The sequence below is a fragment of the Cryptomeria japonica genome, chromosome 8 (genome assembly GCF_030272615.1).
Source record: "Cryptomeria japonica chromosome 8, Sugi_1.0, whole genome shotgun sequence".
NCBI classification, from domain to species: domain Eukaryota; kingdom Viridiplantae; phylum Streptophyta; class Pinopsida; order Cupressales; family Cupressaceae; genus Cryptomeria; species Cryptomeria japonica.
Window position 1 is genome coordinate 564861379 of NC_081412.1, and position 72089 is coordinate 564933467.

General features: G+C 34.1%; 3 protein-coding genes across 3 annotated transcripts; all 3 read right to left on the bottom strand.

Annotated features, from left to right (window-relative positions):
- Positions 1-2797: 2797 nt before the first annotated feature.
- LOC131056013 (pathogenesis-related thaumatin-like protein 3.8) lies at positions 2798-3347 on the bottom strand. The gene is made up of 2 exons (XM_057990329.1): positions 3281-3347; positions 2798-3180 (listed from the first exon to the last, which is right to left on the bottom strand). The coding sequence occupies exons 1-2, from the start codon at positions 3345-3347 to the stop codon at positions 2798-2800; spliced, it is 450 nt and encodes a 149-aa protein (XP_057846312.1).
- A 20862-nt stretch (positions 3348-24209) lies between these two features.
- Positions 24210-26196, bottom strand: LOC131056012 (uncharacterized). The gene is made up of 2 exons (XM_057990328.1): positions 26029-26196; positions 24210-24476 (listed from the first exon to the last, which is right to left on the bottom strand). Exons 1-2 carry the CDS (start codon positions 26194-26196, stop codon positions 24210-24212), a joined length of 435 nt encoding a protein of 144 aa, XP_057846311.1.
- A 27066-nt stretch (positions 26197-53262) lies between these two features.
- LOC131056007 (pathogenesis-related thaumatin-like protein 3.7) lies at positions 53263-54021 on the bottom strand. The gene is made up of 2 exons (XM_057990325.1): positions 53955-54021; positions 53263-53861 (listed from the first exon to the last, which is right to left on the bottom strand). Exons 1-2 carry the CDS (start codon positions 54019-54021, stop codon positions 53263-53265), a joined length of 666 nt encoding a protein of 221 aa, XP_057846308.1.
- Positions 54022-72089: the final 18068 nt, after the last annotated feature.

A 72089-nucleotide genomic window follows, 5' to 3' on the forward strand; every position in this document is an offset into this window, starting at 1 on the left:
GCTTCCTTGATTATTTTGTAAACTGACTCTAACCATACAAATTCTCTATGAACTTTGCTCAACACAAGATGAACTACTTCCTTCATAAATTTAGGAATGTTTAGAATTTCAAAAAAAACCTAAGTGTTCAATAATCTTATGTTCATGTTTAATCAGACCTTGCTCATTATTAATAACATAATTAAACATTTTCTTGAAATCCTCTGTCCCTAGGTCTTCTATGTTGCGGTGGATATAGATTCTCGGGTCTTCAACAAAAGCGACACCCTTTGGAATTTTTGAAAAAGCTCCAATAGAATCATCATGTTTAGCAATTTTAGGGATAATCTTGAATATAGGTCTAGGGCGCTTGATGTTCTCTACCATAGTAGGGTTCGAAATAAACTCAGGAATAGAAGATGAAGATGCCATTTCAAAAGATAAATACCTCTTATTCAAAATTTGAATGCCTAAAAATCACTCCGCTGCTTCGCCTTAGAATGCCCTTGGTCAATTTCATGCTCTCTGAATGTTTGAATTCTTTGTGAACTGAAATGATGGTTTTCCAATGCTTTATAACCAAAAAGCTCTCCAACAACCACATTAAATGCTTGTCAGTTAAGTGAAAAATTAACACATCTACCGGTAAAGAAGAGATGTATCTTCTTACCATCAATCGAGGGTAGAATGCATGATTTTCAACTTGCTGCAATACCCCCTAAAGATTATTCCTTAGTTAGATGAAGAATCTCTTGCCGGTGGAGGATTACTCTGTTCTACTGGTGTAGAGATAGATTCATGAACTCTCTCATCTCTCTTCTTAATCCATTGTTTTGAAAATTCTTTCTTTATTTCTCTTACCTTTTCTTTTCCCTTTTCATTAGATCCTTTATTGTTTGTCGGTGAAGTCTTGTTTCTACAAAATTTTATAATATGCCCAATCTTGTTACATGCATAACAAGTTACATAATTCCTCTAAATAGCTTTTCCATATCCTTGATCAGTTTGTGTTCTGCATTGATTAGATAAATGTCAAAATCTTCCACAAACCTGTAAAGAGATAATCCAAAAGGGGGCATATAGAAAGATAAAAGGAAAGATTAATAGCATCAAACATAAAATAAACACAAAGAATTTGTAAGTAAATGTGTGGTAGAAAATAAAGTGTCTTTTGTTATATATTAAATACAAGAACAAAGCATCAAAAAGAAATAGAGGACAATAAGGGAAAAGAAAAATTTAGTTGAAGAAAGAAGGAAGATTTTAGATTAGTGCATGTAGGTTTTGAAGAAAATAGAGCAACCAATCTTTATTTTAAAGAGATGTAGATTTGATTTCACTATTCATAGGCAAGTACAAGTATTGATGTACCTATTGTTATGATGAAGGGGCCTTTCAATATAAGACGATTAGGCTTGTGAAATTAATGATTGAAATCCTTTTGTCTATGGATTTAGTTTTGTTTTGGTTATAAGAACCAATAGTTTGATAACACTATGAGTCTTGGATACATCAATTTTATATATTTTTACCATAAAAATATGGAAATGAATAACATTCGCAATAATATTTCTTATGATCTCAACAAAAATATTTATAAAATTAACACTTACAATTTCATTCTTTTTGAAAGTAAAATTCAATGTCATATTTGTATACAAGTTCCCACTTCTTCTTCTTACATATGCATGTTATATTTGTATACAAGTTCAAAGAAATTCCAACAATTCTTTTTCTTACACAGAAAACATACCATTATTCATGTATAAAATGGATAGTCTACTCCTTTCGTTTATAGCAAACAAAACACATGCACATTAAATTATTATGCAACTTCAATATGCAAATAGAAAAATGTTTATTTTGTACCTACAAAATCCATACTATCTTTTGTCGCAAAAAAATATTAAAAAGAAACTTGTTCCGTAGATGTGTTAGAATATCAAGCCACCTTCACATTTTTGAATAATTTATAATTGAAGAAAATCCTTTGTAAACATATGGTGTAAGGTGTAGATTGATTCCAGAATGCATGTACACTATTTTGTACATTAATTATTTTAACTTGTTTTTGGAGATTATATTCTATAAGATTGAATAATTTTTCATTTTTCCATTCAAATGAAGGGTAAACAAATAACTAAATTTTTGTTTTTAATAAATAGCCTCGTGTAAGAAATTTCAAAGCACAAGCTTGGTGAAAAGAAAATATAGTTATTACTATTAAATTTTATTAGATATTAAATCTAAGACAATAATGATTAGGATTATGTATTTTCCTTAAATAAATAAGTTTACTTGCTTTTGAAAAGATAGTTCCACCAATTTTTTTAATTATATTTAAAATATTTGAACTTTTAAAATCCTAAGAAGATATTGCATATGAATTACCTTTCTCACACTACCCACTAAAATACTGATGAACGTTTTATTTATAATAAACTATGAGACTTAAAACGGGCATGTAATGCCTTACACTAAATGATACTTTATGCCACCATATATCAGATATCTAAAGACGGGGTGATATGCTCGTAGCTGATTATTTCTAGGTTCTAATGAGTATGATCCTATATATATCTAGGGACATAATACAATACTGTAGTCGGTGGTACCAGAAGGGCAAGTGAAAGTGCTGGAATTATCATCCTTGGATAGCTGTAAGCCTGAGGGCACTGGTTCTTGAATATCATCGAGAAGTTTGTGGCAGGGCAGTTGTTGGCATAGGCGCCAGTGCAGCGGTACTGGTCGGTTTGAAAGACATTGCAGGCACTCTTGCATCCCCCATCCACCTTAAATTGATCAGGGCACATAGCGTTCACGTCGGCTTTGCATGCACAGGAGCTGTGCAGTTTGACTTGGTAGGGTTGATGGAAAGAGGAACATTGAAGCCGTCCACCAGGGAGACATCGTAGTAGTCCTGGTCGCTCTGGGTATATTCGGCCAGCGTGGCGAGAACAGCTCCGGATACTGTGCAGTTCAGTTGGCCACCGCAGTCACCGGTTTTACAGGTTCCTCCGCCGCTCGCATCGAAAGAGCAGCCCGTTCGGGCCCAGAATCTTCCCGCCTGTGTCCCAGCCGGCACATCTACCGTCCACGTCACATTCTGGTCCAGCTGCTGCCCTCCTAGTCCGGGTAGTCCTGCTGGCCAAACTGTGTACCCGCACTGGTTCTTTAAATCAAACTTAACTGCCCCCAACTCTGCAACAAAACATACACACACAAACTATCGTAAGGCTTAATGAGATGTATAAACTATTCAAATGCCTACAACACGTAATATGTTAGGAATACAGCTTACGATGCATAAGCAAAGGTATGGCCAGTCCTGCCACGAGAAGAAGCACAAGATCTGATACTCTTGCCATTGTACCGTCTCGATTGAACGATTGAAATGAGATGGATAGATTGGGGATATGAGGAGGGATTGATCATATATATAGCAAAGATCGGTCCGCCTGTCACGAGGGAAGCAAGGGAAAAGTTGTGTATCATATGAGAGCCCCCGTTATCAGATCACATGACTTGACATGAGGTAATATTTGGCCAGTTTCCAACTGTAACCACTTCAACGACTTCAAAAAGCAATGTATCTATGAAATTTTAAGGGTCATTGGCATTCAGAGGATAGCTATAATATTAAACGAAGGTCTAAATGTAAATATATTTAGTTATTTATCAAATAGCAAGAAATATTCTCTTTTCCAAAAATGGTAAAATTTTCTTATTGCTCCGACTTTCATATGAAAAAGCCCTCTCTATATCATTTTATGTATATGGAAAAAGGTTGATAGAGATTGAGGAATACATATATAAATATTTATATATTCGTATCTCTTTTTCTATATGATCCTTTACAATATAATTTTTTATAAATATCTAAATTTGGATAATAGATAGATAAGTTATAGAAAATATATAGATAAGATTAAAGTGTATTTTTATATATTATAAGTGTATTTTACAATTATCATAAGTATTCAAAAATAATTTCTTATTATTATAATATTTAACTAACTTTTTATTTTTTGGAGCAAGAAGTTTGAAATTATATTCATAAAAGAAAATATAGATCTATTTATAACATAGAGATTTTTAAATAGTCATAGCTACCAATAGAGCTAGACAAAGGAAAAGACAACCAAGTTTCACAAAAACATCGTCGATCCAACTAAGCATAACAATCATTGAAATAACTAGGACTAACCTAATTGAAATAACAAGGACTAACCTAAGTCACACCCCACAATAGGTTACAAAAGGAATAAATCAAGCCTAATGATGTTGACTCAATTACAAGATATGAAATCTACTCAGCTGGAGAAACCAACTATTGAGAAACATTTTTAGATTTTCTTTTAAGTAGAAGAGCCAAAAAAATTGTGGAATCCATCTCATAAATAATTTGTTTCCATATAATCAACAAGCTTTGATCAATGCCAAAAGAAAACTATGAGCCTCCATTAGATAATCAAAACATCATATATATAAGTAGTGAAGAAGAAATTAGCCAAATCTTGACTATCACAACCAACTCCACCAATAAGAACAACCCTTGGGTTACCTCTTGATGATCCATACGTACTATTTTTCAAGAAACATAGAGGTGGAAGACTTTTAAAAAAAGAACTATTTGATTTCAAAAATCAATGAGATGACTCTCATACTCTTTAAAAAATCCATTAATTTATCTACAAGAACATCTAGTAAAGAACAAAAATGGGGCCAAGATCCAAAGCAACAACTAGAAAAAATAAATATAACCGTACATCTTGTGCCATCCAAAATTCAAATGAAGAAGAGGTACGAGTAATAGGCTTATTTCATACACTCCAACATAATCTACATATTCTACATTATAAGGGTATTAAAAAAATATGAGCAACATTTTCTTTAGTAGTGCCACACAACATATTTAGGAAAAAATGCTTTTTTGTGTTATTATTCTAGGTGATATTTATTCTAGTTAATAAACAAATTAAAATATTGCATTTGGTCCAACCAAATTTGTGTTATCTCAACTTGTGAAATTCTTTGTTCATATATATTTTTTTTATCAAGATACTAATAATCAAGAGTACCTAAATGAGTTATTTTAGAATCAATTCAACATGTACAAAAAAATTGAATCCTTGAGAGGACTACAAGGCCTATCAACTAGAATGGAAGCAATAGACACCTAAGTAGTAAAATAGGCTCCACTAGGCATATTATTAGGATATTCCTAGTGATATTTTCAAGGTCTTCCCAATTCAGTTGAATTTTTAAAATATTCAACTTTAGACCACCTTGTAGCTAAAATTTACCTAAACGGCTAGAGGATAAAAGTCTTAGGGATTTATTAAATTTTTAATAATCCAAAATAAACCTTCTTTTATAAAGGGAAGCTTCATAATTTATAGTATTTAGACCATAGAATCAATTCGGAGTTGAAATCATTTATTTGTAATGTCAAACAATTTAAATTAAGAATTCTTGTCAATAATTGGTCTAGATACCTAGACTACCTCCACACTAATTTAGTACCTAAAGCATGATAATTCATTTTAGACTATTGTAAAATAATGGCATTATTATATTTTGGACTACAAACTTGATCCTAACTAACTGAAATCCATTTTTGTTTTTCCAGTTTCTCACATAGGAAAATTTATAAGAGAAGAAATAAAAATGTTTAATGAATCTTTTTGTAATAGGTTAAATTAAAATTATAAATAAGAAGAGATTAATTTAAGAGATTCAATCTTCTAGCAAAGGGTAGTTGTCTAGATGTCCAAAGACTGATCTTGATGCAAAGCCTATCATAAACTTTTTTGATTGCTCTTCTTAGGATACCTAAAGTTAAAGAGAATCCCCAAATAATCAAAACTGAGATTCCTATTTTAAAATTAATTATATGGGAAATTATTTTCTAAATAGCCATATGATATTTAAAAATGATGTTGGATTTAGTTTCGTTGATATTTATTCCTAAAGAAGCTAAATAGATATCTAAGTATTTCATGAATTTTATTGTTTCATTGATTTTTGTAGCAGCCATCAATATTGTATAGTACACAAATTGATTATGAGATGGATGCAAGAAAACTCCCTCTGGTCTGCAATTCAACACAAAAACACAAACAAAACTACAAAGACTCTTTGCTCCAACGCACACTCAGATTGCAACAGAGAAACAAAACTTATTTCTCACTAAATCTGCAAATATAAAATTTGCATTATTGGCCTTTTATTGGCCTTTCATTGGCCACTCTCTTCCTACACAATATCTCACTATACTATTATTCAACTTCGCATATTTTATTTTACATCCTCTGATCTTCTCCTACCCTCCTATGCAGCCCAACTCACCCTAGTGCTCAATGCCTCTCAGGTGTTTCTTCTATGATTCCTTTGTAATAGATTCTCCCCAATTTCTCTAACTATCGCATGATTGGTCTTCCATTCCTCATGCATAATTGTTCCACTTTCTACATGGCTTCTCCTCCTTGAAACTTTGCCTCCCCCTCTACGCAACCACCCACATTTCCCATCCATGTGTTAGTTATAAACGAGCAAAGAAATTAATACAAAACAGCATAAGGCCAATAACATAAATGCAAACACAAGTTTAATGTGGTTCACCACTAAGTAGCTACATCCACCAGAAATGCAGGCAGTTCTTCTATTAGTCAATAATGTAAATACAACACTCTACAATACATGGCTGTACACGTCTATATATACATTCACATCCAGGTTTGGAATGAAGAGTCTGGAGAAGATGAAAGGTCATGACCATTAGGCTTCATATCCCAACAATCTCCCACTTGAAGCTCAATCAGCACAGCCATGCCTCAACATTCACTGCATTTCCAATTCTTCACCTCGCAATCAGGCTCGTCAAAGACTTCAATTTCACCAAATTTTGCTCACAGACACTGCGGATCAGTCTTTTCCAACTCAAATTTGAGTTAATAATTCTTTTGTCAAAAACATCTACCTTTTCGAACACAAACTTGTAGATTAATCCACAATTAGGGATACCATGTTCTACAGGGTCAAAATAAACTCCTCCAACACAGTCACCTGCACCTATTCTCTCCTCTGCAACCCAACCTTTTGCAATATAATCAGCAATGACGTTTGCCAGAGCAACTTCTCCTTTCAAAGCCATCACAGCTACAACATATGCGGGAGCCAAAGCTTGGCAATATCTACCCCAAAGTGAATAAAATTCAACCATGACGGAAGTCTTTTGCATATCATTTGTAACCTGTTTCAATATGTTAACAGGGATCAGAAAATTTGTCACGTCCCCATTGACTGCAAGACCACTTGCCTCTGTCGATTCTCCAAAAAGGTCAGCCCGTCCATATATTGCATGTGTCAGGAAGTGTTTCGAATTAACAAAATACAAGGTGTCTTCAGTAGCACAATCTACTATTGTAACGGAGTCCTTCCCTTTATACAACATTTGCAAAACAACAGTCGCATCGGCTGGATTTCTGGTCTCGGATTCATCTACAACCAAACCGGCCAATTTGATATCTCAGATTCTTCTTACTCTGTTACTGCTATCGATGTGCAAAACATTGGAAATTACTTCTTTTGCACTAAGAACCCGATGCTTGGATTGTGCTTGGGCTTGATTTCGGAGTTTCCTTTTTATGCCCAGGTGGTCGGACAAAGTGGGCGAGTCACTATTTAGATCAGAGGTCAGCCACAACCCTGTCGATCGCTGCACACGTGGACCTGCTTGTCGTTCGACTGATGGTGAGCGCCCAACACTTTCTAAACTAATGCTCTGGCCATCACTTTGACCATGTATGGGAATTCCAAACTCTGTTACAATTTCATCTGAACTATCCTCATCCTCCCGCGTCACCTTCATGGGCTCCAACCAGCACTGTCGCGACACCAGTGGATTGTCCTGAGTTGTTTGCTCCACATGAGAAGCTTATATTGAAAACACGGTGCCTTGATCTTGGCCTATTCAAACAAATAATTGGCATTAACATTATTATTTCCCACCTACGAGAACCGAAATGATCTACTATGATCAGACCCCTCCAGGTCCTCTGTTTCCACAATTCCAAACCTCTCTGATTGCGAAGGCGTGTAACGCGCCGATTCGCATACGGGCCTCAAGTAGCAAAACGAATGCCTTAGCCCCTCATTTCGAGTCCCGCACTCCTTATTTTCTTCCTCGCAGTCTATGCCCAACTCCATAAACCTCAAACATTTCTTTCTTTAGCTCTTTATTTTTTTTTCTACAAAAAACTCCCACTGTTTCGTAAATTTCCCTTTCAGTTCTGCCATTTCATCTTCCATACGGCATATTCGCTCTACGAGAATAAAATTTTCCTCTCATAGTTTCTCAATTCGTTCGTATAGGTAATATTTCGAGCTGTAGGCCTCACCTTCTTCAGGGTCATCTTCATTTGCCAGTTTCAAGACTGCATCCTCCTCACCCCGGGAGCCATCTTCCTCATCTTCGAAGGAAAACAATCCAGTCTCTTCTTCTTCAAACAGCGAATACAACAAACCCTCTTATTCTTTAGACAAAGTCTCAACCTTTTCCCAGACATCCCATCAATGTCGTTTGGTTTCAACCTCCACTTGGACATCACTCTCTACTGAGTCTAGATTGCCAAGAAATTTTTTGATGACTGATTCAACTTCATCATCTGAATCTTCAGCCTGTTTGTCGATAACATAAAAGCACCCATATCCAAGATCAACTACCCAATCGGATCCCATCTCTGCTCAACATTTCACCGTAGCTCTGATACCAATTGTTAGTAGAAATTAATACAAAACAGCAAAAGGCCAATAACATTAATGCAAACACAAGTTTAACATGGTTCACCACTAAGTGGCTACGTCCATCAGAAACGCAAGGAGTTCTTCTATTAATCAATAATGTAAATACAACACTCTACCATACATGACTATACACGTCTATATATACATTCACATTCAGGTTTGGAATGAAGAGTCTGGAGAATACGAAAGGTCATGACCATTGGGCTTCACATCCCAACACCACACTCGATATCCTCTATGAAGTAGCCCCTTGCTTTCTTCTTAGCCAATAATTCCTATTTTTATGATTTGTCAATTCATATTTCTACAAATGCACTTCCAATTTCTTGCCATTTGATTAGATTGCATTCATACTAACAAAGTATTTTTTTATAAAATGGACTGGACTTCATCAAATTTTTAACTTCCGATCAGGGAATCGATGACGCATTTTCCTCTTCACCATTCTATATAGAATGATAATGAAATTGTCCTTACACATACCAACATCATTTTCTTATAAACATTTATAACGGTTTGGCTATCCACTTTTCTATGGAAGCATCTGAACCAACTAAAGGTTTTCACTCAAGTTCATCGTGTGAATTTATAATGTTAAATGAAAACCCCTTTCCCATGTCACAGGAGTAAGTCAAAGAAGTTTCTTTAGCATACCAAGCAGTAGGAAATGGAACAAATTTAACTAGAAACTGATTGAGTTTCAATTCATCCACTCTCTATGGACTAGACCTACGATCAGATGCATCATCATCTTCACTCAAGATTATAGTTCCACCACTTTCATTATCACTATCAACATTGTATACATGTTTGTTTAGTTTCATAAACTAGAGATGCCATTATATATTTTAATGTCTTCCAATTATTGTCTTTGTATCTATATCATCTTGTATATTGACCATATTAATTACAAAATCAGTACCAGCATCCATGTCTCTCTTTCTTGGTGCAAGTAGTCTTTTTTATTGAATTTTATCATCATCAATGTAATGTTCCACCAAGGAACCCTAGAGAATAAGAGCAAAATACATAAGGAATGCATGGAAATAATTTTTTTGAAGGAAATAAGTGTCATCATGCATAACATGTATAAGTGTAATGTTCAAACTCAAAATAAGGTCAACTAATCATTATCCAACTACACACATGCAAAAGGCTGAACTCTAGAAGTTGAACTATCAACTCAAGTCACCTCTAAGGGTAACCTAATGTCAATACCTAAGAAATGCATCTAAAATGAACCAAGATACTCAAGGCCAAAGTAGGAGATCACTAAATCAACCTCTGACACTATAGGATGCACTTCTATGTTCATTTTAAAGCACCAATGGAAATATTCCTATGATAGTCAACAAGATACAACCAATATTCAAAAGCATAAAAAATCATGCTTGAGACCAATTCCAATGCCAGTCCACATAAAGATACAAAAATCTATTACAATATATTACAAATTATATTCAACTCCTCTTGAAGTGTTCCACATATAAATCATCCATAATTACAATGCTTACATTAAATTACATAGATTACAACTTGCAAAAAATAAAGGGAGGAGAAGTTCAATAGTTGAGGAAAGAGGAAGAACTCTTCAAGTCACTCATGATCCAAGTCCTCCAGTCCTCAATGGTGGTTGGCAATACCATCGGATCATGTCAAGCTCATAGGTCCACCTCACCATGTTCACGGAGATAGTCACATGGCCGGAATAGTCACACACAGATACAAGGAGAGTAATAAGATCAGAAAAGAGAAAACCTAGAGAAACACTCAACATGAAGCACATAAACAATGTAAGCATTGTAATGCCACAACAAGATCAAAATATCAACAATGCATCACTTGCCACATAGAGCAACAAAAAAATATGAATAGGTACCTGGGCAATGATAAGAAACATCAAAGTAGTGGAAGCATGTTCTCAATTGATAACAATGAAGTTAAGAAAGAACCATCAAGAGAAACATGAAACTTTTCATCTAGCATATAACACAATGAGATAACCAAATTTGCCTTAATAATAACTCCATAAGGCACTACTCATATCTAAAGGGCTAGGTACATAGAGAACAAGAGTGAGGAGTGTCATCACATAGCTCAAAAGGATGGCTCATGCAAAACCAAGAAGTCTCTTATATGGACAAGAATGACAATTATGCAAGTGCAATCACTATATATGCAGGTATACATCTTAAGATAGGTCCCAATCATTCCATGTGAGAACATGACTTCCCAAAACACCTTTGGCCTTGAGGTAGCTCTCAAGGTATTCTTGGGGCATCCAATATCTTATTAATATTTAATTCCCAACCCAAATTTTTAATTAATGTTTCTAGTTGGTTATAAAAATGCCCAATGAGTTACCCTAGCAACCTCTTTGTGCCCCGTACCCAATTGAACACTACTCCTATTATTGACCCTATTAACTACCCTAGGCCCAAATAAGTCCAAAACATAAAACCAAATAATGAAATATCAATTTACAAAGCCAATTACCATCATAAATTGAGCCCCAAAATCTTCAATACACATTAAATACTCATATTTACATTTCCATTTTCACATACAACAATAGCATACTCAACTAGCCATAATGCCAAGAAAGAAAATTCAAATTGATCCAATAATAAAATTTACTTATATAATATCATAATTACACAAAATAAAGTCATGTTTAATACATCAAATTCTCACTTCTATAAATAATCCAATTTGGCTTAAAACCAATCACAGAGGCCATCCACCATTGATTGACCTCCAAAAAAATTATAATTTCAAACTGCATAATTTTTAAATCCAAGAAATCCCATTGGACATCTACTACAAAATGACACAAAAATGAAATAAATTGTCATTTCACCCATCCAATAAAAATTGCATAGATTTTCTTCATACAAACCCATATTTTCAAATTTGAAAGTATACAAATTCAAAATTCAAACAATACAATCAAATATCTTATTTAAATATCAAATTGAAACAATTGGAATGTTCTAAATTATCCCAAGAATAATTCCAAATAAGATTTAAATATTTAAATTAAGAAACAAGGGGGAAATTCAAGATTCATACCTTCAAATGGAAGAAATATTCAAACCCTAAGTTAAGGTTAAACACACTGAAAGAAGCCAAGAAAATTAAAAAGCTTGGAGTGCTCAACCACTCAAATATTTTGTGCCTCTCCGCATAAAACTCCATCAAGAAAATCTCACCCAATAATGAATTCAAAATATCAAGTGTAGGGTTTCTTTGTTGAGAACAAAAATGAGAGAAAAGTAACTAAGTGTAAAAAATCAGCACTTTCTCATATAAAACCCAATTGTCTTTGTGAAATTAAAATGGTAAAATAAATAAATAATTAAATAAAAATTTAATTACCACATTCATAAACTCACCCGAATAAATTACATAATAAAATAAGCATAATTAAGCAGGTTGTAAAAATATTCCAAAAACATCAAATAATCATTAAACAATTAAAAGTCATCATCATCATAAAATAAATTAAAAGTCAAGGTCATACACTTCAACCAATGAAGCATCTAGAATAAGATCAAAGCACCACATAATAGTTTACATCCAAAATGTAAATGGCACAAACAAAGTCACATAGTCAAATCCACTTCAAGAAGAAAGAATGCAGAACATTATATCAGAGGGGCATTACATCCCCCCTTCTAGGACTAGGATTACTCTTTGAAGCCTATAACTCAAGAACGATGCACCTTTAGTGCATAATCTAATAATTATATCAAGAATACAAAAAATATTATTTGACACACCCACAAGTCTAGGCCATGCCACACAATTCTCTCATTATCAACAAAGTAGATGAGATCTAGACCTATCATGTGCTCCAACAATCACCAACAACTCACTAGCATTAACAATGAGCCATAACAAAGTTCTAGGAAGTACTTCTAGCCACCTCATCTATCAAAAATATCATAAAACTCTAACAAATTTAACTCATCTTGAGGAAATGAAATAGGAAATTTTTCCCTTAATGATCTCTCCTTAGACCAAGCTACAAAATTATATGCTTTACAACCCCAAAAAGAGAAAAAGTTCATTCAAAAAGATCAAAAACCATCATCTTGTTCATGTAGAGCTTAGTTAAATCTAGAATATGTCTCACTTAATCCACCATGATCCCACAAAAGTAAGGATTCCCTACAATATCCACTTCTTCTTTGAAATATAAGACTACCACAAGGGTACTCAGAGGCACAAACATGAGGAAATTTACCTCTCACAACTAGGAGCACCCTTATAACAAAGGGTCAACAAATCCTAAACCTTTACAAGGATGCCCACACGACTGATAATAGCATGGCATAGTTTAAAGACAAGGTTCCTATGCTACCAAATGTTCAAATATATCTAAACAAGGGTTACTTGACCGAATCTTGATCATGATTTCATAATAAATGAGGTAACATTGAACGTCTTACTAGGGCCATTGATCTGCACTCATGACTCAAATTAAGCTTAGGATGGCCAATTCCACTTAATAGAACCACATCCTCTTCTATGCTTACGCTAGGAACAACACAAACGACAAAGAATAACTCCTCCAATTCATGCCAACCTTCATTTTAGAGTCTAGCAAAAAGTATACATATTAATATATAGTAGATATACATATAATTGGCAATCACACCTTGGTGTGAAATGGGTACACTTAATAGGTGTGGAACATTAATTAGTAAAAGATTGTCTATTTTTTGCATATATTTATGTATAATTGATAGCTTCAAATAAACTATGCATGCAATTATATAGTTCCAAACATAAATTAAATCAGAACTTTGAATTAGGAAGATAATCAAGTTCTATAACCAAAAAACTCCTAACATATTCACAATACGGAGATATGGAAAGAGAGGCCAAGGGAGAGATAAATATGGAGAGAGATAGGGAGATAGATAGAATATGGAAATGGAGAAGGAGAGGGATATTGAGAGAAGGAGATAGAGAGATAAAGAAAGAGAGGAGAGAGAAATAGATAGTGATACAAGAGATAAATATGTAGAGACAGAGAGGGATTGAGAGAATGAGAGAGGAAGATATAGAAAGGTAGAGATAGACATGTAGGAATAGATATATAGAGAGGTAGATATATTGAGAGATATAGGGGTAGAGAGAGATAGAGAGATAAACATAGAGAAGAAACACACACACACACACACACACACACACATATATATCTTTCACAAAGAGAGAGGGGTAAAATGAGAAGTAATGATAGAAAGATATAGAGAGATGGTGAGAGATATAGATATAAAGAGATATAGAGAGAGGAGGGGGAAGACAAAAAATATATAGAGATATACATAAATAAATAGAAGTAGAGAGAGAGAGAGAGATGATGAGATAGAATGATATAAAGAGATAAAGGAGATATAAAGAGAGGGGAAGAGGTAGAGATAGATAGATAGAGAGACATAGAAAAAAATAGAATTACAGATAGAAAAATATAGATTGGGATAAGGAGGGATAGAGAGAGGGAGAAAGAAAGAGGAAGAGACAAATATATATAGGAAGAGAAAGAGATAAATATACAGGGATAGGGAGGAAGGGAGAGATCAAGAGGGATAGAGAAAGAGGAGATAGAGAAATAGAGAAAGGTATGTAGAGGAGGGAAAATGAAAGAGAGATAGGAAGTTATATAGAGGTGGGGAGTGGGATATATATCTATAGAGATAGAAAGTTATATTGTGGTTGAAAGAGGGATATATATATATATATATAGGAAGAGAAAGAGACAATGCTCTTTATATCTCTCTATCTCTTCTCTCTCCATTTCTTTGTTCCCTTATATCTCTCAATAGAGCTATTAAATTCTTAAATGCCAATTTATTTTATACAATATAAAAAATATTATATATCGTATTTCTATTGTAGAATATAACATATAATAATATATCAATAATATTTTTTTAAAATGAATTTAATAATTTGCATTATATAAAATACAATATAATAATGATATAATTTATATTCTATTAAATATTATATGTAATATAAATATAATATATTATTTATGTATTATTTAATATTTATATATAATAATTTCTATTGTAAAATATAATATAATTATAATATTATTAATGTAAGAAAACATTAAAAATGACTTCTACTTATTTTTGTGATGATACAAATTAAACAATATAAAATCGAAGGAACAAAACAATGTAATTGCAATGCAATGATAAGGAGATAATTATGTGGTATAGTGACAAACTACTTACCAACCACTAAATCAAGTGTCTCTCTAAATTTAATGGTCTCAACATATATTATTTTCACATAGATTTAATATAACGGATCATGCACTATTGGCTTAAAAAGCATATTTATATACTTTTTATAATATTTCATTTTATTTAAACATTTGTACAATTATACTAGCACTTAAATTTAAATACCAAACATCCCAAGGTAGGAGGAGAGTGGGGAAGGCCCATATCTCATATATTTCACCTAGATTCTTCAATCCAAATAGATGGTGTTTTTATATAATATGTGATAGGAGTCTAAGTAGAAAAATATATTCCATGTATGGTAGATATTCTAAACTCAAGTGATAATTTCGCACTAGGGTTAGTAGTACCAACGCACAACATAATATTTTCATAGAAGATCATTTAAAGTAGGTATGACTACCATTCATTGACTGGTAGAAAAAAGTTTGAGAGTATCATTATAGGGAAATCTCTTTTGTTTTGAATTATGTGTGAGATGGCTCTTTTCCCAAATAACATTAGGAGAAGGTAACAAAAGAATAGGAAGGGCATACCATCTACAATATTTATGAATTAGGAAAATGTAAAACTAAAATCATTTAAGATCTTTCCATACACATGGGTAAAGGAACCACATAAAAGTACTCAGATTTCAAAAAGCCATCATGTGTAGTATTAAAGTAAGGTCATTAACAATGCATGTCAGATTTTCCTGTGAATCAAAATCAAATGGAGACCAATAACAAGTAGAAAACAAAAGACCAATAGATATTGAAATAGATAAGAGGACAAGAAACAATGAAAGTTGAGAAAAAAAAGATGATAGTTAAAAAATGATGAGAAAGTGATGAACAGTGGAGATATCTCCAATCATCTTGCATTAGTTTTTCTTCATTTTTAACTATAGATTTCAAAAGGTAGGTTGTTCACTCATATAATATATTCCTTTGACATAATCAAGAGCTTTTGAAGCACTGACCAAGGGTACGTCCTATCCTTACACTATGTCAATTGTACATGTAGTTAGGGTATTCATATCTAAAGTGACACAATGAATACCCATAAGAAACAAAATAACAAAACCAATAGTTCATTAAACACGTAAATAATCACATTAAGAGCATCACGAATTGGGCAAAACATGGTCTAAAGACCAAACAAGAATGATTATCCATCACACCAAGTCATGCATTGTCAATTAGGATCAACATAATAAATAGACATGATTCGACCATCATTAGCACAAAATTATCCAACAATAGAGTGAGCACATTGAAATAACCCAACTACACTTCATTCACAATTGATCACATGAAAACACATGTTTAACCAAATGTTGTCATATAAAGTGTGCATTATCATTCACTAAGGATAAAGAATTTACAATTTCATAATGATTTTTACTAAAGAAATATTATGGAATTTATATTTGTTCAATCACGCATCTCTAAACCCTTTTATATATATTAGGGACCTTCAATCACATTTAATTATTGGAATCATCTTTTAGCTCATCTACACAGCTACAATTCTAACTAATTGAGAATCACATTTGGTACATTCTTTGTGATGTCCTCCCTTATACACACTATCTGAGGTTTGCAATGAACATGATGGAAACAACACTTGTCACAAAAGAGGGCTAGCAGTATCAAACATTCAAAATAGGCACCATCAGATTCAAAAAGAGAAAACCCAAAAGGGGGAAACATCAAATTGAAAATTAAATTATAGAGATGTGCACACTTTCAATAATAATCTGTAAAGCATGACAAGTGCCACAAAATAGATAGTTAGAAGAGTTTGTTGACCGAGTCCAAGCATAAGAAAGTAAAAAAGTTCAATGCTAGCTTGCACCATGCAAAAACAATTAACCAATAACTAAAATAAATGATCAATCACATGACATGTCCACTAAACAAAGTGACTAGTATCAACCACATTGAAGGGAGTAACTACCATACGACATCCAAGGGTACAATACTCCAGATATGTTAGAAAGTGTTCCTAGACACAAAAGACAATATAGCCATTTATAATTCATTACTAAGCAATATTTTTGCAACAATATCTATATGCAATTAAAATTTATGCTTAGTTGTAGTAATTTTTTATTTCAATGCAATACAACTCCTTTCTTAGACAAGTACATTTATGCAATTTATTTCTTTATGCAAAAAATAATATGTAGTAGAATATAATGCCATGTACACATGTAAATACATTAGTGCATCGCTCAATTTCACTTACAACGTCACATTCACGAGGTAATTACAATCACAAGGATCTATTACACAAGACCAAATTACTCAAATAGACTAGGATGATTAGAATAAATACCTGATCATCATCACAAGACCTAATAAAGGTATCCAATGATTACAACACAAAGGTACTTCATACATCTACATATATGATGGTGACTAATAATTGATCACATAAGGATTTCCCTCATTAGGGTATGTTAAACTCACATCACAACACTATCACAACAAGGATATATTGAGGTTCACACATTTACAAGAACCACTCTAATAAGGGCACCTTGCCATAATAATAAAAGGGTATCACAGTACAAATTTACATTACAATATAGGTTTCTCACTAAACAATTAAGGTTCTCATATGGATAGTACCAACATTACCAACTGCCCTTTAGAACACCCTATGGTGCATCCATACAAAGTGAAAACAATAAAAAACCAAGGCCACAATACAAAATGCCTATGGTGTAGGTGAATTAATGGTCTTAACAATGCCACAAGGATATGTGACAACATAAATGTTTATACAAATGTGATAAATAATAAAAATTGCGGATAGAGGTCCTTAAGCCAATTAATCTACCATAAAATTTACACATTTCTTACTTATGGTCACTTCATTTAAATATGAAATGATACATTATTAACAAAATTGATGCACAATGTAATTCAATGCAACACAATGATATCAACACATTAATTTTATGAATCAATTCAACCCCTTTTTACATACACAATAGTGCATTATTATGAAGCATAACGAACAATACACATAATGCAAGTATAATGATTGCTAACACATTCTAACAATCAATTAATTTCACTTCAATCATGTCTTAATGCAATATTTTGCAATGCGATGTGAAGTTCTCAAACAAGAGTCAATCGTTAGAATCCAAGTCAAATCATACAAGAAATCAATCACACCATTCCACTAGCTTAGAAGGGGCAACATGGCCACTCAACCGCCTCTAAAAATCCTTAAAAAGAAAAAACCAATCATTGATGAGACCATCAGCAAAGAGGCATACTCTTCAACACACACAAAGGTCAATTCAACCCTAAATACAAACACTCACTATATATCATGCTAAGTCAAATGAGGCAACGCATTCACTATCTCCAAGAGCATCCAAACACATAGAACACTCAAAGGAAAAATAAGAGTTCACTCTCACATATAAACACATAGAAAACCAATCCTTAGCCTACTCAGGGGCTCTTAGATAGGGGTATCCATCGATTCCTGGTATGTAAAAAAGATCCAAGAGGTACTATTCCTCTACCACATGCTTGTTATCTCCTAGAAATGCACTATATGCAAAGCTTAAAAAAATGTTTTTGGAGAAACATGGGATCAATCCAAAGCTCTGGGTCACCTAAAATTGGATTGAACCTCTAGATAATGCCAACTCCTAGCTAGTCATCACTCTAAAACTACTAATTTGTAAGGAAAAGATAAGGAAGATAACTTAAATATGTAAATCTTATTTCTGTAAACTAAAGGGAAATTACTAAGTGATTCACCAAATATGCTAAACTTAGGATACTCAGAAAGCTGAAACACTCTAAAAAATTATAATGATAGCAATAAGCTAACACAACTTATTCAAGACATGAACATGCATAAATATTCCATGAGAAGGCTTGAATGAGTTCTCTCAAGAATGGAAGGAAGACTTCACACAATTGAGCTCATGTCACTACCTTAGACACAACTTGTAACCTGCACATGACATTTTTATAGAAAAGGCCCGAAATAGAGAGACAAAATCATAACGAAGGAAAGAATTCTTCACTGATAATTTGATCAATCACATAAGATACACAATTATGCAAGAATAAAGAAGGTATAATACTGCCAAAATAGTCTCCAAGGTAACCTCTGCAATATCAAATCATATGAGCTACAAAAGATGGCAAAAACTAGACAAAGGATTGTCAAAAGTCACTAAGGCCCAAATTTGCATAATCAAGAACTCTCTCAAAAATGAGTTACAATTACAAATATATCCTCTTCTATCTCCCTCTAAAACCCACCAAAAAAGGAACTTCCAACAAACTAGGTTGGATGTAACAAAAACACTCAAATCTAGCCAATGAATCCAACTCCAAAAGTGCTCCAAAGGTGTAACAAATTCAAAAATGACTTAGTCAAACATGATGACATCTCAAAACCTCAACAAATTTCCCTAAATTGATTCAAACAACCCCTAGATACCCTCCATGTGCTTGCAAACAACCCTCAACTACACCTAGATCCTTGGCACACATGCCCTATATGCTTGGCATCTCTCATTGATTGAATCTTCATCCTCGTTTGATTGAGACACTTGGCAAAAAAAATTTAAGCCACCTCTATTTGCATTGAATAATAACAAAACGACTACTAAGACTTACAATCACACCTTAAAGTCAAATGTTTCACAATAAGTATATGCAAAATAGGTCTCTATTCAAAACATGAACAGAACATACAAGTGCTGACACATGACTCCCCAAAACATGATGTGGCATTTATAAGTCAAAAACATAAAGCAAAGATATCCTCTAAGGAAAAAAAAACTTCACTAGGCTAAAGGCATATTAGTTTTATTTGCATTTAGGTAAAACAAGCCATCAAATTCCAAAATGCGACATTCTTAGGGCTAAGAGAACCCTAAAAAACAAATGTAAATGATACGAATCATTTTAATTTTTCATGAAGATTATCGAAGAAGCTACATGTTGCTGAGAAAGTTTTGAAACCCTAGCTTGACACTACACACATAGCCACCATGAGGTTTTTGAGAGCTCGAGGGAGATTTTGATAGACTTTTGGGCATAGTATTTCCATGCATCTTGTCCATTATTGTGAGGACTTTGCCATGAGGTTTTGTCTTTGAATACTTTGAGGGTTTCAGAAAACTCTCTTTGGTAGAGGCCTTGATGTATTTAGAATTCACCATCGGGATGCTACAGGTAATATTGATCTATATCAATTTTGAGCTCCAATTTGATGCTTTTTCATGTTTAATACCTTATCTCATCTTGCATATTTGTTGCTCTGTCTATGACTACTTGGATCTGTAAATAGAGACTAATGAAAACCACCCATTCCCTATTCTCTCTACTGTCGGCCAACCTAGGGAGTTTGAAAACGAGGGGTTTTCTCTTGTAATTACATAGCAACCCTGTGACTTTAACAGCGGACTATCCTCAGTGTTTTCGGCCTAAGGTGAGAACTTGATGGATTTTTCATGCATTTGTGTACCCTTTTTAATGTTTTCAAGAGAAAATTGAATTTACCTGCATGGGAGCCACATTACTTGAAGATTTTATGTGATAATGTTTCAAATATTTGGTGAGTCTTACCTTTGCTATAGGAAAAGAGTGATTTCCTTGTTCTCGAAGGTCAAAATCCTTGAAATCTTAGGGTTTTGAATATTCACCCTCACTACTTAGCATATTATATTTGTATTTGATAGAGAATATCTTTTATAGGGATTTTTGCACTGTGGTTTGGTTTTCATGATCTTGTGGACTGCATTGTATTGACACATATGATTGTGTATTTTTACAATGCTTTCACTATTACTACTCAACTGGAGGATGTTGTACCATTCCATTATTTGTTATTTTGTCTTTTGATTAGACTCATAAATCTCATATTTGAGCACCTATCTACTATTTAGAACTTCCTTGTTTTGGATAATACACACTTTGTAAACCCTGCATGTTTTACCTAATGTGAATTTTCTCTTGTCTAATCTGAACTTCAAGGTTGTGGCCATGCTCTCACAGGGTTCTTTAAAATGCCCTTGCCTCATGTATTCTTCTTAGATAGTGAAGAAGTCATTGTTTTTGATCTTTTATTGCAGACGAATAACTCTGATTTGTCTTTTGAGCTCCTGGACTTGGATGGCTCTAGAGTTATATTCTTGAGAATATTATTGCATTTCTTTAATCTTGAAATGTATTTTGAAGCTCATTGTGAGCTCTTCTAAGTGGTTGTGACCCTTCATTTTCAATTAATTGACAACTCAAATCATCTATTATAGACTTGTCATGGCTTATTGGATGACCACACTTAGTGTATGATCTTCATGAATTCCTTCATTATATATGCTATGTTGATACTCACATGGAATGTCCTTTTCTTGCAAAATCTTCAAAAGTTCTGATCTTTGTATGACCGATTCTTAAGAGGGATCTGTCACTGGCCTGCAACTAGATTGTTTTGTTCTTTAATGGCTTGACTACAATAGTCATTTTAGCTTTTGTAGCTATTAAAAAACTTTTATGTTTACTATAGCTACATTGAACCTATATTTTGTCTTGAGACTATGATTATGTATTAGTGTTACAAAAGACCTGCTCTGAGATGCCTAAGTGACTACTATCATTAACCATCATGTTGTACAAAGAATTACTCTTTTTACTACAAATCAATCATTTGCTTTGTTTCAGAGGCTTAGAGACTTCTCAGTCAGAGTCCTTCATCTTTGAGACCACTATAAATGACTAGTAAGGTTGTCCTTGTGATGGTATGACTTTAGATTAACTCTTTGCCTTTGATGATGATTAAAAATATTTTAGTGCTTAGGGTTGTATTCATGATGCTCACTATAAATAGTGGTTTCTCTTTGGTATTTCTTATTATGATGTTGGTATTTCATCACTCTGATCATTGCCTCTTAATTACTATCACCCTACAAACATTGTTGGTTGTAACTTTCATTTATGTCCATGCATTTCTGAAAGTCTATAACTCTATCTTTTAGTTTTGAATGCAATATACATAAACTATAATGGAATTTTCCACTCATGACTGTATATAGTATTTGAAACTGAGAATGGTCTTTGATTCATCATTTGACTAAGAATGCACTTCCTATCTTTCCCTCCATCACTGTTCTGGATTGTCAAGGAATGTACTCTTTTCTTTTCATTTACTTGTACATCCTTTGATTATTCATAATGATGCAAGCCCACTGTATTTGCAATTGTTATTTATATATTTTTACCTTCCTAACTATGCACTATTATCTGAAAGCAGTTCTTTATTGCATATACCCGACATTGTCAAGAGGACATTCATTATATTTATTCACTGTGATATATTGTCTATGTGGGCTAATAGTTGCTTTCCCTATTATAAAGTGTAATGTATGTAAACTAAAAGGTTTCATGATAAATAATATCATGTCCCTTTAATTTATTTTCTCTTTCATTAGCATGAATACTCTGAGAGTATTGAAGTATAGAGTTTCTATCAAATGAATCTTTTGATAACAAATACCAAGATCAACACCAATATTTTCTTTTAAACATGATTATTCCTTTGACAGGACTCTAGAGTTAAATAGCCTTAGGAGAAGATGCAACAATTGTAAATTTCACTTGCATGTTGGGCTCAACCCTTGTGGGAGTCACATTTACCCCACATTCTTATACTGATCATGACCAACTAAATCTACACATGACACAAATATATTAGAAATAAAAATACCCCCCCCTTTAGTTATGATCTTGAATCTGGTTTTGATAATGATGCATCTAGGACCTAGAATATGTATGCATGTGTGAATGTACATGTGTAGGGTGTAATCATTCATTGCTTAGAACAATTGTTATAACTTATTGTTCTCACCCATGCAGGAAATTGAAGGAAACCTAGAAGCAAGAAGTAGATTAAGAAGCAAAGCAAAGCAACCAGGAGCAAAAACACACCAACAGTACTAGTCATTCAGGCAATGACTGGTTACCTCCTATAAATGCTTGCCTTGTTTTAGATTCACTCATTTATGCATATTTTAGCTTTTAATTTGTATGATATGAATAAAGTCAATCTCACGGCTTCTTGTGTGAGACACATGTATGGATCACATTCAATAAAGATAACATTATTCAAAAGATTTGAAAAATTTTTATGTTTCATTTTCTTGTATGATTGCAATGCTTTAAATATTTTCTATAATATGGTAGAATTGTTTCATTTGAATGACCAAAAGCTACCTGGGAGTTTGAATAAATTGTACCATGAAAGCTTTGTAACTTAGATGGCTCTACCTGATTGAGCAAGTAGGTGAAAATCTGGTAACATTTCTGGCAATTTCTATTGAATGTTTGCTTGCTAAACATCAAAACCAGTAGCCTAGACAAGTCTATTGGGCACAGAGTCACTTAGCAATCATGACTGAAACACAACTTAGTGCAAAAAGTAACCCTGGCTTGTTTGTTTAAGTGCAGGTTTAGGATCTGTGATAGTGAAGTATGAGAGTTTACTATCAAGGGTTGTAGATATGCACTTGATAGGCTAATAAGAGTTATCTCTTGCACTAAGTTGTCTCAAGACAACCTCCTTTATGGATTATTGCCATGTTCACTATCTGATTGGATATGAATGTATGATTTGTGATAGTAAAACATAAGTCTTACTATCATAAATGGTATATGTATGCTCAACTAGTTAGTGAGGAATGACAATAGTTAATCCTTGAACAAAACCTTACTTCTTGCCATAGAGAAAAACCTTAGAGACCCAGGAAAAAAAAACAAAGCAACCTAGATACTCAAAATGTGTTGAGACAACACTTAGGGAAGATAAAACATCTAACCTATAGTGCAATGACACTTTATTGAAAGCTGGAAACCTATACTAATGTGTACATAAACTATATCATACCTCAAAGCAACGCTTGAGGTGTATCCCATTCATAGGGATAGGTAGTAATTCTCCTTCCGTGGTCGAGAGTTGAAAAGCATTATGATCCTTGCACTGAGTGATGATGAAAGGCCTAGTCTGGAAATTATCAAACTTGGTGTGCTTCCCTGGCCTACTCTTCAACTTATCCCATTTCAATACAATATCTCCTTCCATGAAGATTTTGGGAGTTGCCCTTTTATCGAAGACCCTTTTCATTTCAAGTTATTGATACTCCATTGTCTTCGTAGCTTTCTCTCTGGATTCCTGCACCTCTAATAACTTAAAATACCTCACCTCCATAGGATAATTTGCTTCAAAACTGACAAGAGCCTTTGCAAGATCAAGTGCAGGAAGCTCGGTAGAAATGGGAAGCCTTGCCTCTTTACCATTCACCAACTTGTAAGGTGAGTTACCAATGGACCTTTTAAGAGTGATTATATTTTCCCACAAGGCAAATTTTAACTTAGTGTGCCAATCCCTCTGATTATCCTGCAAAGTCCTTTGAATAATCCTTATTAGGTTCTTATTAGTTGACTCTGCCAAACCGTTACCTTATGGATAGTAATTAGAGGATGTGTTCAAATAGATGTCATTTTTAACTACCCAGTCACTCACCCTCAAACAAACAAAAGCCAAGGAATTATCATATATGATGGATTCGGGAACCCCAAATCTAGTTATTAAATCATCATGGAAATTTAAAACAGTTGATTCATTGGATTCTTCTAGAGCCAGTGCTTCAGTCCATCTTGTAAAATAGTCAGTAGCAGTAATAACCCACCTATGCCCAACACTTGAAGGTGGGTTTATGGGGCCAATAAAATTAATTCCCCATTTCATAAAAGGTTGATCTACCTAGATAGGCTGTAATGGCAAAGCTGGTAGCCTTTATTTACTTGCAAACATGACACACTTTGTGTACTTTCTTTCCCAAGAATGGGCATCTTTGAATAAGCTTGGCTAGTAATAACCAACCCTCATTATTTTTTAGGCAGTTGTTTTAGGGGAAAAATGACCCCTTGAAGTTCCATCATGGAACTCATGTAGCAATTTATCAATTTGTTCATTATCAATACATCTCAGTACAACACCATTTAGATCCTTTTAGAATAAAATATTATAAATAAGGATATAAGGGATGGAATGCAACCTGAAGTACCTCCTCTTTGCTTTGTCATGGCCTAGTGGACACTCACCGGTTTGTAGAAAAAGAGTCATGTTTCTGATCCAACTTGAATTATCATTTTGAAGTGCATCATTTAGAAGTAATAACTTCTTTTCTTCATGCTCTGAGTCATTCTAAGCTTCTGTAGGAAGCTTCTCACACAATCCCTTTCTACTGACTATATTTTTTATCTTGATATCCACATCATACTCCATGACTTTAGTAACCCACCCTACTCTTTTCTCACTCAAATCTTCGGTTAATAAGAACTCCTTCACACTTGGGTGAGCAACCATCAAGTGAATCTTATTATTAGAAATCATGTATCCAAATCTATTTAAACTTCTAATGACTGAAAGAACATGATTTTCAACAAATCTATACCTCTTTTCATACTCCTCTAAACCCTAGCTAAAGAAGGTAATAGGCTGATCAAAGCCTTCAGCATTTTGTTCCACCAGCATAGTAGAAATAGTGTCCATACCTCTGTAAGCATAAAATATGAAGTCCTTGGAAAAGTTTGGATTTATCAAGGTGGGTGCCATGGACAATGCTTCTTTGATGGCCTGAAAAACCATCTTTTTCCTCTCTAGTCTAGCTAAAAGTTGCATTTTTTCTTTACATTGTAGTTAGAGGTTTCAATAAATTAGCAATTTTGGGTATAAACCTTCTAACAAAATTAATTGTTCCTATAAAAATTTGCAGTCCCTTTTTGTTATTGGGTAGAGGCCGATGTAAAATAGCTTTTACTCTTTTAGGGTGAATTGAAATACCCTATTTAGACACAATGTTCCCCAATAACTCACCCTCTTGCACAATAGAAATACACTTTTTTGGATTGAGGGAAATGCCATACTTCCTACACCTCTCAAATACCTGCTTCAAATGAGACAAATATTCATCAAAGTTCTTTGAAAACATAGTTATGTCATCCAAATAGACCAACACCAACTTATACACCAGACCTTTAAAGACCATATCCATAGGCTTTTGGAAGGTTGATCCAACATTAGAAAGACCAAAAGGCATTCTCTTGTAAGCCATGGTACCACATTTTATTGGAAAAGAAATTTTATGTTGGTCCTCATCCTTGACCTGAACTTGGTTATATCCAGAATAATCGTCAAGGAGAGAAAATATTTCAGATCCAGCAACTACTTGCAACATATGTTCCATAGAAGGTAGTGGGTAATGATCTTTTAGAGATGCTTTGTTTAGATCACTAAAATCAACACACAACCTTATCTCTCCATTTTTCTTCCTCACAAGGACAAGGTTGGAGACCCAAGATGTGTGTTTGATAGGGTAAATAGTGTTTCCTTCAATTAACGTGGTTAACTCTTTAATCATCAAAAGCTCAAGTTTTGGGTTTAAGGGCCTTTGTTTCTATCTAATAGGCTTAGCTCCTGGTTCTAACTCTATAGTATGTTGGGCTATATGAGGATCAAAACCCTTCAAATTTTAATACTCCCAAGAAAACACATAATGAAACTCTTGACACAAAGCAATAAAATCTTACTTCTCATCAAGGGATCAAATCTTACCAAGTTTCAACAACTTACCCTTAAATATCTCTAGCTCTTCATAATGCTCTTGTTTTATCTGCATACCAACTTTATTCTTTTTTAGCTGGACATTAGTGTTGAAAATGGATTCTAAGGTCACAAGACCTTTGGGAAATTTGTTTCTTCTTAACTAAATAACTTGCTCATCAAAATTATGCTTCAACTTTTCTTGGTTAGTGATGGAAAATTTATCCTCTTCAAGCAAAAAACTAAGGATCTGATCATCATTCTAAAAAAGTTGCTAGTCGATATTATGATCAGGAATAGAAAGCCTGACAACTATCTTTACATACTGTGAAACCTTCTCTTTGCAAACCATATCAGGAATGTCAAATCGAGCACCAATTGTAGCTAATATATCAGCATGTTTATTTTCACTTCTAGGAATGGACACTATGTTAAATGCTTCAAATTCTTCTATAGAATCCCAAACTCGGTTCTTATAAGGCTTAAGAGTGTCATTTTTTGTAACATTAACATTCCTTACTTGATTGACAATGAGCTCATTGTCACCATGTACCTTCAAACAACTGACTTTCTTCTTCCTTGCCCATTCCAGTCCCTGAATTAGGCCTTCATATTAACTAGTATTATTAGTACAAGAAAAGGCAAAATGAAAAATTTGAAAATTAATGCTCACCCTATTGGGACACAAAAATTGCACCTCCACTTGCTCCATGCCTGCTTCAAGAACCATCGAAGTACATGTCCCATAGCTCATCTTGTTGTTCTGATGTACTTTCTTCCTTCTTCTCAATGTTATGCATTTATGTTTCAGGCTCATACAAAACATAATTGCCTAAACTTGTATCTTGAATTTATTTATCTAGATTATCAATTACATTTTGTGTTTCCCACTCATTTCAGAGCATCTCAGGAACACTTTCTGACTGCAACTCATGAGTTGCAGCAAGTTCATCCTCTTGGGAAATGAATGTGTTGATATTAACTATGGATGACATATATGGCTCAATATGGTCTTTGGCAAGGGACTTAGATCTAATAGTTACCTTCGTACCATATCTAGTCCTAAAAAGCATGTGTGACCAATCTGATGATAGATAACCTCCAATTGTGGCAATTAAATCTCTTGATAAACATAGGGAAAAATAAGGGGGAAGATCAATGACAAACACCTCTTGGGGAATGGAGAAATTTGGGAAAACATGCAATTTTAAACCCAAATCCTTAATTACCCCTATGGTCTTTATTGTTGTCCCATCTAACTGCAACACTCCTTTCTCTAAAGGTTGGTAAGTTAATCCTAAAATCTCAGCAATTTGTCTTGGCTAATTGACATAACTGCTTGCTCCACTATCCACCATTCAATTGTGGACTAACTTATCCTCAATGATTAAAGATAAATAAAAAGGAGGAGGCTTCACATTTTTATCTTATTCTTTACTTGCTAACTTACTTTCCTGAAGGTTATTGGTCAACACAAGCCTATCTTGACCTATTGGGCATTCTTTAGATTCTTTCAAATCTTTTAATGCTATATGTAGAATATCTTTCTGATCGAGAATGGCTAAGGATTCTCACTTAGACATAGTTATGTTCATTTTTTTCATATTTTCAACAATGTTGAAGGGTAAAGATGGACTCACCTTTTGATGAGTTTTCATACTGACATGGTCAGCCTGTAGATAGGGTTTCTCCTTGGTAGTTGGTTGAGTGTTTCTCTATAGGGTGTGAGGTATTTGCAATGTAGATGATCCTCCAAGTACTTCTTTCACTTTATCAGATGCTTGTTCAAGTTCAAGAGCTCTTTTTTTTTATCTAGTGTTAGCAGCCACTGGAGTATCATTTGCATTCATTTCACATAATTCCTCTCCATGCCAATTTAGAAAAGTAGCATCATGTGTATGTTTCTCTTGCTAATGTGAAGCTCAATGATTAGGTGGGTTAGGCTTTGAACTTGCAACACTTGAAATATTTGTAGCATTCTACACCATTAAAGCCTGATTAATAACACCATTTGAACATGTGGCTTGGTCATGAGGCCGATGACAAGGAAAATACCATTTATAATCAGTAGCAAGATTGTTTTGAACAAGTACAAGTTCTTTAACTACACTGATAGGTGTTGGATTATATGTTTGAAAAGGCCTTTGATTCATATTCTACCTTGGTCCTTGATAATTTCCTTGATAGAAAGGCTTATTGCCCTGGTACTATTATTGTTGACCTTGAAAAGACTGATTTGAAGCCTGATTTTGATGTTGGTAAGGAGGTCTGTTATGAGACTACTACGTTTCCAAGTTCACCAGCTTGTTACCAAAAGTTTTAAGTAGGATTTTGATATCTTGTAACTCTTGGGATGAGCCTAAAACAACAACTTCTTTAGTTGCAGCAATCTGAGCAATAGCTGGTAATGTTGGCACCACTGGCAAAGGTGCAAATGATGGAATTTGCAAAGGCATGTTGGGTTGAATGTCTGAAAATATGGGCATAGAAGATCTGAGAGAAATCTTCTCGGCTTGAATTAAGATATTCTCTGCTTTAATGGTTGTCTCATATGCATCAGGCATTGAAACCCCTCCCATTGATTGAATCATCACTGCTACATCACTATTAAGGGCTCTTAAGTAGTAGAGAAAAGCGTATTTGGCAGATGGCTTAACAATGGCAAGAATTTTGTCCCAAGTCCTTTGGAAACAAAAATTAAAGTCAGACATATGTTCTTGAGGAGCCCTCTTAATAGTTGTAAGTTGCTCAATAAGGGACAAATGATCAGATTTGTCTTTGAATTGATTGTGCAGCTTCTCTCCTAATTCATCCCATGTTACAACTAAGCCAACTGCCAGGCCCCTAAACCATTGCAAAGCCTTACCCTTGAAAGAAACAAAGTAATCTCAAGGCTACATTTTCCTGAGTGACATGATATACTCCAGAAAGAGAGGCAATATCTCTAATATGCTCTATGGGAGTGGTGTTATCCTCCCCTGTAAATAATTGTAGACTCTTTAGTGCAACCACTGGAATATCATTGTGTACTGTAAGATTCAAAGGGCTGCCTCCATTAAATGGCACAAAAATAAATTGTCTAGCCATAGGAACAATTGGAGGTGGGTTAACCTGAGCTAGAAAAATGGGTAAGACAACTGATAAAACAAAAGGACATGCTAGCTTGAAGCTGGGTGGTGTTGATTGCACTCTTTTGGACTACTCAAGAGTTCTTTTTGCAATCCTTCCTCTTCTTTTAGGAGGTGAAAGTTGCATATAATCAAAGGATGAAGAGTTGCTTCTTGTTTGCACTCTTCTCATAAGCTGTAAAATGCACTAAATCTGCTCACAAAAAAATAGAGTTGCCAAATATACTTTAATCACCTCTTGAAAGGCTTAAAATCAATTGGTTGCACATGAAAACCAGCCAAAATTTAAAAAATTCTTCTACTATCTTGATTCGATAGTCCCACTGGGCATGCCAAAAACTGTTATCTCCTAGAAATGCACCCTATGCAAAGTTTAAAACTAAGCTTTCTGGAGAAACATGCGATCAATCCAAAGTTGTGGATTACCTAAAACTGGAGTGAACCTCTAGATAAGGCCAACTCCTAGCTAGTCATCACTCTAAAACTACTAATTTCTGAGGAAAAGAGAAGGAAGATAATGTAAAAAATGTAAAGCTTATTTCTTTAAACTAAAGGGCAATTACTAAGTGATTCACCAAAACTGCTAATCTTATGATACTCTGAAAGCTAAAACACTCTGAAAAATTATAATGACAATAATAGGTGAACACAACTTATTCAAGACATGCACATGTATAAATATTTCACAAGAAGGCCTCAATGATTTTACTCAAGAATGGGAGGAAGACTTCACAAAATTGAGCTCATGTCACTAGATTAGACACAACTTGTAACCTGCACATGACATTTTTATAGAAAAAGGCTTTAAATTCAGTGAGACAAAATCATAAGAAGGAAATAATTCTTCACTCAAAATTTGATCAATCACATAAGATACACAATTCTACAAGAAAAAATAAGGTATAATACTGCCAATATAGTCTCCAAGGTAACCTATGTAATATCAAATCATATAAGTTACAAAAGATTACAAAAACTAGACAAAGGATTGTCAAAAGTCACTAAGGCTCAATTCTACATAATCAGGAACTCTCTCAAAAATGAGTTACAAGTAGGAATATATCATTTTCTCTCACCCTCCAAATCCCACCAATAAAGGAACCTCCAACAAACTAGGGTCGGATGTAACAAAAACCCTCAAATCTAGTGAATGAATCCATCTCCAAAAGTACTCCAAAGGTGTGAAAAAGCACAAAATGAATTAGTCAAACATGATTACATCTCAAAACCTTAACAACTTTCCCTAAATTGACTCAAACAACCCCTATATACTCTCCATGTGCTTGCAAACAACCCTCAACTACACCTAAATCCTTGGCACACATTCCATATATGCTTGGTATCTCTCATTGATTGAGTCTTCATCCTCATTTGACTAAGACACTTGGAAAATTTTTTTAAGCCACCTCTATTTGCATCGAATAATAACAAAATGACTACTAAGGCTTATAATCACACCTTAAAGTCAAATGTTTCACAATAAGTATATGCAAAATAGGTCTCTATTAAAAACATGAATAGCACATACAAGTGTTGACACATGACTCCCCAAAACATGATGTGGCATTTATAAGTAAAAAAAATAAAGAAAAGATGTCCTCTAAGGAAAAACAACTTCACTAGGCCACGGGCATATTTATTTTATTTGCATTTAGGTAAAAAAATGCCATCAAATTCCAAAAGGCGACATTCTTAGGGCTAAGAGAACCCTAAACAAATAAATATAAATGATATGAATCATTTTATTTTTTCATGAAGCTTCTGGAAGAAGCTATAGGTCGTCGAGAAAGTTGTGAAACCCTGGCTTGACACTGCACACACAGCCGCCATGAGGTTTCTGAGAACTTGAGGGAGATTTTGACAGACTTTTAAGAATAGTATTTCGATGCATCTTCTCTACTATTTTGAGGACTCCGCCATGAGGTTTTTTATTTTGAATACTTTGAGGGTTTCTGAAAACTCTCTTTGGTAGAGGCCTTGATGTATTTTGCATTCACCATTAGGTCATTATAGGTAAGATTGATTTGTATCAATTTTGAGCTCCAATTTGACACATGTCGTGTTTAATACCTTATTTCATTGTTCAAATTTGTTGCTTTGTCTATGACTACTTAGATCTATAAATAGAGACTAATGAAAACCACCCTTTCCCTATTCTCTCTACTGTCGGCCAACCTAGGGATTTTGAAAGCGAGGGTTTTTCTCTTGTAATTACATAGCAACCCTGTGACTTTGACAACAAACTATCCTTGGTATTTTCAGCCTGAGGTGTGTACTTGATGTATTTTTCATGCATTTGTGTACCCTTTTTAATATTTTCAAGCTAAAACTGAATTTACTAGCATGGGAACCACATTACTCAAGAATATTTTTCAGTGATAATGTTTCAAATACTTGGTGAGTCTTACCTTTGCTATAGGGAAAGATTGATTTTGTTGTTTTCGAAGGCCACCATCCTTGAAATCTTGGGGTTTTGAAGATTCACCCTCAATACTTTGCATATTATAGCCGTATTTGACTAAAAATATCTTTTATAGGGATTTTAGCACTGTGATTTTGTTTTCATGATCTTGTGGACTGTAGTGTATTGATACATATGACTGTGTATTTTTAGAATGCTTTCACTGTTAATGTTGAACTGGAGGATGTTGTACCATTCCATTCTTTGTTATTTTGTCTTTTGATTGGACTCAGAAATTGTCATATTTGAGTAGCTATCTACTGTTTAGAACTCCCTTGTTTTGGATAATATACATTCTATAAACCCTGCACTTTTTGCCTAATGTGAAGCTGCTCCTATCTGAACTGAACCTCAAGGCCATGGCCATACTCTCTTAGGGTTCTTTAAATGCCCTTGCCTCTTGTATTCTTCTTAGATAATGAATAAGTCATTGTTTTTTATCTTTTATTGCAGACGTAATAACTCTTATCTGTCTTTTGAGATCCTGGACTTGGACAACTCTAAAATTATATTCTTGAGAATATTATTTCACTTCTTTAATCTTGTAATGTATTTTGATGCTCATTGTGAGCTCTTCTTAGTTGCCGCGACCCTCCATTTTCAATGAATTGATAGGTCAAATCATTTGTGACAGACTTATCATGGCTTATTGAATGACCACACTTAATGGATGATCTTCATGAATGCCTTCATTATATATGCTTTTTTGATGGTCATATCGACTCTCCTATTGTTGCAAAACCTTCAAAACTTCTAGTCTTTGTATTACTAATTCTTAAGAGGGATTTGTCATTGGCCTGCAACTAGATTGTTTTGTTCTTTAATGGCTTGACTGGAACAATCATTTTAGGTTCTATAGCTGTAACAAATTTTTTATGTTTACTATAGTTGCACTGAACCTGTATTTTGTCTTAAGACTATGATTGTGTATTGGTCTTACAAAAAACACGCTTTGAGATGCCTAAGTGACTACTATCATTAACCATCATGTTGTAAAAGGAATTACTCTTTTTACTACAAAGTGGTCATTTCCTTTATTTCAGAGGCTTAGAGACTTCCCAGTCAGAGTCTTTCATCTTTGAGACCACTATAAATCCCTAGTGAGGTTATCCTTGTGATGGTATGACTTTAGATTAACTCTTTGCGTTTGGTGATGACTAAAAAGATTTTAATGCTTAGGGCTATACTCATGATGCTCTCTATCAATAGTGGCTACTCTTTGGTATTGCTTATTATGATGCTAGTGTTCTGCTACTCTGATCATTGTCTCTTAATTACTATCACCCTACAAACATTGTTGGTTGTAACTTTCATTTATGTTCATGCATTTCAGAAAGTCTATAACTCTATCTTTCCCTTTTGAATGCAATATACATAAACTGTAATGGCATTTTCCACTCATGACTATACATAGTATTTGAAACTGAGAATGGTCTTTGCTTCATCATTTTGATTGAGAATGCACTTCCTATATTTCCCTCCATCATTGTTCTGGACTATCAAGGAATGTGCTCTTTTCTTTTCATTTACCTGTACATCCTTTGATTCTCCATAATGATGCAAGCCCACTATATTTTCAATTATTCTTTATATATTTTTACCTTCCCGACTGTGCACTATTATCTGAAATTAGTTCTTTATTGCAATGTATTAAAAATTACATTCAACTTCTATTGGAGTGTTCCACATATAAATCATCCATAATTACAATACTTACATCAAATTATATAGATTACAACTTGCAAAAAATGAAAAGAGAATATCAAGAGTTGAGGGAAAAGGAGAAACTCTTCAAGTCACTTGTGATCCAAGTCCTTTGATCCCCAACAATGGTTGGCAATGCAACCAATCATGTAGAACCGGCAAGTAAACCCCAACAAGGTTGTTGAGATAATCACATGGACCAAACAATCATACACACATGCAATGGGAGCAATAGGCTCACACAAGAGCAAACATAAAGAAACACACAACACCACAACAAGATTAGAAAAACAACAATGCATCACTTGCAATATTGAGTAAAAGATGAATGTAAATAGGTGTCTTAGCAATAATAAGTAACATCAAAGGAGATGATGCATCATCGATCAGAAATAACGAATTCAACAAGGCACCATGAAGAGAAATATCAAACTTTCTATTTGGAATATAACACAATGAGATAATCAACTGCTTGGAAACAATAATTTCACAAGGGACTACTCATATCTATAGGGATAAGTAGATAGATAACAAAAGTAGGGAGTGTCATTATATAGATTAAAGGGATGCCTCATGCACAACTAAGAATTCTCTCATACAAACAAGAATGACGATCATGCAAGTTGAATCGCTACATGTGTTGGCATTTATCTTTGGACAAGTTCCAATTGCTCCTTGTAAAGGTATTCCTTCCAAAAATACCCTTGGCCTCATGGTAGCACTCAAGGCATTCTTAAAGAATCTATTATCTTATTATTGTTTAACTTCCAACTCAAAGTTTTAATTAATATTTCAACATGATTATGAAATTACCCAATGAGTTACCCTAGCGACCCCTTTGTGCCCTGATCCCCATTGGACACCACTCCAATGGGGATCAAAGAAGTGCAAAACATAAAACCAAATAACAAAATACCAATTTACAAAGCCAATTATTATCATCAATTGAACCCCAAACTCCTTAATACACATTAAATACTCATATTTACATTGCCATTTTTACATACAACAATAGCATACTCATTTGGCCATATTGCTGATAAAATGGGTCTGAATTGATTCAATAATAAATTTTACTTATATAATATCATGATTCCACAAAATAAAATCATATTTAAAACAACAAATTTTTACTTTTGTAAAATATCCAATTTGACTAAAAACTAATCATGGAGGTTGCTACCATTGACGGACCTCCAAAAAACTTAAAATTTTAAACTTTATAATTTAAAAATTGAAGAAAATTGATTGGCCCTCTACTAGACAATAACATAAAAATGAAATAAAATTTCCATTTTACTCATCCAATAAAATTTGGGTAGAGTTTCCCTATACAAACCCATGTTTTCAAATTTGAAAGAATAAAAATTCAAAATTAAAACAATGCAATCCAATAGCTTATTTAAGGATCAAATTGAAAAAATGGGAATGTTTCAAATCATTACAAACAAGGTTTAAACATAAAAATTAAGGAGCAAGGGAGAAATTCAAGAATCATACCTTCAAATGAAAGAAATCTTGAAAATTAAAGTGAAGGCCAAACACACCAAAAGAAGCCATAAAAACTGGACAACTTGTAGTGGTCACTCACATGAATCTTTTGACCCTTTGTCCATAAAATTCCATCAATAAAATCTCCCCCAACCATCATTTCAAAATCTCAAGTGTAGGGTTTTTCTTGTTGAGAGTTAAATTAGAGAAAAATAACGAAGTGTCAAAAATTAACAATTTCCCATATAAAACCCAGTCGACTTTATGAAATTAAAATGGTATAATAGATAAATAATTAAATAAAACTTTAATTCCTACATTCATAAACTCATCCCAACAAAATGAATAATTAAATGAGCATAAATAATCCCCATAAAAATATTTAGAAAACCATCAAATAATTATTTAACAATTAAAAGTCATATCAACATAGAATAAATGAAAAGTTAAATTTAAAATCTCCATAAATCCAAATTCAACCCCCAAAAGTCATCCATATTCCCAATTGGGGAAGTTCCAATTGAAACAAATACTCATAAAATGTATTACATGATTAAATATTTAATCAACATAGTAATATTAAAATAGCATTAATATATGCTCATTAAATGACAATAATTCAAATATGACTAACTCTGCACAAACAACCTTTATTGGTTATTCAATATGCATTGGGGTATCCAGACATTGCCAAAACACTAAACGAAGATATAAACACATAAATTAAGGAAAATAGTTCAAATTAGAAATGATGGCTATGGCAGGGTCACATTAATGGCTAGTATGTTATCTCTTGTAACCATCGACAGAGATATGGAAACACTCAAACGTGTGGCTAGGTGGAGTTGATGCCCTATACTCATAGTCACTAAAACATTCACACATCAAGTGTACCTGCTCATGCATTTACATATATTTATATAAAAAATTAATCAATATAACTAAAATCATCAGAAGGGGATTTTAGCAATGCATGTGTATTAATATATTTGAATGATGCACAATATGATCCCTTTTACATCTAACTATCAATTAAATAATAATGGTCTCATCTAATTAAATACATTAAATTAATACATCAATATTCTTTCATTGCAACAATAAATATATAAGTATTCCCCAAACAATCAACTTCATACCATCATCTTCATCCACTAAATCTAACATTAATATCGTCAGTTATATCAATAAGAATTTAAGTCATTTAGAAAAAATAAAGTAACATAAACATAATTCACTGCTCTTAGTTCAACCAATTAGCTTAACCTCACTTGTTACATTCCAATCACTAATTAATCAACATCCATATCAACTTCTCACATAAGGCAGTTTAGAATCACTGCATCAATCAATAATAAACATCAAAGGAATAATAGATTATCATGTATCTTAGTGCAACTATATAATGACAAATCACCATAATGCAAACCAAAATGTCATGTGTCTAGAACAATCACAAAACACATATATCGAATAGAGCATGAAATATGTACTCAAGGTCATAGACAGCAACAAATAAGGGATGTAGAATAAGATCAAAGCACCACATAAAGTTTAACATCCATAATACAAATGGCACAAACAAAGGCACATAACCAAATCCACTTCAAGAACTAAGAATGTAAAACAGAACACCGGAGAGGAATTATAGTCTACTTGTTGTGTTCCAAGTAGAGCTACATTTTCGAGAACAACAATGTCTTTAAGTGGTATAGTAATTTTAAATTCCAATGTATCTTCAAATGGCAATGTGTCCTTGTTGTCATTTTCCTCCATTTTTAGGTAGTTGCAATTCTAAAATGGTCATTTGATTGAATTAATCTACATTTTGAACTCTCCATAGTCAAAGTCATTCTTTTGCAAAGTTGATGGTGAGATGCCAACCAAAATAAGCCAAAAATGGTTGTGTCAACTATTAACTCACTCAGATGAACCTAAAATAGACATGTCGATTAGGAATAATTTTGTGAGAACAACTCACAAAATAGAGAACTTTAGTACTGGCAATTAACACTCATTCAGGCTCATGGTGTTGTCACTAATGGAAACACACATCATTTTGGGTTGGATACTTATCCGGTATCCATTGTTATTCAAGGATTGACATCCAACATTTAAGGGAACTAGAGGGTGAAGTAAACCGGTAAACTTGGAACCGTTATTTGGAGGCCGACATAGGAGATTGATCCGGCAAAGGTTAAAGTGGCAACGGTCATAAAGATTCAAGTTTATATTTTATTTTTGACTGACATGTAATTATTTTGTATTATGATTGTAAGCTAACATAAGGCATTCATGTATGTAAGGGTATATAAGTCAGTCTATTAGGTCATTTTGGGAAATAGGATATATCCAAGTGTGTGAACGAGATCTTGATCGACATTGTGCGAATGTAATGATCTATAGTTGATCTTGGTTCTTTGTCAATAATATTTGAAAGCGAATTAGGATACCAGTAAAGGAAGGTAACAATGTTAACTGGTACAGTCTCTTCTTAAACTGGAACTCATCTAGCATATCAAATGCACACTCAGAGTCTAGATTTTTTATTGTAATTCAGTATTTTGTACTTGTAGTCAGTGAGGCTCCTTAGTGATGAGCAGTGTGCTCTAGGCAACGTGCCTTCCTACATTTGCAAGCCCCTTTTATGTAATATTTATTCAACTGGCCAGTGGATAGATATTGTGCGTCACAAATCCCACTGTGGTTTTCCTCTTTGAGGTTTTCCATGTATAAATTTGTGGTGTTATGGTGTTATTTCTTGTGGTTGCTTTGTTCTTCATTATATTGTGTTGATATGCTTACTAGTTGTTAATTGGAAAAGTATCTAAAGGAATTAAATTCTTATTAAGCGGTAGAACACTAATTCACCCCCACCTCTCCGTGTTCTTGGATTCCAACAATCGGTATTAGAGCCTAGTTCCTCAGAATAAGTCTAACAGCTAGAGGAAGATCTTGAATCTGGAATCCATGGAGATGAGTTTGAGGAAAGAACTTGAAGTAGCACTTGAAGAGTTTGATGTTGAAATATTGGAGAATATGAAGCTACAAGATTAGCTAAATTCTGCAAAAGATGAGATAAGATGTGGAAAGGAATTCATCCTTACTATATAATAGAAGTTGTCATCTACACAAGACAAAAGGAAAGAACTTTGTGATCAATTACAAAATTAGGATGATAAAGAGAAGAATACTCTTAGAGAACTATGCTATAATTTGAGTCAAGAAAATGGTTTCATAAAGAACGAAATGCAATCCCTAACCATGAGGATGTCCAAGGAGATTGAAGAGAAAAATAAGAATGAAGAAAATATTTCCAAATCTCTGAAAGATAGATCTGAAGAATGCATTAGGTTGGCACATGAGAGTGATATGTTGAGAAGTGAATTAGCGCAATCTCTAAATAATGAGAAAGAGTTGGAAAGAATGATGATAGTCCTAAGAAGTTATGAGACTAGTTCAAGGTCACTTATGCAAAGCTCAATGAATTATTGAAGAATCAAAGGGACAATAGAGACACTAGAGGTCTTGGATTTGAGCATGGAGAAAGCTTCGGTACTGCAAATCGGGATGATACATCTGGTCAGAAGAATCCACCAGTCAACCAGAATTAGAGGTCACCGGTAAGACAACCCAATGCACATAAATTTAATGATAGATGATTTCTTTGTAATAAGTTGGTCATATGGAAAGTCAATTCAGAAATAGAGTCAATCAAAACAACAATTCATTTACCGGCCAGTGTTTCAATTGCAAAAAGTATGGTCATAAGACAACAGATTGTAGAATGAATGTAAAATGTCATGCATGTGGAAATTTTGGACATATGGCTAATCAATGCAGGTCAAAAAATGATCAAGGTTACAATAAGGTAATTCAAAAGAACAATGTCACTTGTTGTGGATGCAACAAGATAGGGCACATTGCTAAATTTTGCGGAAGAAAGAATGTACCAGCAAGCAATGATAAATCCAATGAGAAGGGAAAGCAAAAATTTGATGATATTCAGTAGTAGCATGAGAAGAGGTGGATTAGAAAGGCTGAGGATCAACCGGCAGAATCAAATACCCCAGATGTTCATCTGACAGAACAAGGTATTCCTGCACCTGTAGAAGGAAATACATCCGGTAACTAAGGCATTAGCCTTAGGGGGAGGAATATCAATGATAAATCTTGCATGACCCCCTGTTATAGACTGAAAACTTGTTTCAGACATTGGAGAAATTAGTCTGAAGGTTTATGGACATAGATATGATGGATCTCAGATCTAGTATGATATGTCAGCAAGCATTTATGTCAATGAGGAATTAGGGTTTTGCAGGTTAAAAGGCAAAAAGTGACTCATTTATCACCACCAAGAATTCAGAGTGAGTTAGAGTGAGTTAAAAGGCAAAAAGGCGATTCAGAGTGATCTTAAGTATTTCCAAGTGAATTCAAGTACATTCAGAGCAAATTTTCAAGGGTTTTTCACCAAAAAGGTTTTTAAGGTATTTTCAGGTTTTCTAAGCTATCTTTTTTCATTTTCAATGGCATTTGCATCCGTTCCTGCCCTGACAGACATTTATACCCCTACTATCATTGATATTAAGGATTGTGCTCACCCAGTAATCCAAAAATTCCCTCAGATTGCAAAGGTAGATGATTCAGTTGGAGCATTTCTAGGGTTCCCGACGAAGTCTTATAGGTTGAGGATGTTAGCACATACATCCACTGTACCTTGGAGGAGTTAGGCTCATTAGAAATACTATTTGCATCCAAGATGTTGGACTGGAACAGAGTAATCAAACCAAAATTTGAACATCTGAAGAACAAAGGGTTTACCGTGGTGAACTCACAAAGATGGTTCGCACTTTTGCCAACAAAGGAAATTGGCAAAAGTGGAAAATTTTGTTTACGGGGGGTTCGAGCAAAGTGGGGATGTTCGAACGGAATACCCTTTGGGGTTCGAGCGAAGACCCCACTTCTCTCGAACCCCCATCTTTCGAGCAAAGCACCTCTAATGCCCATTTAAGTCATTTTTCAATTATAGCGCGGGGGTTCGATCGAACCCCCCTTCATTCGAACCCCCCTAAAAAAAGGGGGTTCGCTCGAACCCCCCTTCGTTTGAACCACTTTTTTAACACTTCTCTGAAGATTTCTACATTTTTTTGCAGATTTTTGGCCTTGGAACCTCTGGTTGAAGGCTCAAATGGAATGATCTTGACAACCCAAAATGTAGTATTATAGTCCTTGAAGCAAGCTTTCCAATGAATATAATTTTATTACATATTGAGTTTATTATGAACTTGTTTTTTAAATTATACCAAATATAGGTTTTTCACCGAACATGAACTTCTCTTTTCAATACATTGGGAAAAATACGAAACTAATTCAAAAAAATTCTGAAAAATATCTAAGCCCTAGGTATTGATGTCTTCTTTCTAACAAAAAAAATAAAATTGAATTTCGATATATATAGAATAAGTTATGTGTTGAAACATAAACCTATGTCTGAATTATGACTAGTTGGACTTCAAAACTTAATAAAATGAAAAATATTGAACATATCACTATCAAAACAACTACACGCCTTGAATATTGATGTTATAAACCAAAATTTGAAAGAATTGAGTTTTTATCATTTATAGAAAAAAAGTTATGCATTTCGGGAGGCACATCACTCTTAAAAAATGTAGTTTGTTGTAAAAAACTACTTTTCGAGGGAGATGGAAAAATAAAAAAAAAATCCTTCAAAAAAATTTGAAAAAAAAAAAAAAGAATCTATAGACGAAATTCTACAAATCCCTAATTTACATCATCTTCAAATTCTTAATAGTTTAAAATTTATAGTTGTTGGAAGTTGAAGATTATTTTAAAATTGTTCATCTCAGTGTCAAATGTGGCAAAAAAGTGGGAACCATTATTGTGAGTTCACCCACCGACATATTGGAACTGCTCGAGTTTGATGCAAAGATGATCTGGTATATGCTTAGTAGAATTCATGGAGAATTCATGTGGTTGGACTGGCCATATAAAATAACTAAGGAGACCATCCGGGAAATAACCTATTTGCCCCAGATTGGAATGAAGTTGAAGAAGAAGATATCTAACACCCATATTAATAGATTAACCGGTGATAAATATGATAGCCGATCTATGAGGATCAACACCATCAAGGAGTTGGACATACAATTTGCAAGCATGATAACTGGTTAGAAGGTAACATAGTCTAACTGGTTAAGCTTAGTTTTTAACACTTGCATACATTTTGCATTATCAAATGGTGAAAGAAGATGAAAATAATGTTCCATGTGAATGGATGCATGATGAATTGATTGCTAATCTTGGAAAGATAAAAGGGGAAAAGAAGGGTATATTTTGGTATGTCAATCTCATTGTGTGTTTAATTCTATTCTTTCTTAATGAAGTCCCTTGATCTGGAAAAAGGAAATGGGCCTTTGATATCACTGTAGGTAAGCAGATTCGAGATGCCATAAATGATTTGGGATAAAGTATTGAATTCACCTTATTGCGATACTTTAAGGCTTTTCAGAAGGCAATGAAGCAAAGAGAAAGGGTACCAAAACATATTGTTGACAAGTACTCCACTGAGATATGCTCTATGATCAACAAGGATGAAACACTAATGGAAGCAGTTCAGCCTAGAAAGGTATGGGTGACCAAGATGAGATATGAAGTAGATGCACATGTATCTTGGAGCTATATGCAAAGATGCTTATGGATGCCCCTATAGATGAAACAATAAAGACTTTTGGCACAACTAAGAAAAATGAATTAGAAGTACAAATCAGATTTAATCAAAAGAAGAGAGAGAGTCAAATTAAAAGAGTTGGAAAAATTGTTGAAAATCTCACCGGTTCTATTGAGAAAAAGATAGACCAATCTTCCACACTGACAGTAGTTCAAACGTCACCGGAATTAGGGAAAGGAGTACTGAAGAGGAAACAACTGGAAACTTTCATTGCCCTAGTTGTATCTGGCTCAGAGATTGAAGAAGAGACTCCCAAAATCCCTAAGACCTATCTTAGAGTCCAACAGAAGAAGCCTGAGGAAGGGAAGCAACAACAAGCAAAATAAACCCCTCCGACAACCAAAAAGAAACCAGCCAAAGCGAAAGGCTAGGGAAGGAAGCCTACAGAGAAAAGGAGATTGGTCAGATATGCAGCTCCCTCATCCGAGAAGGAGAAGAAATCTGAACTGGACAAGGCTCTTGAGTCAGGTAAGAGTTTAAAATTTATCCCTCCTTTATCTATAGAGGAATTGATAGACCAAATCACTAAGGATGGAATTTTGAGTAATATACAATACGATTATGTACATATGGATGATGAAGAGCAAAAGGAAATCGAGGAAGAAATTTTATTGTACTTAGACATATATAAGAAGGCCTTAATAGAGATAAAAAAGCAAATACTGACAGAATTGTATAATAAATTAGATGCTAGAAGATTATCTGCACTTGAGGAAGATAGACAAATAAAGATTCAGGAATTGTTAACTGTTTGTGGACCAATCACTAAAGAAGAGATGAAGAAGTGCCTCGAGCTTGCAAATACAACAACTTTATGGAGTAGGCATAGAAAAGTTAGTCTTATGGTTGGAAGGGTGAATGAAATAGCCAAAGAGATCCATGAGGCATGGATAAAATTATTTATGTATAATCAAGATTTATTTACATCACTGGAAATTCCTCCTAAGTCTGACATTCCAGACATTCCGGTTGATGCTAAGGGAAAAGGCATATTGGGTGAAGACCCACCAGTTTTGGATAAGAAAATAACTGAAGATATTCCTCTAGCAATACAGGATGTACATATTGAGGATAATGATCCTCTGGCATTGAATGTAGATATGGAAGAGGTAGAGGTAAAGCTTACTACTGTACCAAGTGGCGAAGCCACTAGTGCCAAGGAGCAAGGAAAGGTCGAAGAGAAGGAAGAAGAGAAGGAAAAAGAAGAAGAGCAGATTGAAGTCAGAGTACCGGCACAATCACCGGTAATAGAGGCCAAGGATGAAAAGGGGAACGAACTACAACTTGTAGGTTCCTCATTGTTGGCACTTGACACATTTGGTCAACTGGACTTCAGTCATTTTGGGAAGAAGAATATAGAGAAGTTGAGCAGTTCAGAGTTGATGCTAGCTGCAGCACAAAAGATAAAGAAGCAAGGATTAGAGGATAAACAAGTAATAGAGCAAGCAATTCCATTCTTATAGTTTCTTACACCGGAATGCCAGATTAGTCAAGTAGCTAGCCCTTCCACAATGCTAAAGGGTTTGATAGAGCACATTGCCAAGGAGTTCAAAACTCTACAACAAGTGTCAAACCAGTAGTTGGTAGAAAGTTATAATGCAACAAGGAAAGTTACTTGTGGTAACATGATCACATCTGATAAGGCCAAGTTGATAGAAGGATTGAAAATCATTAATGAAGCCTTTAATCAATGCAAAAGCATATACTGGTCTTGCACTAATACTGCAAAAATAACAATAGACCTGGAAAATAAAATAAAAGTAGCTAAGGACATGATAGAGAAGATTGTCAATAATTTTGATCATTCTCAGTCCTTGACCAACACTGTTGATGGTCAAATTTTGCTTTCTGAAGAAATAATTTCAGCTTTGGACAAGGATAAGGACAAGTTAATCTGGTGAGCCAGAGAATTCAGAGGTCTAGTGAGTCCCTGACTAAACACTTTATTGCTTCATAAAAGGAACTGTATGGAGCGGATGAGTAAGCCTGTACAAGACAAAATTAATAGAAGAAGAATTGCATGCTTACATTCTTAATGAGTTTGTATCAATTTTGGGAACATTGAAAACTGATTGGGACACTTACTTGGGATTTTTGAATAGTGCTTACCCTCATATATTCAAGCACATCTAGATCCAGTAAACATAATTTTTTATTCCTCTCATTCATTTCTTATTATTTGCCCCAGCTTTGGCATTGTTGTCAAAGGGAGACAGGTGTAACATGTGAAAAAAATATTTTGGGGAAATAAGTAGCTCAAGCGGAGGAATGTACATAAGAAGGAATGTATAGCTTAGGAGGAGTAGCTTTCTGAGATTAGTTTTTGGGAAGATTTTGGATAGGAACCAGATCAATAGCTCAATGGTTCATTTTTCATGCAAGTGTTGCCACCAATGCAAAAGAGGGAGATTGTTGGCAATTGACACTCACCTGGGCTCATGGTGTTGTCATTGATGGAAACACACACGATTTTGGGTTGGATACTTATCTGGTATCCACCAGTATTCAAGGATTGACATCTGGCATTTAAGGGAACCGACAGGCGAAGTAAACCAGCAAACTTGGAATCGGTATTTGGAGTCTGACATAAGATATTGATCTGGCAAAGGTTAAAGCAGAAAAGGTCATGAAGATTCAATTTTATAATTTTTTTTGGGCGGACATGTAATTATTTTGTAATATGATTGTAAGTCAACATAAGAAATTCATGTATGTAAGGATATATAAGTCAGTCTATTAGGTCATTTTGGGATATAAGATATATGCTAGTGTGAGCAAGATCTTGATCGACAGTGTGTGAATGTAATGATTTGTAGTCAGTCACGGTTGTTTGTCAATAAGATTGGAAAGCGAATTAGGATACCGATAAAGGGAGGTGACAATGTTGACCAGTACACTCTCTACTTAAACCAGAACTCATCTAGCATATTAGATGTACGCTTAGAGTTCAATTTTTTTATTGTAATCTAATATTTTATACTTGTAGTTAGTGAGGCTCCTTAGTGATGAGCAATGTTCTCTAGGCAGTGTGCCTTCCTACATGTGCAGGCCCCATTTATGTAATATTTATTCAACTGGCCAATAGATAGATATTGTGGGTCACAAATCCCACCGTGGTTTTTCCCTTTTGAGGTTTTCCACATATAAATCTATGGTGCTATGGTGTTATCTCTTGTGGTTTCTTTGTTCTTCATTATACTGTGTTTATATTCTTACCGGTTGTTAATTGGAAAACTATCTATTGGAATTAAATTCTTATTAACCAGTACAACACTGAGTCATCCCCCCCCTCTCAGTGTTCTTGGATTCCAACATTTAGGTAATAGAATTTCCCCTTCAAGTTTTAAACAAACTTCATCTCTATGTTTGGCACACAAAATCACATCTATTTCCCCCTCTTCTAGCATCTCACCAGAATAACTATCATCCTCTTCTTGTAAATTTTCTCACTATCCTTCCCTCCTCTTGTAGATTTGCATACACCATGTTCCATACCACTCCACCAAATGACCTCTTCACTCTTTCCCTCTTTCATGGATTTTCATGGATTTTGACCCATCACAAATCATCCATCTCCACCAAATTTCACCCACAACATTCTCTATTTCTTCTACACTCAAGCACACCATATTACCAATATAAACATGCAACTTGAAAAAATCTCTATATCCACTATTTTTTTGCAAATATTAAAAACTTTTTGATTGCATATAGGAAAATTTATGTCAATTATTGCAATGACCTCTTGATCACCTCTTGTTGCAACCGCAACTTCCTTAGGTAGATCTACTACATCCTCACTTAACATGATCTCTTCTATAAGAAATACATCATCCTCATTAAGTTCTTGAGAAACCTTTGCTACAACATCTACCTTTCAACCTTCTTCCTCTTCAACTACCTTAGCCTATGAGATATTTTTACCTCCATCACATTCTTTGTGTTTATCACCAATTGATGATCCAATGTGACTATGTTCTTCATTGTTTTCTGTTTCATTTGTGTGGGTTGCTCTCACTTCTTTCGCCTTTTGGAAACCACTATCCTTTTCAATTATAATCTCCACATACCATAACTCTCTTCCTAGTATCCCTTCAAAACAAAATCAACACAAGCTTCTTCATGACTCACCTTGTCTTCTTCTTTAAACTCATCTTTGTATTATATGCTCAATCTTTTAGTCACATTCACTTTGCTTCTTTTCTTCAAGCTCTCACTTGATTAGGACATCACAAATGTAAAATGATCCTATCAAGATCTCTACAACAACTTCACACTTCCATCTCTTCTTTCATGTCTTGAACCTCTTAACTCTCAATATCTCAAGACTCATGCACACCTACAAAAATCCTCTCAAACATTTAAGACAACTCAACTACTTCAACTTAACCCATACATCCTAGTGGATACTCTATGCTCTCAAGATCCCTTTCTCTAATAACATTTGATGGAAGACATTTCCCTCTTGTCTATAACTCAACACAAAAACACAAACAAAATTATAGAGACTTTCTGCTCTAACACACACTTAGATTGTAACAAAGAAACAAAACTTATTTCTCACTAAATCTGCAAATACAAAGTTTAAATTACTGGACTTTCATTGGCCACTCTCTTCCTACACAACATATTAGTATACTATTATTTAACTCTACATATTTAAATCTAAATTCTTTGATATTCTCTTGCCATCCTATGAAGCCCTACTAACCCGAATGGTCTATACCTCTTAGGTATTTCTTGTCTCATCCATCTATAACAAGTTCTCCCCAATCGATCTAACTCTCTTTTGTAGGATTGGTCTTCCATTTCTCATGCGTACTTCTTCCACTTTCTACATGGCTCCTCCTCCTTGAAACCTTGTCTCCCCCTCTACGCAACTACCCACATTTCCTGTCCTTTTTTAATACCATCAGCTAAGAAGCCCCCTATCTTCTTCTTATCTAATAAACCCTAATTTTATACATTTCCATTATATCTTTTATCTCCCTCAACCCCTCACATTCCATTGATTCATATTTCTATAGATTCCCTTCCAATTTATTGATATTTGATAATATTGGAATTGAACTTATAAAATAAGTTTTATAAAATGGACTTTACTTCATGGAGTTTTCAACTTCTCATTAGCAATCAACGAGATATTTTCCTCTTCATCATTTCATATGGAATGATAATGGAATCAACCTTACACCTATCAACATCATCATTTATAAAAGTCTAAAGTGGTTCGACTATTCATTTTTTAATCAAAGCATCTAAATATATTAAAGAGTTATACTCAAGTTCATGGTGTGAATTTACAATATTGAATGAAAACCTCTTTCCTATGTCACGAGAATCAGTCAGAGAAGTTTCCTTAACATATCGAGTAGTAAGAAATGAAACAAATTCAATTGGAAATCGATTAAGTTTTAGTTCATAGATACTCTTTGTGGACTAGACATACCATTAGATGAATCATCATCTTCACTCAAGAGTATAGTTCCACCACTTTTATTATCATTATCAACTATTGTATACATGTTTGTCTGGTTTCTTGAACTGCATATGTCATTATCAAGTTTAAAGTCTTCCAATAATTGAGCATTTTCTTCTTATCACCTTTTATATATTGACCACATTGACAACATTTTCTAGTCATTGATCTTAAAGTATCTAGAAGAATGCAATTATTTGTCATATCATATGAAACTTATTTTGGGTTGAATTTTGAGTTGTGGTAGTACTTTAAGTTGCTATGAAGATGGAATTCATTTTATATATATATATATATATATATATATATATATATATATATATATATATATATATATATATATATATATATATATATATATATATATATATATATATATATATATATATATATATATATATATATATATATATATATATATATATATATATATATATATATATATATATATATATATATGTCATCTTATAGTTATTCATGATGGTTGAAGTGATTTGGAAATCTGATCCAAAATATTTGAGATAAGTTACATAGATAGTGAGCTTGTTCTGGCAACTTATTGTGAGTTGTATTTCTTTGTGTTTGAGAGTTATGTCCTATGGTTTGAAATTAAATTACATGCCTATACATGATTCATCATAATCTAGAGTTCCTATAGCTACTATGTAGAATTCAATAATATTGAAGTAACAGAAGGATCAATGTGCCAGTGGATTAACTAGTTAGCAATTCCAACTTGATGTGGTAGTGGTTTTGCATATTTTCTCTTTGGAGGTAGTGTGTGGATGACCCTTGGAACTATATGGGATGACATTGGGAATCATAGGGCATGTTCATTATTCTATATTAGTGTGTGGGCTATTAGACTTAGCATATTACACATTTGCACATGTGTGGCTAAGAAGTATTTGTGTCTATAACTAGTGGATATTAATTCAATGTTTTGGGTTGACACATTAATGTAATTGTAATAATTTATATATATGGATGTTAAGGATTTGTCCTCAGGTGATTGTTGTTGGAATACTATGTAACTAGAGTTGTAATGAGAAAATTAGGATGAGTGTAATGGGATTTGCATTCCAATAGGGTGTGTCATTATTATAAGATCACATGTTATGTGATAGAGTGTCTAGAGGTTGATCGGATCAAGTACAAGCTAATTTTTTTTTCTTGAAGGACCATAATTTATATCTCTATAATCAGGTAGGACCTAGTGTCGGACATACTAAGTTACTGCTTAGATATTTGTGTTGGGGATTGGTATCTCTAGTTAGTTGGTGCTTGCAAACATAATATGGGATTGGTATCTCTGTTAAGTTTGTTCTAGTTCATATTGTAAGTAATTCAATTTTTTGTTAGGCTAGATTTTTGTAGTAGATCTAAGTAGCTATCCTCACCATGGTTGCTTTAATCTTGGGTTTCTACATGTATCTATTATTTATTATGTAGATGTGTGTTATTTTATGTTTATTAATTAGTATACTAGTGTTTCTATGTTTTGTAAGAGATATCTCTTAACCTAATTTAAGTATATTTTTAAAATATCTTAGGAAAAAATATTAACTGATATGATTTATGCATGAATGTCCAACCAAAAGTTTCTCATGTATGTGAGAAAGATTGTCACGCCTAGAATTTTTTGATCAGTTTTTGGTAGGTAGGAAGATTTTGATAAATTACCCACCATATTTCTAGGCCTCAAAAATAATTCCTTTTTGTTGAAACATTCATCACCTCACTTGTCATTTACTAGCTTATAATTTAATGGTGGATCTTGATTGGTAATCCATTTGACCCTACTTCAAGAATCTGTTAAAAACAAGAAATAGAATGACACTGCAGAAGGCATTCAATAATTAGTTGACCATTCTATTATAGTCAACCACTCTGTATTAGCCTACGAGCCTTCTATAATGAGGAACATGAATAAAACCCCTATGAGAGATAATTCCAACCAAAAGAAACACACAATATGGGTTCTATGATGCTAAATATTTGAGGGAATCTAACAGATTATTTCCCCAAAACCACAATGAATGCATCCAACTTTGTTCATATTATTTAGTTAGGTAGAAAACATAAGACCACAAGAAAATGCTTATCACATAACAAGTTCCAAGAGGAAAGAAAACTATTAGCTTTGTTGCCTTGTTCTTTCTTCTTAGCCATCCCATATCTTTTATCTACACCATAGTTTCCTGTAGGCACCCAACTAAAACAATGATAGACATGGAAAACATGACAGAGCTATAGATTATAGAAATGTGGTCCAAACATAGAGACTTGATCCTTAATTTAATAGGCAGATTGAGGAACAAAACAAGAAAGAGGTAGATGAAAACTAAATAGGCAAGAAACACAATGCAGGATCCCGAAATGTTGTCGTCCCATGAGAAGTGGAGAATTATTAGATGTTGAGCTAAGAAAGTACTCTATAATTGTAACTTATCAAATAAACATAAGATAAGTCATGAAGGACATCAGTCTTATAGAGACTAGCAGCTAAATCAAAATAAACACTAAGCATAAGCAATAAAAGAAACAACATTAATATTTCTTTCCTAAGATCTTGTCCCAGATGTTAGCCAACTTCAGCAAGTTAGCTTTCTAATCGTCCTCTTGTAAGACATAGTCTTCTTCATTCTTGCTATCCTTCTACTTCTTATTCTTGATCATCTTCAACAACTTGGATTTGCCTAAGACCACTCCAATAAACAAATTTCACATCATACCATCTAGTTTTTAAATTGGGTGATATGGTTTCGAGTTGCCACCAAAAATCTTTTCATTGTTACTCCAATTAAATTCAAAGCTTTTTCTATCTTCGAAAAAATGACATCGGGAATAAGGAAGACTTCTCAACATCCAAAAGAAAATGTATTTAATGTACCCAACTGTATAAATTAATCATCTCCATTCATTGTGATAAATATCTTATATTATACAAACATTCCATATAATCTATAATTCTAATTAAATTTATACACATCTATATTTAAAACTCTAATTTTTTAAGCATATATTATTGAGTAACCTTTACACCTCCATTTTAAAGGAAGCTATAGTTAATATATTAAAACTTACCTTGCAAGTCTAGCCACAAGAAGTGCAAATCTGATACTTTTGCCATTATACCATCTCGATTGAATGGAGAAGGATAAGTGTGTGTAGGAGGGGGGATTTATCACTTATCATTTATCATTTATATAGAAAAGACTGCTGCTCTAGTTAAGAAGGAAGCACTAAAGAGTAGACGCAGCTTCAAAAGGTTTGTATCGCACAACAGCCCCGGTTATCAGTATTCAAACTTGCATTTGTTAAATCTTGGCCATCTCCACATGACTTGACTTCAAAAGTTGGCCTGTTTTCGACAGGAATGACTTCAGCGACTTCAAAAGCCGCGTTATCTTTGTAAATTTTCAGGCTCATCAACATTAAGAGCATGTTTGTACAATTAATTGAAGGTCGAACTGACAATCTATTTAATTGTATTCAAAACATTGAGAAATATTGTGTTTAGAAAAAGTTGTAACAAATATTGGGAAATATTAGTTTCAATGTGGTTTATTTTTAATTGGATTGTGATTTAAGTGGAGTGTACATTTTGAAGGGTAAGGGGTCGAAGTCAAATCATTTTTTATTAAAGCTATGAATTAATTAGAGCTTATTGTTGAGGGGTCTCATCTTTAGATATATTCGACATTAATACTTAATGTGTATTTTTAATTGTATTTGTGATTTAAATAGAAGAAATCTGTTAACAGTGGCAGTTCAATGTTTGTATATTTAATTAGATTTGTTATTTATGTTAACCAGACACCATGAAAATAATATCTCAATGTACATATTTATAATTATATCTCTGATTTAAATGGAATAGGCAACTTGATAATGATACCTCAATCAATGTGTTTTTAATTAGACTTGTGACTTAAGTGGAATAGGCAAGAAATATTATATTCAAGGTGTTTATTCTTTTTTAGATTTGTAATTTAAGTAGAATAGACATTTTGAATATAAAAGATATCAAGAAATTATATTTTAAAGTCATTTATTTTTAATTAAATTTATGATTTAACTAAAACAACACCTTGAAAACAATATCTCTATATCCTTATTCTAATTAGATTTGTTGTTCAAATAGAATACACACCTAGAAAATAATATATTGATATTACCCTTTCAACATTTAAAAATACTAACTTCAACATTTATTCTAAACCATATATTGATATTACCCTTTCAACATTGTTGATTCTGATTTAGACGGAGATTTAGACAAACGAAGGTCTACTACTGGTTATGTTTTCACTTTTGTTGGGGCAGCCATTAGTTGGGTTTCTAGATTGCAACAATCAGTTGCTCTTTCTTCAGCTGAGGCTGAATACATGACTCTCTCCGAAGGAGCCAGGGAGTTGATATGGTTGCAGTGTTTGTTACACGAGTTGAGCTATAAACAATCTAATTTTATTGTTTTTCTGTGACAGTAGCAACACCAGTTTTATAGCTGAGCATCATACATCTCAACGTCGTTCTAACCACATTGATATGTGACATCACTATATTCGTCATGTAGTCGAAGAGGGCAAGTTAAGAGTTGCTAAAATTGATACAACCTTGAATCCAACTGATGCTTTGACAAAGGCAATTTAGGACTTTTGTTGGCATTGTACCAATTTGATATTAGAGGAAATGCAAGGGAAGTCTTGATATGAAGCAGTCTTCGTTGGCCTTCAAGTGGGAGTTTGTTAAACAAGTGAAGCCTAACGGTTAGGGCCTTTGGTCTGCCCACAGACGTGGCCTTTGGCTGTCTCACTTCTCTTTCTCTCATCAAATCTTTATTGCTGCATCCTTCAAGTGGGAGTTTGTTAAACAAGTGAAGCCTAACGGTTAGGGCCTTTGGTCTGCCCACAGACGTGGCCTTTGGCTGTCTCACTTTTCTTTCTCTCATCAAATCTTTATTGCTGCATTCGTAGCTATTCTTTTTATTTGTATTGTGTATAAAACACTGATTGAGTAAGATTTTCCCTGCATTGATAGTGGATGTAGCCAACATTGGTGAACCACTTCTCTTTCTCTCATCAAATCTTTATTGCTGCATTCGTAGCTATTCTGTTTTTTGGTCTTGTGTATAAAACACTGATTGAGTAAGATTTTCCCTGCATTGATAGTGGATGTAGCCAACATTGGTGAACCACTGTATATCATTTGTCGTCTCTCATTTTATTGTTTTTCTTTATTCTGTTTTCCGCATATTTCTATTCATCTTTATTTACAGTGAAGACTAATAAATAACTCACACTTTTGGATAACTATAGTTAATTATCTTTTCCACAATACCATTACAATGATCTGATCGATCTTTTATTTATACTAAAATGTGACAATTGAAACTGGCATGCAATGCCTTACACCAAATGATGGCTTATTTATACGACTCTACCAAATGATAGTTTATGCCACCATATATCAGATACTAAATACGGGGTCTATAAGCTCATAGCTGATTATTAGGAGGTTGATGATCTGTATATATTTAGGGACAGAATACAATACTGTAGTCAGTGGTACCAGAGGGGCAGGTGAAAGTGCTGGAAGAATCGTCCTTGGCATAACTGTAGGCCTGAGGGCACCTGCTTCTTGAATATCATCGAGTAGCTTGAGGGAGAGCACTTGTTGGCATTGGCGCCTCTGCAGCAATACTCGTCAGTTTGAAAGATAGTGCAGGCACTATTGCATCCGCCATCCACCTTCAATTGAGAAGGGCACGCAGCATTCACGTCGGCTTTGCATGCAGGGGAAGTACACTGTCCGTTTGTAGGATTGATGGAGAGAGGAACGTTGAAGCCGTCCACCAGTGAAACGTCGTAGAAGTCCTTTTTGCCATTTCCATTCAGGCTGTACTCAGCCAGCGTGGTCGGAACGCCTCCCGACACTTTGCAGCTCAATTGGCCTTTGCAGTCACCGGTTTTACAGGTTCCTCGGCCGCTCGCATCGAAAGAGCCAGTTCGGCCCCAGAATCTTGCCCCCTTAGTCCCCGCCGGCACATCCACCGTCCATGTCCTACCCTGGTCGAGCTGCTGCCCTCCGCCGGGTAATCCTGCCGCCCAAACCGTGTAACCGCACTGGTTCTTTAACTCAAACTTAACTGCACCCGCCTCTGCAACAAAACACACACACACACATTATCATTGTGAGCCTCGGATGTATGTAGTATTCAACCTAAAACTCTTATGCTATTAATACAGCTTACCTTGCATATGAAAAGATATGGCCAGTCCAGCGACAAGAAGAAGCACAAGATCTGAAACTGTTGCCATTGTATCGTCTTGATTGAACGATTGAATGAAGATGGATAGATTGGGTATATGAAGACGGATTATATAGAGAACATCTCTCCGCAAGTTACAGCTCCAGAAACCGTGTATCTTACGAGCCGCGTCAGCATTGAACTTTTTTCCTTGAAAGTGTGTAGATTTTACTGTTTGAATTGTTCATTCTTCAAGATCATATTTAGTGTGTAAGAAGTCAATGTTTTTCATGATTCATTATTAGAATGTAGGAAGTCATGGACATTTTGGATTATTTCTATGATCATCTTCATAATCATAGGTTATAAATCCTGCCTTTCTACATCTTAATGATAGATCTTTTAAATTCTTAAATGTTGATGAAAAATATAATACATAATTTATAAACTCTAAAAGAAAAATTAAATGTCTTTTAAGTTTTCAACCTTACAATTATTTTGATCATCTCTCTACATGACTTGACTTCAGATGAGAAGCTGATCCATTCATGTGCCAGCTTAACAAAAATATCTGATCATAATGACTTGAACGATTTCTTAAAGCTATGAATTAGTGAGACCACATAAATATATATATATATATATATATATATATATATATATATATATATATATATATATATATATATATATTGATGGCTAAGGGGTTGAATTCAAATCGTTTTTAATTAAAGCTATGAATTAGTGAGACCACATTGTTGAGAGGTCTCATCCTCATATATATTTGACATTAATACTTAACGTGTATATTTTTAATTCTATTTGTGATTTAAATAGAAGAAGCCTATTAACAGTGGTAGTTCAATGTTTGTATTTTTAATTAGATTTGTTATTTATGTTAACCAGACATCTTGAAAATAATATCTCAATGTACATATTTATAATTATATCTCTGATTTAAGTGGAATAGGTAACTTGGTAATGATACCTAAGTCAGTTTATTTTTAATTAGACTTGTGACTTAAGTGGAATAGGCAAGAAATATTATATTCAAGGTGTTTGTTCTTATTTAGATTTGTAATTTAAGTAGAATAGTCCTTTTGAATATAAAAGATATCAATAAATTATATTTTAAAGTCATTTATTTTTAATTAAATTTATGATTTAACTAAAACAGCACCTTCAAAAACAATATGTCTATATCCTTACTCTAATTTGATTTGTGATTCAAATCGAATACAAACCTAGAAAATAATATATTGATATTACCCTTTCAACATTTAAAAATACCAACTTCAACATTTATTCTAAACCATATATGAAAAAAGATTTATTATTTATTATTCATATATGAATAAACAAAATTATTTCATCAATATTTTCAATCATATTACATCATCGCCACAGTGTTTTGCATCATACTATATGATCATACATAATGAATAAGAGATCGTGGATAAATTCAAGAGCGTTTAAAAGGTCTCAACATAGCAATTATAATTTTAATAATATAGACCGCTCAAAGCTGATATTTTCCAGTATCTTTCAATAGATGGATATATTGAATCTTCACGGATGAATTTTGTTACTCATATGGAGAAGAGGAGCTCCACATGCTACAGAGGAAGCAGGTAAACCAAGAACTGACTTCAAGCCGTCTATCCTATGAGATCCATCGTCTTTCAATCAGATTTCTGGTAACCTTTGCCTTCATTTTCTGCATTGTCAAAATATATAATTTGTATTCAAAAAAGAGATATGTGATATTGAATTTCCTAAAGTTGGACAAATTGCAATAGCAATGACAATGCATGTTGAATTAGTTAATTATATTGCGAGATGTTTTATAATGCTCACACAATTATAAACCAATAAACAACATTCAAAGGTGTTATTCAATGATTGATGGGTACAAATATTTATATTCATATTATTTAGTTATTCTATATTTATATTTTCTATAGTCATTTTATATAGTGTTTTGTTATTGGGGATATAAATGTTCGCGTATGAATCATTTGATAATACATTTACACGTTTTTATTAGTTTTCAAGAATATTATGAGTGTCACTTTAAAAACAAATTGTTAATATTATTAAAAAAATGAACAACGTTGAGAATATTTTTATGTATTATTATGTTTTTCAAAATATAATACATAATTTACAAAAGATACCTAAAAAACAATTAGGTTTTTATTATTTCTCAAATGTAATTAATTCATTATAGGTCTTCATCCTATTATACATCCTAATTATAACTCAAGTCCTAATCCATTTCCCTTAGGTACTAACACAATTTTTGAAGTCCTGGTTCCTGTTTAATGTTCCCTTCTGCATAAATTTAAATAATTAAATTAATGAAACTTCCACACATAAGCACTCAAAAATAAATAAAAGAATTGAAAACTATTTTTATTCCTCACCATTCATTTTATAACCATTGTATAATTATCTCCCAAAATCATTTAAAAATTCTAATTATCCTCCACCATTTACCTCATAACCACTTTCAACAATTCAATCTTGATTCTTAATATCTTGTCAGATCTCCTATATTGAACAAGCATACTACAACTTTATATATACACACCTCATAAGACCATTCTTAGTAATCAATTGCCCTCACTACAATGTCATGCTACTGGTTTGAGCAACTAAATTCATCATGCAATAGAGGTTGATTGGATAAAATGCATTATTTTTATTCATTTTTGTTAATTTCTACATTTAAATGAACACTACATCAAATATTGAAGATAATATTAATGTTTATAATTTAAATCTTGTTTTCTCACATCACTTGTGCCTCTTTAATATTTATCTTTACAGTTTTTTGTAGCCCAATGTTTTAAAATTTAATTCATGGAGAAATTTGAATATATTTTTTTACAGGGATCTTTAATCTAGAGAAAGTTGAACACAAAAACCCATTTTTGAAATATTTGATAATATATTATCAATGGTGTTATTTTTTTTATGATAGTAGTTAACTCATTACATAAACAATATTATAAACATTTAAACTAATTGCTTATAGTCAAATTATTATCAAACTATAACAAGGAACATTCAATTCATATTATATTGCTAATAAAGCATTTGTCACTTACAAATCATTTTGACAAGCATAGTTACACACACATTAGCATGAAATTTAAAAGTATATGAAAGTCATAAAATACGGTGTAACAAGAATCATGGTGTTCAAATACCTCTTCAACTTAAAAACAATGAGCTATGCAACTTAAGAGGGTCCTAAGGATGCATTGTTCCATATATGCCATCCATGTTAGTGACATGGACAATGTGAGGCCAATATTTGATGACTACCTTTCAAACAAGGATTTCTAGGATGTATTAAAAGTAGACTTAACAAAATTGTCATCTAAGAGGGCATTTGAATTTTCTATTGAGTTGCTAAGAAGGATTGAGCCTCAATCAAAATCTCCCCAAAGGTTGACCACCATAGAGTATGTACATAGGTCGGATCCCTTCTAGGGCCGACCTAGTGCACAAAATGTCAAGTGGCCTGTTGGCCTTGACATTTAGAAATATCAGTTGTAATATCTGATTAAGGGAAGGTCCTAAATAGGGAAAATGATTAATATATATTTGTAAATTGTAAATAGGTCAAGACTAATTCAATGTAACTTGTAGATAAAGTATTCCAATTCTTGTGACTTGTCACCAAAATGAATAAGGTTGAACAAGGTTTTTTGTGGGCTTGAACTCATATAAAGTAGATCAATTGAGGATCATAAAGGAAATCAACCAAGTGAATACTCCTACCTTTGTTGTGCAAAATTCCTAAACAACAAATTAATCATCTAAGGGAGTGAACTATTTAGTGAATCATCTTCTAACTAGGCGAACTTATTCACAGGCTTGCTAAATCTGCTCTTAAGTCTACCGAGCCTGCTCCTAGGGTGTTGAACTTGAATCAAGGGTGTTAAACCTAATTCAAGGTTGTTGAATTTGCTCTAGACCTGAAGACATTCATCCTAGGGCATTCAAATATCACCATATGGTCTGAAATCTCCATTCTGGGCAAGTTGATCAAGTCTGATTTGAGTTGTGAATTAGATAAGTTACTTGTATGCCCTAGAGGAGCCATATTGTAATTTGTTGTTATATTTAACCTAATTGGATTTGAGATTTCTTGCTGGATTTTTTACCTCCAAGAGGGAGGTTTTCCTAGGATAGCATTGTGTTATGTGTTTCATTTATATTTTCTTTGTTATTTTCTTTCATTTTGATTAATAAAATCAACATGGTATTAGAGCTAGGTCCAAGCTAGGAGCCCCAAGCACACGAGAGGTGTGGCTTAAGGGGGGGTGTTGGTGTTGGAAATAATCTACACCCAGACCGATGATGGACTGGTCCAAGAGGGGCCAGTAGCCCAGTGGTAGAACACTCCAACAGTGTATGGAAGATCCTAGGTTCGAGTCCTAGCTAGTCCATATCTCAACATCCCTTACCAAGGATTCATGAGCTCTTTGATTAGATGAAAAAATCTATAATGTTATCTAAGATAGGCCTTAGATCTAGCTACAACCGACTAAAGATTAAGGAAGAGGATATTTCAAAGATAGCTTTCTAGACTCTTTATGGTCACTATGAATTAATAATGGTTCCATTCAATTTAACTAATGCTCCAATATATTTCATGAACCTACTGAATAGTGTATTCAAAGATTTCTTAAATGACTTTGTGTTAATTCTCTTGAGTGAAATCTTGATTTAGTCAAAATTAATTGAGGAGCATTATAAGAATTTGAGGATAGATTTACAGTACTTGAGGGAGGATAAGATCTTTGGTAATCTATCCAAGTGTACCTTCTACTAAGACAAGTTGCATTATCCAATCAATATCATTTCAACGGAAAGGATTGTAGTTGATCTAGAGAAAATCAAGGCAATTGTAGAGTGGCCTACACCATAGAATATCAATGGAATCTAAATCTTCATGGAACTTGTTTTATACTACAAGAAGTTTGTAGAAGGCTATTCTAAAACGGCAACACCAATCACCTCACTCAAAAACCATGGGAAAATATTTGAGTGGAATAAGAAGTGTGAGCTAGCTTTACAATTTTTGAAGGAGAAGTTCACTTCAAATCCTACGTTGATTATACATAATCCAACTAGGTAACTCATGGTCATACCAAATTCATAAAGATAAGGTGTAGGAGGATTCCTAATATAGAATGAATAAGTATTTTCTTACGAGTCTAGGAATTGCATGACCTAGCAATCATATTTCATGTACTCTAGATGTGGAGGCATTATCTTCTGGGTAAGCCTTTTGAGTTGAAAACAAACCACCTACGCCTCAAGTATATCTTTACTCAGGCCAATCTAAATTATTACTAAAAGAGATGGTTGGAGTTTCTTAGTGAATATGACTTTGATATCAAATACATTGAGGGGAAATAAAATAGAGTAGTAGATTCTCTTAGCAAAGTAAGACATCTAGCAGCCATGATTACTACAAGGTCTAATTTGAGACCACAAGTGGTTTATACTATATAAGGAGATTATTCTAGAGTGAATAAAGCTTTAGACTGAAATCCCTCAAACCATTGATTTGATGGATATGTTTTTTAATTAAATAGATTATTAAGATACCAAGGGAGAATGTAAATTCTAAAGTTGGGGATTTGAGGAAGTTGAGGTTAGAGGAAATTAACTATAAACTTAATTCAAGGCACCCAAGAGTAACCAGGATGGTAGAAAAGTTGAGATCTTTATCTTTTGGCCAGGACTCAATAATTATGTGATTAACTTTATGAATTAATGCTTGGATTACCAATGATTCAAGGGTGAGCATGTGCACCTAGTAGGGTTTTTATACTAGCCTGACATACTTGAATATAAATGCCAAGTGATTAGCTTGGATTTCAGTTGATGGTTTCCTAAAAGAATAAGTGTGATGTCATCATGGTAGTTGTGAATAATATGACCTAGGTAGTGAACTTCACCCAAGGAATGTTAAGGATCCAAATCATTGAGTTTATCTAAGAATTTTGTCCAAGAGATCATTCATTTAGATTGAGCATGTAAGACAATCATACAAGATTGAGATACTCATATGACTTTTAGATTTTGAAAAAAATTAAATGCATGATTCTAGACAAGATTGAATTTTAGTTTAGCATGCCACCCATAAACAAATGGATAGAGAGAATGAATTGGGTAGTTAAGGACCTCCTTATGATGTATTGAATAGATGAGCAGTCCAAGTTGGAGGAGTATCTTCCATTCATGGAATTTGTATATAAACAATGGGCATGGCACCATTTGAAGTTATTTATAGTAAAAGTGTCATATACCTATCACTTGGGATAGAGTGAAAGGCATTATTTTCATTGGTTCATATATGCATAGAGAGATGGATGATCAAATGAGATTAATCAAAGGAGAGGTTGAATGAAGCAATATACCTGGATATAATAGCTATGTAAATAAGAACATGAGTTTCATATAGTTTTTAGTTTGGGATAGTCTTTTTAAGGGTTAAACCTGATAAGTTTAATATCTTTTGGCAAATCATCCATACTAGCATGTAGATTTGTGGGTCTATTTGATGTGTTAGTCATCAACCCAATTATGCATATACTTTCTCTACTCACTTCTCTTTCTCATATCCAAAAGGTATATCATTTATCTATGCTTAAGAAATATTTGTTGAATATCTGGAAGATTGAGAGGAGAGGGCTGAATTAGTATTCTCTTGAACATATTAAAACTTCCAACTAACCAATCACATAACATAATTTAAATACAGCAAAGGAAACCAACACAAAACATATAACACAAGATTTATCATAGGAAAAACCATGGAGGAAGTGATACCTCAAGTATAGTATAATATGTAACTGGTTACATAGTACAAAGAGGTGGCTTACTACTAGTGGGGGATCATTTCTCGTAGGGTTCACTACCCAAATACAAAAAGGCTCACTGTCAAATGATAGGCTTATAACTGGAATACAAGAATTGAAGTATTAGATTTTCATCTGACATATGCATGAATTATAGTTTAGTTGAAGTACACAAACTACTCTTATATCCACTTTATATACACCACATAACAACATTCACAAGTTTTTCCGCATATACAATATGTACACAATAGGTATTTTTCAACAACCATATTTCTAATCTACAAAAGTGATGGTTATATATATCCACACCCAGTATTCTAATAAGTTAGCTCAACCGAAAAAGAGATGAGATCGAAATTCACATGCATGCTAATACAAAATGCCTTTATAAGATGTCAGCTTCATTCATGATCCCAAAATACCTTGTTTAACATGCCTCTAATACATCCGGATGGGACCGGATCCAATTTCACCATGTATATTATACCTTCATCATATCTATATGGGACCGGATCCAAAATGCCTTCTGATGAAGTAGACAATGGAGCTAAAAATTGCATGAAGTATGCATACATACATTGCATAATAAAAGAGCTAAAGAAATAGACTAATAACACATACTGGAACAAACTACAAGACCAAACCAAAACATACATGCTGAACCAAACTGCATTAATGACATCAATGTCAATAGGCCCACAATCTCCCCTTTGTCATTGATGAAAACATAAACTAATACAATACAAGTTTGTTCAATTAGAAAAACTAACAACTAAACTAACAACTAAATTTCTAAAGGTTTGACATTAATAAGCATAAAACCTCTCCCCTTTTGACAACAATGACAAAGGGCAAAAAATAAGAAATGTGCATAAACATAACTCCCCCTAAGGAAGACACCCAATGTTAATAAGAGAATTGCTTAAAATTTTGAACATGTGTGGTCCAAGAGTCTTTATCTTTGTCCCAATTTGAGGTAGCCTCTATTAGAAACTTGATCTGTACCTACAAGGATGCATGCATCTACTCTGCTTCTTGTCTTGAACTGATTTTAAAATATGTGAACTATAAATCTCTTGAAAGGGTATGGTTCATGATCGATCTACTTTCACTGCTCTTGCCCTATAATTGACCTAAAGGAAGTACGATATCATCCCTTTTCTATTGTAACTCATATTATCTCTTGTGTATCTCTTCAATAGTCGATCTTCCAGAGCCAGATAGATCCTAAGATAACCAGTAGTTGGCATAGGCTTAGCAGATTTTCTCTTCAACCATATTCATTTCATCTTTGATGATTTTTGTGGCGTCTAGCCATTGGAGACTATATGATAAAAGTACATCATTGTTTGACAAGTATGTTTGACCTTGAGAGATGAGTTGAGTGAGTTGATATTGCATAATCTCACATTTACCTTTAAGTTCTTGTGACAACTTCTCTCTGTCTTCTCTATCTTTCTCAAATTTGTCCTTTAATTTTTTGAGTGACATTTCAGAACTAATCAACACTTTACATTTGTCATCACTAGGAGCAGTCAGATCTAACTAACATTTAGGCATGGCAGCATGAAGTGCAATAAGTAGGTCTTCAAAAAAATTCTTTATTTTGATTTTTACTTAAAATGTCCTATCTTCCAGAAGATAAGAAAGATTTTCCAGCTTGATACTTTTGTTCTAGATCGACTTTAGAGAAATCAACTACCATCTTGGAAGAAGTTATGGGTTGAATGTTCAAGGGAGAGGCAAACAGAGTTTTTAAAGAGTTGTCAATCCTACTAGAACTAGTACCAATCATAGTCAATGTCTCAAACACTTTTACATTTTCTTCCTTGTTTGGATTTTATGTCTTTTCCTTGGATGTAGAATTGGGATCAAATTCACTTCTATCTATCTCTACTGACATTTTTTCTTCCCATCCTTTATCATTGAGCTTTCAATTTCTTTACCTTTTCCAAAATCAAGGTTTACCCGAGGATCAGTTGAAGTTCCAGGTGCATCCATTAAATCATCCATAATAGGCATATTATGAATTGGATTAGAATTCACATCCTTATATTTACTGGTAGGGGCACTAGAATCAACAAAGGGTAACATACCTTGGCTCTTTGTAATAGTCATTACTATTTCGGTAATTTCATCCTTAAGTTTTTTGTTAGCATTAGATTCTCCTAACATAAGATAACTTAAACCTTTCATTGTCCTGAATTCAATCTTAAAAGCTTCTATAAGACTAGCTATATCTTCCTTTGAAAGAGTTGAACCAACAAAATCAAAAACCCAATCCTTCATAACCAGTTCTTCTTCTCTTGCAATCTACCTCATTCTAATTAACTCTTTATAACCAGTTCTTCTTCTCTTGCAATTGCATCTTTACTATAATAATTTTATCTTCATCACTAGCCCCAATGTAGAGATTACCTAACCTCTTTTGGATTTTCTCCTTGTGTAATGGCTTCAAATAGGCTCTTTGCATTAAGAGGTGTCTTAAATTTTTTGAATTGTGGCTTTCAAACGTATATCTGATATTTCTCTGGTTCTTCTTTTTCAAACTTGATTACTATTTCTTTCCTATTTTCTTCTTTTGGCTTCTTTGGGGAACTAGATGAATAGACTAACTTCAAATTATTCTCTTTTTCAAAGGCTCTCGATGAGCCAACAAGTCTTCTATAATTCCTATACACAGTAACCTCCTCTCTAGCCAAATTTTCTTTAGCCATTGACTCCCGAACAATGGTCTTCACACTATTTTCTCGAGTCTTCTTTGAATGTTCCATGTGAACCTTCAAAGACTTTTCAATTGTTGTCTTGAACCATTCTTGAGGTTCATCCATAGGGATCTTTAGAAATACCTAAGCTATGCCCTCTATCATTCCCTCAATGACATCATAATAGAATGGTGGAAACCATATTTTCTTTGGCACAACTACTTCCATATAGAATTTGTCAGTTGTGAAAATAGAAATAATATCATCTTTGTATTTCTCAACCATTTATTTTGGAACTGTTTTCCTCTTGTATATATTGAGTTGGAAGAGGGAGAAATAAGTGGTGACTGCATCTTCCCTTGTCATCTTGTTGATGAACCTCCTTAGCCTTTGTGCAATCTGATGACATAATGTTTTGGTTAGTGACCAAAGTACTTTTCATTGACCAAGAACCTATTTTAGAAAATAAAATAAGATACAAAGACCTAGGGTTCCATACTTGAAGGGGCGCTTCTTATTTTTGCATTGCACAAAGTTCTCTAGGAATTGTTGCCTCAAAATTTTGCATAGATCAAAGTATTTGTTATGCCTAGCTATCTCGTAAGCCATGTTCACTACTATGGCTGAAATGAAATTGTCTCGATTGGAGAAGTAGATTTTATTCTCCTATCATCATTTCCAAATACTTTACTGCAACATTCTCAATAGAAGAAATAGACAGAGAATGCCCATTAGGAGTTGCCCCTGTCAAATCCATAGAATCCTCGTTCCTTGCTAATTTCAGAGCTAGAATGTCTTTGGATTCACTCAAACTAGTGATAGCTCTTATTAAATCCTTGTTGATGAGATGGGTCTCATCCAACCACGATAACTCATCGTGGAATCTACTCATTGCTAATCTAACCAACTTTTCATCATAGCAAAAATTTAAAAAATTATGGGGTAGGTTTTTGATCTCTTTTCAACAAGGATTTTAAATTCAAGTTTTACCTGACCATCCTTTTCAATCATCTTTTTAATCCATAGATCCAACATCTTCCCATGATGATTGAATTCAACAAGTGTCACATGAATGTCAGTCCAGATTTCTTTAGCCAATAAGATCCCAATGTGTATGTTTGAGAATGTGCCAGCTGGATTGACCTCCATCACCTTATACATAGTTTTCTCAAATTCTAGATGGGTCTTAGTGGAAACATCAACAAGAACAAGAGTGGCTATGGTCCCAGATTTAATAAATATCAACTCAGATTGATTTGTTGGGAAAACCCTAAATGTTTTGATCACTTTCAACCCTTACAATGCCTCTTCGATTCATGGTGAAGTAAGATTTGTCAAGAAGTCCTTTTAACCTTTCATCCTTCATCTTGCTTTAAATGATTATGTGTTGTCATTCATTACCTCAAATTACTCAAAGACATGTTGGACTTCCATAATGAGTTATCATTTCAATGCACTTAGCTAGACCTCCACACACTATATTATGTTGTTAATGTAACCTCACTTTCTTTGGTAGGGCAAAAGGATATTTCTCTAATTACTCCCCCTGGGCCAAATCCATATGTTCTTTAGTTTCCAGATGAAGTACCTGCACTAGAGATAGGTGCATCCATAGATTCTTTCTTCCTCCAAATCTTCTTCATCTCTGCCTTCACATCTTCTACATTGATCTTCTTTTCTAGTTTGTTTGGAGCTTGAACTTCACTCCTTCTACATTGACTTTCCATGTGTGTAGAATTGTTGTTGCTATGGCATCTGATATTTATCAAAGCTTGTCTTGAACTGCACTAGTTAGCTTTATGTACAAAAATATTACATGTATAACATCAACCTTTAAAAATTGAATATATCTATTTTTATTTATAATAGAATTCCTACATTAATTAGCTTGGTGACCATATTTATTGCATACATAACATCTATCAGAGAAGGAATCACATGTTTGATTCATGCTATTCCTACATTCTATTCCCTTATGACCTATTTTATTGCATCTATAAAAGGAGCCATTAAAGAAGCTATTCCTCGTACTTACCTATTGCTCGACTAGTGACTTACCTTTATCTTCCTTGGTAGATTTATTGGACTCTACTGCTTTTGTCTAAGATGGATCCTCTTTGTGATCTATGTTATATTGTGAACATGCACCAGATTCAAGTTTTGCATCCTTTTTGCTTTCCAAAGGCTTCTTCCCATCCATCATCTTATCAGACTTACCAAAATCGGGTTTGCCTTCTTGTTTCCTTACTTTCTCAAGATCTGCCTTTAGAGATGTTATTTCTTGTTTTAGCTTTTCGCACTCTTCTAATTTGTATTTCACCATTTTATTCAAATACTCCTTGGTCTTCTCATTATCTTCACTTTTAACCTTTTGATTCATGATCGGGTTATTTGATTGCCTAAGCTCTTTAGTAACTTCTTTATGCCTTATTTTAAACTCTGAGATTTGTTCTCTTAGCTTCTGAATGCATTCATTTGCTAGCTATATATTTTATTTTAGATCTTTATTTTCATTTTCTACTACCTCAAGATCCTAAAGAGCATTCCTTAGGTCTTTGCTTAAATCCAAAAGTTCAAATTTTTGGATCTCCTTTGAGTGGTTAAACTCTTCCAATGGACTTGGCTCTTATACCAATTGTTGAATATATGGAATACTGAGAGGGGAGGGGCAAATCAGTATTCCCTCGAAGTTATTAAAACTTATAACTAACCAATCACATAACATAATTTAAATCTAGTAAAGGAAACTAACACAAAACACATAACACTGGATTTATATGTGGAAAACCCAATCATGGGAAAAAACATGGAGAGATTGATCTCTCAAGTATAGTGTAATATATAATTGGGTACAAGGTACAAAGGGATGGCTTACTATCATTGGGGGCTCACTACCCAAATAAAAAATAGCTTGTTGTCAGATAATAAGCTTGTAGCCGGAATACAAGATTTGAATTGTTGGAGTTGCATGCATGAATTAAAGTTCCATTCAAGTACACAAACTAATTTTACATCCACTATATATACACCACATAAAAATATTCACAATTTTTTTCATATATAGTATGTACACAATACCTATTTTGCAACAACCATATTTCTAATTTGCAAAACTGATGGTTATATATATCCACATCAAGTATTCTAATAATTCAGCTCAACTAGAAAAGAGATGAGACTGAAATGCACACACACGCTACTACAAAATATTTTCATAATATGTCGGCTTCATTCATGTTCCCAAAATACCTTCTAGTACAAGCCTCTAATATATCTAGATGGGACCGGATCTAAATTCACCTTGTAGACTATACATTCATCATATCCAGATGGGACTGGACCCAAAATTCCTTCTAGTGAAGTAGATACCAAAGCTCAAAATTGCATGATGTAAACATACTTACATTGCATAATGTGGCATCTTAAATTGCACTCCTTGCAATTTTTTACTGCATTTGGGTATTTGCCTTAGTGTTTGTGCCCATTGCACTGATTGAAGACCTGATTATGCTCTTGCACATAACAAATACCAGATTTTAAAACTTTTACTTAGCCTACACCATGATCTTTGCCCAAAATAGGGTACGACCATGGCATAGCACCCTGGTCCTCACCAGAATCAAGGCCTGGCACCATGGTCCTCTCTAAATGTGACCTAATTTGAACCCTCTCTTACATCTCAAATTTGAGCGAGATTTGTCTCTCCATGTCATCCTATGTTGTAAAATTAGTCTTTTAATCCCACAAGAAGGTATATAAAGAGGATTTCCCCTCTCATTTGAATATACGCACATAATCTATCAATCACATGAGAAAGTATTGAGCACACAAGCAATAAAGCATTCAAGAATTCAATATCAATTGAGTATCTTTAATTTTCCTTCAAGTCTTGGAGCAGCAATAAAGTCAACGATGAAGCATTGAAGTTGAGATCTACATCATATTTCATGAAACCCTAATTCCATGTGGAAGCAAGAAAAACTTCACAAGGAGGTATAATCATTTAGATTTCAGTCATAATTCAGCATCTCCCTGAAAAGGAGAACATTTCCTTTCAGTCATTTCATTTACATTTATCTCAATTACATGGTTAATTCCAAAAATGGGGTCTGACAAAAGGCAAGCCCCTATTCCCAACCAATTTTTGTTTCTTTGTATGCGGAAGAAATAGATGCATAGCTATTCTTTTGGAATAAAGCTTTATTTGTAGAGACAGAACAACCCTTTTCAATGCATGAAAAATTTAGAGGACCAAGAGGCAACACCATAGTCCCTACTGTTTCGAGCAGTTTTCACAAGGAAGATCCAAATCAACTCATATTTCTTAGATCCAGGTGCATGGTTGAATCTCACATCTGTAGCTCTGTATTTTCTCATTTTTGTCTTCAATTTCAGCACTTAACCCTAAATCAACATTTCAATTTACAAAAGAAGGAAAAATACATCATAATCAATCAATCCACTTAGTATTTAGTCCTTATCTGATTTGTGATTGAATCTAGCGGATTCCTCCCCTCTTTTAATGTAAAGGCTATCTCCCCATTCAAAGTGAAAATTGATTTGGTGATTTCTCCTCCTAGGTTGCAAATTGCCAAATCAAATTTTCCCCTTTACACATAATAAAAGAGCTAAAGAAACATATCAATAACACATACTGAAACAAACTACTAGACCAAACCAAAATATACATTCCAGACAAAAATACCTCAATGCCATGAATGACAATAGGAAAGCAATATCATCTTGATGCTACTCATATACTTGATTATTATACTTTATAGGTTCAATATCCAAGAGTGGTGCTAGTGGAACACTTTCAAATTCTATATTGACACAATGTTAACTTGCATAATAGAGATATTATTCAGTGAAAAGGTTGAATGGGACCAATGGATAGTGAAATATGGGAGAATGTAGAGGATATAGTGTAGTTCGCCTCTGTCGATCAGAATCCATCTAACTATGTTTGACTCTAGTTGTTTTCTTCAGTGGTTTATGTGACTAGATGATGCTCTATTATGTGATGGTTTTTATCATGTTGGTTATACATTTTTTACATTTTTTTATCTTGAAAGATAATTAGATGCTAGATTGTATGCATACATACTAACCTTGGACTGACATATCTTCTTTGTGTATGAAATATTTATTTTGTTTGTCTTCTTGTATGGTTATGAGTCTGTATGGGGTGTGAAGGGATGATCTTCTATCACCCACTTTGATGGGACATAGACTGTCATGACTCTCCACCACCAGTGTGCCTGTTCATGTTGGATATTGATATGTATATTTCTCGATGATGTAGGATAGCAGGTACTGAGCATCGAATCCAACTAAATCTTTAGGTATGAGTGTTCTCTTCAACCCAATGGTAAAGTGGAAAAGGTAGATATCAGTCAGACCCCATTGTACCATTGTTCCTAAGAAACGTGACCTACTATTAGGTGACCTTGTTTTGAGGCATCTTGTGTGGGCTAAGATGGAGTCTAGGGTTCTCGATTGCGATCGAACCTACATCAATCCATGCATGATGGGATTTATTAGCCATTTGATGCAATTGTGTTTCTTTTGGGTTTTAAATGCGAAATGCATAAAGGTGGATTCCTTTTCACTTTCTGATGCACCGAGTCAATGTTAGAGAGGATTGAGTTCTATGAGTTCTTGAGTGCTTGTAATTATATGTGTAATTTCTAAGAAGGGGAATCTTGGTAATTTAAGTCAAGTGACTTGTTGCATTGGGTTTGTAGGCAAGGCTTTGACGCCATGGGGGTTTAACTATGTGTGGTTTTCTTTACACTAGTAGGCATTTTTGACAGAGCCCGACCTTCCATGCGAACTACAAGTTGCATTGTAATTCTCAGTGTTCTGATTAATGGATAATGAACTTCTTGGATCTCAAATTTTGTGTCATCAAATTTCTTTGTGTGTTTCTTATGTTGATTGACTAAGTAGGAAATCTATAAAGCTTTATGAGTTGTTCTCTTGCATTATTTGTCGAGTTGGGTTTTCTATTGTATGTAATTGTAGTCTGAGAAGGCTTAGTCAGATTCGAGCGCTCCTCATATCCACACTAGGCGAGTTGAGAGATGAAGTTCATACCAAAGGCAAGTTGTAGAGTGTGGCCCCTTATAGTTCGTATCAAAGTGCTTAAGTTTTTCTATGCATTGAGTCTGGTTTTGCAAGATGTCTGCTAATGAAGAATCTGAGCATGGTGAGGAAGAGAATCTAGGTGATGAGTCTCCTGTAGTCGTGTGTTCTAGTCAAGGCAATCAAACGCATCACCCCAAGGCTTGAACTTGGGTTCATGACCTTGAAAGGTGCTTACAGACCATAGAGGGATGCGATCTTGACAATCGTACCACCAATCTTGAAGCTAGTTATAGTGAAGTTACAAAGAATACCAATGATGCCCTTGAAGCAATTGCAAAGCTATGAGAAGATATTCAGTTTCTCAAAGATAGCCAAGCCCTACACCACACTCTACTTACTCAGGCTGGTACGCAGGGTTTTGCAAACCCTTTACTTCTAGTCGAGCCATCTGATGGAAAGCAGGATGACAAGGCGTTAGACAACTTCTTATCGAACATTGAAGAGATGTTTTCTAACTTGCCTAGGTTATGCAATGAGGCCCAAATAAATAAAGTGGTTGCCCTCCTAATTGGGGGAGTAATGTTATGGTGGAGAGTTCGAGCCACCAACAAGGCTACTAGTAACCCCATGAGTGATATCAAAACTTGGCAAGATTTGAAGGCGGTTCTCCAAATGCAGTTCCACCTTGGAAATTAGGAATGGGTAGTTGGAGCTCAATTCGATGAGCTCAAGAACACTAGAAAGAGCCACAACTATGTGCATGCCTTCAAGATGCTTGATCTTGAAGCGCCTGAGTAGTTTTATTTTGAGAAGTTGTATCTATTCATGTGGAATTTGCAGTAGTGGGCTCAAACAAAGTTGCAAATGCAGAATGTGCAAACGTTGGCTTAATCCATTGCCGCTACAGAATGCTTGTTTGGTTATAAGTGTGAAGTTTCTCATTGGTTTGGTGGTTCCAAATCTAATGGTGCAGAAAAGTCCAAGAATTTTTACTCCAAGATCTAGGAGAGCTGGAATGCCCTATATGCTAAAAAGAAGCACAATAATGGCCCAAAGAATCAAAATAATCTAGCTCCTAAGTCAGATCACCCTACAATGAAGGAGAAGAAAGAAAAGACTTGTTTCATTTGTGGGCATCTTTATCATTGGGTGAGGGAGTGCCCAGATGGGCAAAGAGTGAATGTCGCCCTTGCACAAGATCACTCTATTCCCGAAGTGGGTATTGTGCAAATGTTGAATGCGGTCTGGGAATCGCCATCTGAAAGTGTGGAGCCTAATCCAAAAACTCGACATGAGCTATGCTTTGTCAAATCTTTCTTTAGTTCGACAAAAGTTTTAGCAATGGTTGATATAGGTGCAACGCATAATTATTTTTCTGTTAAGAAGGCTAAGTCACTCAATTTGCCACTAAAGGAGGGTACAAAGTCTTGTACGTCAGTTAATGGACTTGCACAAAAGTGCCTGAGAGATGTTTCTAGAATTGTCATGAGGGTTGGCACATGACAAGGCCTAGTGGATCTTGTTGCCATTGAGATGTCAGATTTTGATCTCATCTTACGGAAGGAATTCATAAGGCAAACTTATGTAATTCTTGCTCCTCATTTGCATTGTGTGTTTTTAATGGATTCGTGCAAGCCAAGCATGGTAGGCACCATAAAATTTCCTCGAGTGAATTGGATGGTGAGTCCTATGTCTCTTGGTTGCGCAACTCAAAAGGATACAAATGATCTTTACACCGTTACATTACTTGGTGAGTGGGATGAGGATGGTTTTTTGATCAAGATGTGGTGAAGGAACTTCTTGATTCCTATCAAGATGTGTTTCCAGAACACCTTCTAGAAGGGCTTCCTCCTTGGCACTATGTGGATCATCGTATAGAGCTCAAGCAGAGAGGTCATCCATGTGCACGACGCTCATACAGATTATTTGGTCCTAAAATAAAATAATTAAAGAAGCAGCTAGTGGATTTGGTTCAAGCGAGTTATATGCATCCTTTCAGATCACCTTATACTTCCCTAGTGCTCTTTCAGACAAAGAAAGATGCTTCATTGTGGCTATGCCCCTTATTGCACATAGTTTTGATCAGTTGATTGAGGCGAGCTATTTCATGAAGTTGGATCTTCGCCAAGGTTATTACCAAATCCGGATTGTTGTTGGTGACAAAGAAAAGATAGCCATAATGACTCACTATGGTTCCTATGAGTTCTTAGTGATGCCTTTCAGCCTCACTAACGCTCCAACCACATTCAAAACTCAGATGAATGATGTGTTCACAATCATGCTAGATCGATGCATCGTGGTTTACCTCAGCAACATCTTGATCTACAACAACTCATTGAAGAAACACAAGAAATAGTTGGTTGAATTCTTTGAGTTGCTAAGAAAGAATTTGTTGTATGTCAAGTGGGAAAAGTGTTCTTTTGCTCAGACCAAGATCCAATTCTTGGGTCACA

Bases quoted from the DNA above. Each gene is read 5' to 3' on its own strand.
- LOC131056013 (XM_057990329.1), bottom strand. From the start codon at position 3,347: ATGGCAAGAGTATCAGATCTTGTGCTTCTTCTCGTGGCAGGACTGGCC. The intron at 3,181-3,280 runs GTAAGCTGTATT...GTTTTGTTGCAG, and splicing joins CATACCTTTGCTTATGCATC to AGTTGGGGGCAGTTAAGTTT.
- LOC131056012 (XM_057990328.1), bottom strand. From the start codon at position 26,196: ATGGCTTACAAGAGAATGCCTTTTGGTCTTTCTAATGTTGGATCAACC. The intron at 24,477-26,028 runs GTATTTGAGAGG...AGGACTTTGCAG, and splicing joins ATTTGTCTCATTTGAAGCAG to GATAATCAGAGGGATTGGCA.
- LOC131056007 (XM_057990325.1), bottom strand. From the start codon at position 54,021: ATGGCAACAGTTTCAGATCTTGTGCTTCTTCTTGTCGCTGGACTGGCC. The intron at 53,862-53,954 runs GTAAGCTGTATT...GTTTTGTTGCAG, and splicing joins CATATCTTTTCATATGCAAG to AGGCGGGTGCAGTTAAGTTT.